The 72,089-nt window shown below is 40.2% G+C and overlaps 3 protein-coding genes across 8 annotated transcripts; 2 read left to right on the forward strand and 1 right to left on the reverse strand.

Moving 5' to 3' along the window:
• The first annotated feature begins 5,811 nt into the window (after positions 1 to 5,811).
• On the forward strand, positions 5,812 to 11,872 carry LOC148700562 (PKS-NRPS hybrid synthetase cheA-like). Its single transcript, XM_089924329.1, has 6 exons — positions 5,812 to 6,115; positions 6,453 to 6,530; positions 6,616 to 7,787; positions 7,860 to 8,586; positions 8,868 to 9,341; positions 9,444 to 11,872. Exons 3-6 carry the CDS (start codon positions 6,973 to 6,975, stop codon positions 9,609 to 9,611), a joined length of 2,184 nt encoding a protein of 727 aa, XP_089780455.1. The 5' UTR covers positions 5,812 to 6,115; positions 6,453 to 6,530; positions 6,616 to 6,972; the 3' UTR covers positions 9,612 to 11,872.
• A 14,567-nt stretch (positions 11,873 to 26,439) lies between these two features.
• On the forward strand, positions 26,440 to 43,903 carry LOC103696414 (patatin-like protein 2). 4 transcript variants are annotated; one of them, XM_089924331.1, is made up of 7 exons: positions 26,445 to 26,684; positions 27,210 to 27,391; positions 28,282 to 28,468; positions 30,799 to 30,960; positions 31,035 to 31,337; positions 43,363 to 43,535; positions 43,641 to 43,903. In XM_089924331.1, the coding sequence occupies exons 1-7, from the start codon at positions 26,556 to 26,558 to the stop codon at positions 43,729 to 43,731; spliced, it is 1,227 nt and encodes a 408-aa protein (XP_089780457.1). In that variant the 5' UTR covers positions 26,445 to 26,555; the 3' UTR covers positions 43,732 to 43,903. The 4 variants fall into 4 exon arrangements, with proteins under 4 accessions (XP_089780460.1, XP_089780458.1, XP_089780457.1 ...); XM_089924333.1 differs by having other exon boundaries at positions 26,552 to 26,684; positions 27,262 to 27,391; XM_089924334.1 differs by lacking the exon at positions 31,035 to 31,337 and having other exon boundaries at positions 26,440 to 26,684.
• Positions 43,904 to 49,247: 5,344 nt separating this feature from the next.
• Positions 49,248 to 52,040, reverse strand: LOC149753183 (protein SCAR2-like). Of its 3 annotated transcripts, none has more exons than XM_089924337.1 (6): positions 51,585 to 52,040; positions 51,079 to 51,424; positions 50,266 to 50,429; positions 49,773 to 49,896; positions 49,580 to 49,698; positions 49,248 to 49,418 (listed from the first exon to the last, which is right to left on the reverse strand). In XM_089924337.1, exons 3-6 carry the CDS (start codon positions 50,387 to 50,389, stop codon positions 49,411 to 49,413), a joined length of 375 nt encoding a protein of 124 aa, XP_089780463.1. In that variant the 5' UTR covers positions 50,390 to 50,429; positions 51,079 to 51,424; positions 51,585 to 52,040; the 3' UTR covers positions 49,248 to 49,410. The 3 variants fall into 3 exon arrangements, with proteins under 3 accessions (XP_089780463.1, XP_089780461.1, XP_089780462.1); XM_089924335.1 differs by having other exon boundaries at positions 49,569 to 49,698; XM_089924336.1 differs by having other exon boundaries at positions 49,569 to 49,698; positions 50,266 to 51,424.
• Between the last annotated feature and the right edge of the window lie 20,049 nt (positions 52,041 to 72,089).

A 72,089-nucleotide genomic window follows, 5' to 3' on the forward strand; every position in this document is an offset into this window, starting at 1 on the left:
GCTTTGGTGTCCTTGCCAAGATAAAGCATCCAAATCCATTCAAATCAAATAACGAATACCATAAATCTAATAAAAAATGCCATGATTAGAGCCGTTGCTATGGGCCATGAGTCGGGTTTGCACTAATTGTTACAAATTAGACATCATCCAAAAAAAGCTAGTTGGAAGTGCTGAGTTACGCCCCGTTCGATGCGACGTTCGCAGCGAAATTCGAACGGGACGCGTTCATCGTATGAACGCACCTCAGATCGTAGAATTCAAAAAATTTTCTAGATCCAAATCCAGAAGATCTTTGAACTCATTAGGGAGGGAAGATTAGGATATGAAGAGGGTTGATTAAGATTCATAAAACTGAAACAAAAATCAGAAGTTGTTAATTTGAAGATCTCATCTTCAAAAATTCTGCAGGTGTAGAACACCGCAGCCTAATGATGTTTCTAGGTTCCTGGTTAAGCCGCACATGTGTCCGGCCTCTACAGGTATCCACACGAGGATCTAATCATCTAAGATAGAATCTTACCGGAGTGCTAGCTTCTTGCAAAGACTTCTCATGACTATCAAATAAATTGGAAGAAATCTGCAACATACCTCCTTGAAGAAGAAACCTTTCTTCTTTGATCTTACTCGCAATGGAGGAAGAGGAAGGAGGAACCTTTGCATGTGGATCTTCCTTGCCTTGATGCCGTGGAAGAAGAGAATGCAGAGGATCCCCTTACTGCCGTGGAGAAGGAGGAAGAATGGGCTTGGGCGTGGAGGAAAGAACTCCTTCTTTCCTTGGGCGAATTGATCTCTTCCTAGGTTCTTCTTTCTTTCTTTCCAACACTTGGAAAAAGATGAACTTGATCTCCCTTGCCGTGGGAAGAAGAAAGGAAGCCTCTTGCTGCCATGGGAAGGGAGAATAAAAGAGAAAGGGAGGCATGGAGAGGAAGAGGAGAGAATTGATTCATAATGTCTCCCTTGCTACCCTTTTATAGATTGGGTTTAGGGCTTCTCCTAATCTTATTAGAAGTATGGGACTATAACCCACTCTTGGATTAATGCCAAATGTCCAATACTTGTGCTCATAGATGCATGACATGTGTCCACTTAATCAATTAATTAATTTTCTAATCACATTAGGATTCCTAATCTCATTAGAAGAATTAATTGATTTGGAAGTATGCATCCTATGACGCCATGTGGACTTTAAAGTCCGCATAGTGTGAACATGACTTAAGTCATATTCATTCTACGACGACATGTGGTCTTTAAAATCTGTACAAACCTTGATTTAATCAAATTGACCCAATTATGAACCCAAATCAATTTGGGTCGAATCCAATTTGATTTGGCTCATTAAATCAGCCCAATTGCAATCAATTCTACTTAATTCTTCTTCCATTAACTCACTAACACTTAGTGGGTTAATTCAATCATCAATCATATTGATGATTGATTTCTATTGTGAATCCAAATCATAATTATGATAGTCTGACTAATTAAATCCTCTATGTGTATGACCTCGTAGGTTCTATTCTGACCGGTAGTGAGATATATTGAGATCTCCATCTCAATATCACTGAAACTTTTTTCAGAGGACTGAAACGATTTCAGTTCTACTCTCATGGTTCACTGATCACCAAGTAAATGCCTTCGAGTCTCACAATCCACTAGTGACACCTAGTTGTATGTGGTCACAACCCAGCAGAATGGAATGTGTGAACCTCTAGGTCCAGTTAGCGTATGATACAGTTCCTCTATCATGGATCCTGACGTGATGGAGGTTATGGATATCTCGTCAAACTCCATCGTCCATCATATGTCAAATTTATACGACTTCCAGTTCAAGATATGAAAAACTCCTTTTCCAAAATACCTAGCCAGGAATTTATCGAACTCAGTCTCATAAATCACATAGTATCACTCCTAATCTATCAAGGTTGATAGATCCCATCTAGATGCAACCCTATTCCAAAATGAACCTACTATAGTCAATCCGCACTACAAGGATCCGAATGGCTAGGGCCCAAATTCACATGCTCATCAAACTACAACAACCTCATAGTGAATAGCTGAGGCATCGCAGATCAAAGGACCAGTCATACAATTGTAGCATAAGCAGTCATAGACAAGTGGATAGACATCCATGTGACTACTATCTTTTATCATGCTCAGTACCTTGTTCTCTAACAAGTACTCGTATAATCACTCCAGTGTCTCTACACCGTGGACTCGAAACTCGTCCATCTGACTAAGTGATCTGTGCACTAATCTCAGCGGATCGATCACCGTCCCTCATGATGGATCCATCGATCAGAAGCATTTAGAAATTAATCCCTAATAACACATGCCTCAAATTATCAACTCTTTGAGAATATGTGTCATCATCTATTAATTTCTTGGACGATTCATGGACACATACAAACATGAATGAAAAATAAATTGCCCAATCTTATTTATTAATAAGTATCAAATTATAAATTTATGCTCCGGATTACAAATATGCGTCAGCCACGTTGGCTTCTAGGGCATACTTCTAACAGGAAGATGTTATTTGGGTTCTTTGAGTATCCAATATTAACTTTGTGCATAGCCAATGGAGGACTAAATTTATTAAAGCCTCTTTGGATATATGTTGTTCCAATGGGTATTTTATATGAGTTGGAGCTTCCTCGGAAATTCTAAACCGTAGGAAGAATGCTTCTGATAAGCTATTCAGATAAATTTAATGGACATAAAATATCATAGATAATGTTGGAGACCTAGATTGTATATATGCATATGTTTGGGTATTTACTCTTCGGTGGTAGCCTCGCTACCTGTCTAGTATGGTCATATATATACACTCTTGAGATTACTCTAAAGTAACATCATTTTTCACAACCCATGCCTTATTGTAACATGATATTAGCGCCGTTGCATCCGTGTCTCTCCAACTATCAATCTATCTCTCCAACATTCATGTATTGATCTCATTCCCTAATCACTAAATGTACATCTCCAAATCTCATTCTTTGCTGGACTTTGTTGAAATCAGTGAAGCATTTTCTGCTGGTCTGTCCTCGGGTCCTCTCATTGCACTTGTTTCGTGCCTTGTTTCCAGCCATCTTCAAACCACTTGATCATCCAGGACAGGTATTTCAAAGCATCGTGTAATCTTGATTGGCTTCATTTTTGGCCAAAATCAGCAACATAACTCTTGCGCACAATATGTTCGATGAAAGGTCTCAATTAACATCCGAGCACCTATATTTAAGCCATTCTCCGAGTCTCAATTGGCCTTGATTGGTCACTGTTCCATAGCCTAGAAAGAATGTGCAGTTATTGCCCAGCCACCAAATTTGAATCCCTTCCCTTTTAGGCTCGTACGAGAGCATTAATTCCAAGTTTTTATTGCTGACGAGAACTGCAATCTACCTCTCGTTGGTATTTCTCTGCCAACATTTATGCCTTGTAGCTTTCTTCAACATCCAAGTGACGATATGATCATATATGGAAACATCACTAACACCAGATTCTAATTCTAAGTTGTCCTTGACTTCTTCTAGCTGTTATCTAGAGTTCTCCGCTCAGTTTGCTCAGCAGACGGCTAGCACTGAATTTATCACTTGAGCATGCTTCCCCTACTTTCTCTAATACAGATACTTCAGGTGCATCTAAGTCTTCCCTGACCCGGATCATAGAATTCAGTGCTGGTGCAGGGAAGCATAGAGAAAATCAGATTCGCAGCACTGCAGACCTGAGACGAAACTCGGAATGAAGAGGACTCATATAAAAACGGGGCATAAAACAGAGGATTCATGCTGTGCTTTCAACGTTGTTTTTCCTTAACCATGGCGGCTGAAAAAAAATATTAACGTCCCAAGAAGGAGAACAACCCCTTCACACGATCCTTATATAGGATCACAAAACACCCTAATCCCTCGTACATTCAGATTCAAGGAAAACTAAACCCAAACCGATAAGACTCCTAATCCCAACTGAATTCAATACCAGACTTAATGACAAGGACTCTTGACCCAAACAAATCAGAATTCAAATGCAAAAGGACTCTTAATCCAGCACTCCACGGTTGGGTTTCAATCACAATCAACCCCCAAGATCAGCGTCTTCATCCCTATCGCACCCTAATTTTCGGGGATCTTCAATGTCCAATGCTCCATTCCCCTGTTCCGCGGTTCTTGTTGGATGGGAAGAAGGCTCTGTTCAATGGGGAAGGTCCCGTCTTGCATCAGTCCCCTCCATTTGAAAACAACTCGCCCTCAAGTTAATGTTTGAATATAGCTGCTTCTCGATCAATTCATCTATCTCCTCTAACACAATGAGAAAAGACTTCCCCTCCACTTTAGAAGCTTTGGGAGCAGTGCTTTCATTTTCTAGCACTAGTAGGATCTTTTTATCCTGTCAATGAAACAAATAGGTATTATCTCGACCCCTGTATGTGACATCTGTATCATGCTGGTAGAACATGGCATGCGTCCATGTCCACCACATCACACAAAATGTTGTCTCTGTAGTACCGCTCGATCGATAGTGGTACTCTGCAAAACTTGTCCACTCTCGTTTCCGCACCTTTTTTAATCCAACCAATCTTGTAGGGAGACGGATGCCTCTCTGCCTTCAATCCAATCGCACAAACCAATGCGGAAGAAACAATATTCTCACTGCTGCCACTGTCAATAATCACATTACTCACAGTTTTGTTGATGGTACAGCAGGTCTTGAAGATGTTGTGGTGTAGCGACTCTTCTTCACTCTTCAGGACAAATAGGATACGCCACAAAAGAAGCTAGAGGCCCCTGATCAGGCATCGTCACCACAATGTCGTCGTCGTCAGTCGGCGCCTCCTCTTGTTCTTCCTCCTCAAAAGGCACCCCCTCTTCCGCAGCTTCGACCACATTGACTGGTCGCCTCTTTGGACATTCGTTGGACCGATGCCCAATCTCTTGACACCTGTAACATTTTATGGGCATTGGCTTTTCATAGGGATTTTTGTTACCTTTCGGGGTTGCCGACTGCTTGCCGAAATTTTCATTTCCTCTGGTCGCGGACGTTGGTGGTGGTTGGCTCGAAGTGGCGGCCACATCAACGGCCTTCTGCTTTGCCATGGGGGAGTCCGAGAAAACTGTCCGATTTGTGGGCTGGTTCGCCTTCCATGCTGCCTGTGCCTCGAGTTTTAAGGCCAAACTTGTGGCTTCAGATAAGCTCCATACCGGATGTAGATCCACCTGATCTCGGATCACCAGTTTTAATTCTCCGATGTACCTTGCCACTTGCTGATTTTCCATTTCTGACAGATTGTTGCGGGCGTTAAGATGGTTGAACTCATCCGTGTACTCGGTCACCGTCCTAGGGCCTGTTTGTAATTTTGATATTGATGATATAGCAGTTGCTCATAATCAGGTGGGAGGAATCGGCCTTGCAAATGTTGCTTCATCTTGCGCCAGGTGGTGATTTGCATCTTCCCTTGCCGCAGACGGTTATGTTGCAATTGATCCCACCATGCAGATGCTCCACCTCTCAATTTGTACACGACTAACTTCACCTTCTTTTGATCTGGGATCTTCATGTAATCGAAGAATTTTTCTAGTTCGGCCAACCAATCCAAAAATCCTTCAATGTGAAGATTGCCATTGAATGCAGGGAGGTCCACTTTTAATGTGAAATCGGGGGAGCCCCTGTCACGAACGCCCCAAGGGAACCTATTTCTTATGGGTTCCGTATTCCTCCCTTGGATGCACCTTGTTCATCCGTGGACGTGGCTCATGTGCGTCATCAACGAATACCTATTCATCAGGGAGCCAGCCGTCAAAAGCCATTCCTCCAACAGGGGTAGTTCTAAATACACCCCCCCGATTGCTCAGGACACCCCCCAAAAACCAAAAAAAAAATACCCAAACTAACCTTTAGTGTAATTACCATATTGCCCTTGAAATTTTCTCAGTACACCCCCCTTCCTCCTCCTCCGTCTCCTCCTCCGTTTCGTTTTGAAAAGGAAAAAAAAAACCACCCCTCAAACCCCCCTTAAACCCCTCGATCCATTTACATCGTTTAGGCGATCTTTGAAGGAGATTTAAGCCCCATTCGAAGCATAGACAAGCAACTAGTGATTTGGGACGAAGAATCGGCCGCAAAGGTACGTGTTCCACCTTGTTTCGAAAGTTTTTTTTTTTCACGGTTCGTGCTCCGTTCGGCACTGGATCGCCGAACAAAAGGCTTCTGTTCGGCTGCATAGTGCCGAACAGAAGCCTTCTGTTCGGCAACGCTCTACCGAACAGAAGGCTTTTGTTCGGCTGCACAGTGCCGAACATAAGGCTTCTGTCCGGCACACTGCAGCCGAACAGAAGCCTTCTGTTCGGCACTCTGCAGCCGAACAGAAGCCTTCTCGTGCCAAATCGCGTGCCGTGCTGAATTTTGTGCCGAACAGATCCTCTGATTCATTAATTCTTGGTGATAAATTATTTTATATGTAGGGCTATGCTACAACCGAATCGAGTATAATTGGATCAGAATTTGTACTGGATTACACAAGCGAATTTACAACTTACGAGGTATTATAATATATTGTGCAATTTTGTATTAGTTTAGCGAGCTATTTTTACAACTGTGTACTTACATAAATTGTTTAATGTATAGATCTTCAAGAGTAGAGAGGACTTGTGTAATTGGTGTCGTGAAGCTGGGAGGCGAAATGGTTTTGTTGTTGTAATCAAATCATCCGATGCAGGTACCATTTCTAAGAAACCCAGAATTACGTTAGGTTGTGAGAGGGGTGGGACGTACCGAACCACAAAAGAAAAGCGAATAAAGACTGCCTGTGGGACAAAGAAGTGTGGATGCCCTTTTGCATTAAGAGGAAAGAAATTGGATACTGCGGATGATTGGATATTACTGGTCGTATGTGGAGTGCACAATCATCCCGCTGCAGAGAATCTGGAGGGGCACTCATATGCAGGGAGATTATCTGAGCAGGAGACGGAATTGTTAGTGGATATGTCGAAGAGTTTGGTTCGTCCAAAGGACATATTATCCACATTGAAGGAAAGAGATGCCCTCAATGTTACGACTATCAAGACTATCTACAATGTACGTCAACGGTTTAAGGTTGCAGAGAAAGCCGGGAGGTCTGAAATGCAACATCTATTAGGTAAATTATCAGAGGCTAAATATATTGAGTGGCATAGGAATTGTACTAATACGGATGTTGTGCATGACTTATTTTGGGCACACCCTGGCAGCATTGATTTGTTCCGTGCATTTCCCCGTGTGTTGATAATGGATTGCACGTACAAGACGAATAGGTATCGTCTTCCGCTCTTAGAGATTGTGGGGGTGACATCTACTGACATGACATTTTCAGTTGCTTTTGTATACTTAAATTCTGAGGGGGAAGAAAGCTATACTTGGGCATTAGAGAGATTGCGCAGTGTCATAGCTGATGATGTTTTGCCTGAGTTGATTGTTACAGATAGAGACTTGGCTTTGATGAATGCAATTCATAGAGTATTTCCTACTGCTAGACATTTATTATGTAGATGGCATATTAGTAGGAATGTTTTGGCCAAGTGCAAAAAAATTTTCGAATTGAAGGAGAAATGGGATAAATTTATTATGAGTTGGAATGTACTAGTGCTGTCCTCCACGGAAGACGAGTATAATGATCGCTGGAGTGCACTACAGAGAGAGTTCGGTACCTATCCAGATGCACTACAGTATGTGTCAGATACTTGGCTGAGCAAATACAAGGAAAGATTTGTTGCGGCGTGGACTGATACATGCAGGCACTACGGAAATGTGACGACAAATAGGTATCACAAATAAAGACTCATTTAAATTTAATTTGCCTCAATTCTTATATCTAACTTTCATTTGTTTACTAGGGTCGAGAGTGCACATGCAAAGCTCAAAAAGCAGCTTGGATCAAGCCAAGGAAGTTTCGAGTCATCTTGGACTAGAATACATGGATTGATTGAGTTGCAGCACAGCTCTGTTAAAGCCTCATTGGAGAAGAGTTTATTGGTAGTGCAGCACAACTTCAAGCCAGCTGAATTCAAAGAGTTGCGAGGTTTCATATCTATAAGTGCGTTAAATCATGTCCTCGCCCAATCGAAACGAGCCAATTCAGTTGGGTTTGATGATTCAAATTGTGGGTGCGCTATTCGACGCACACATGGTATACCATGTGCTCACCAGATTGCGCGGTACAGGGTGGAAGGTCGGCCCATTCCTCTCGACTGCATAGATCCTCATTGGAGGAAACTTGATATTCTGCCTACCCCCCCCGTGCAGCCAATTCAGTTGAGTTGTGATGCAGAGTTAGATTTGATTGCGCTACGATTCAAGAAGTTAGATGGGGCTTCTCAATTGCAGATGATCAAGAAGTTACGAGAGATTGCAAGTCCAGATAGTACACCTCTTTTAGAGCCTGCAAAACGGAAGACCGGTTCACGTGGGCGCGCTTCACTGAAGGTTGATACGTCTACTCGACGTGACCCGTCTGCGTTTGAGTTGGTTCTATCTGGACAGGATAGTTATTCACCTGGTGTTGAGAAAGTTACCATCCGCAATCCATCTACTCAGATTCAAAAGAGACGGCCCAAGCAAAAGGTAAGTACCAAATATTTATTTCCTTACAATAGGTATCACAACGTCTACGGGACGGTCCGTGCCGTGCCGGTATGTCATGTGCCGATACGGGACATGTCGGGACGTGCCGTGCCGAGATGTGCCGATACGGGACATGTCGGGACGTGCCGTGCCGAGATGTGCCGATACGGGATGTGCCGTGCCGAGATGTGCCGATACGGGATGTGCCGTGCCGAGATGTGCCGATACGGGACATGTTCTGCCATTGTTACATATTTTCTATCATTTGATATTATTTGCAGATTTTTCGTACTAGAGCCCAGTCACATACGCCCATTATCTATATTGATGCTATTCCTTCTGCCTTGAGACCATACATCCAGCATATCAAGGATGTAAAAGCTGATGGGAATTGCGGATTTAGGGCAATAGCTGACTTACTGGGATTTGGAGAAGATGACTGGGTGCGTGTTAGGAAGGATTTATTGCAAGAGTTGCAATGTCATTCGGACCACTATCGCACATTATATGGTGTGGAAGGGACGATTGCTGAGATCACTCATGCATTATCATATTATGATGATTGTCCACCATATGACAGATGGATGACTATGCCGGACATGGGTCATCTTATAGCATCCTGCTATAATGTTGTCCTATACCATCTCTCGTTGCAACAATGTCTGACCTTCCTACCTCTCCGTTCTGTGCCAGTACCTCTTCTATCCCGCAAAGATATCGCTATCGGATTCGTAAATGGAAATCATTTTGTTGAGGTACTACGTTCACAACACTTGCGAATATTTAATTTTGCTTATTTAATTTTGCTTATTTATAATTTTGTAGCTATTAATATTTTCTTATTTCTAATTTTGAAGGTGTTCTTGTTGCCGGGACATCCCGTTCCGCCAGTAGCGACCAACTGGCGAAAATATCATCTTCCTTGTGCTACCGGATGGGAAAATTCATATGAAGCACGGATTCAACAGTTCAAAGAGAGCATCTCACCTAATGTTATAATTAGCGAGACAGTAGAGTTAGATTGATTATTTATATATGTACAGGGGAACTAATAGACCTTTCTGATGTACAAGAACTTAACGGTGACAAGCTTGAGCAGATGATTAACACATTTGTTGGAAAAGAGGGCTCTGTGATGTTCTTGGTTAAGAGGTTAATCGGCTGCCCTCTCCTTGCAAGGCCAGGTCTTGCCACTGGCACCCTCTTAGGCTTTGCTGCCTTTTTTGGAGGGGAACTTTGTCCAGGGTCAGCTTTGATTGGAACAACATTTGGAGGTACCTCAGGGGGAGGTGGAGGCAGAACATCAGTCGTATCAGATTCAGGGTCAAACCCCCCACGGGACTCCATCTCCTCAGGGGGAGGTGGAGGCAAGACAGTAGAGTTAGATTGATTGTTTATATATGTACAATTTTTGAAACTCCATCATCAATATAAATCAAAAAATATCTGTCTTCGCATTGTTAGATTGATTGTTATGTGCACTGTTATATTTATGTAAAATAGAACGGGCCAGGCTTTACAAAGATTACACGTAAATGTACCAAAAATATATATTTTTCATTAATATCAAAGGCTTTACAAAGATTACAAAGGCTCCATCATCAATCCCTATGACGCCATCGTCGACGCGTGTACTGCTGTACGTCCGAATGAGAGGGTCCTGGATCCAAATGAGAGGGTGCTGTACTCGGGCCAGGCTCATCACCCAGAAGTACCTGATGCATCTGAGAAATAGCATCATATAGGTGCCCGGCACCTAGTGACGTAGCCTCTGAGGGACCCATCCGTACAATGTCGGTACTGATACCGAGTGCAGCTGCATTACGCCGCCGGTGCATGTCAGCATCATCATGACCTCCCCTAGCTCCAGAATGAGTACTCGAGCGCAGATGAGGAGGCTGAACTGCAACGTGCGTGATACGGAGATACCACTCCATGTATCCCGGTACGCTGTCTGATGGCCGGGTAACTGGGTGGCTCCTGCTCGCCTGGCTCAGCACGTGGTCCTCCCACCGCTCCCAAAGCTGATCCATATAGGAGTAATGTATCCGGTACGAGCCTGCTGTGGAACCTCTGTTGGCTCGCGTAGGGGCTAGTGGCGCTCGAGGGATGGTCTGAATACGACCAAACTGTCTAAGAACCCTTTCTGGATGATAGGGTTCTACGATATCAAGGCACTTGATGGAGCCACTAAAAAATGCGACGGGTATATATGGGCGATCTCCCCGAAGCCGATGATGGGGATCCCAAATAACCTGTAAAACAAAAGGTCCATTTCAGTTTTATACTATATCGCATATTAAATGTACTGACAAACACAAGCAAATGGTAATATGATACGTACCTCATCGATGCTCAAAAGGTCCAATGACTCACGTAGAACCACTAAATGGTCCATCGTGGTACGGGATGGAGTACCGGGCATCCAGCGGTGCACGCGGGGACTGGCATCAGTATACTCGAGCGACGGGTGAGGACTGAGTGCTGGAAAATGCTCATAAATCCATGCCTGCAGAAGCGTCATATAACCACTGATCTGTCTCACTGATGACCTCAACGCAATCCCCAACTGCCGATACAAATATGCTAAGGCAGCTGTACCCCAGGCATATGTGCTCACCCTATCCAGATCCCGCAGTAAACACAGATACGCTATAGGCACCCTGGTCCCACTCTTATCAGCAAAGAGTGTGCAGCCTAACAAAAATAACAAATAGGCTCGTGCTGCACACTCTATCCTCTGCTGCCTGTCTCTATCAGATACAGAGTGAAACTGAGTCCTCAGCCACTCCATCCTCACAGACTGACCGCGCGATGACAGTACCTCCTGACGCGCGTCTCCAGCTGACACCCCCAACAACTCCACAAGTAGCTCCTCAGCATCCCGATCACTCATCCTCTCAGGAGAAACTGATACTGAGGAACCTGCGACAGGAATCCCTAAAATGGCGGATACATCATCCAACGTGATAGTGATCTCGCCAAATGGTATATGGAAGGTGTTCGTCTCGGGCTGCCATCTCTCTACGAAGCCCGAAATCAGAATCTTATCGATGAATCGATAAGAGCACTGTACTAACTCTACGAGGCCCGACTGCCTCAATAGTGCTCTGAACCTGGTATTTGGTTGGTTTGAAGACCACCACTTCCATTCACCAACCTTGGCAGTATGGTTCATGCACTTTAGTGGAGCTCGTTCCTGTAATATAAATGTATAATTACTACTACTTTATAAAACATCAATAAACAAAATATAATGCTATAACAAATAAACAATACCTGTTGCCTCCAGATGGAAGCTGCTATATGCGTCCTGAAACTGATCAGGACGGACTCATCCTCTGGACCTCCTGGACATGGTCCAACGGACTCATCGTCTTCGCCCCTAGCGGGCATATCATCATGCTCTGACTCAGGAGAGTCCGATGGCATATGAGCAGGCTCGGGAGAAGCAATCCTAGCACGACGTCTCCTAGCTGACGCCGTAGGTCTAACTCTGGCGGGACGGGGATCCATGTCTGAAAATATAGAAATTCAATGTTAGGCTATATCAAAGAAAATAATTCAATTGCATACATAAATGTTCGGCACAAAATTCAGCACGGCACGCACCAGAAGCCTTCTGTTCGGCTGCACAGTGCCGAACAGAAGGGTTCTGTTCGGCTGCACAGAGCCGAACAGAAGGCTTCTGTTCGGCTGCTCAGAGCCGGACAGAACCATTCTGTTCGGCACTGTGCAGCCGAACAGAAGGCTTCTGTTCGGCACCGTGCAGCCGAACAGAAGGCTTCTGTTCGGTTGAGTGTTGCCGAACAGAGGGCTTCTGTTCGGCACTGTTCAGCCGAACAGAACCCTTCTGTTCGGCGATCCAGTGCCGAACGGAGCACTGGAGGCGGGGGGGCGGGGAGCTACCTCGACGTGGTCGTGGAGGCGCCGGCGAGGTGCTCGTTGCTCGGGAGATGGCTGGGGAGGTGGTTCCGGGAGAATGCCGGCGACGAGAGGGAGAAGGGGAGAATGCCGGCGACGAGAGGGAGAAGGGGGAACGGGGGGGTTTTGGGCGAGGGAGAAGGGGGAGACGGAGGGGGTTTGGCCGCCGGCGAGGTGCTTGAGGTTCTTGAGGCGAAGTTTTTTGGGGGGAAGGGAGAAGCCGGCTGGAGTGGAGTTTTGGAGGGGAAGAGCGGGGTTGGGGGGGGGGGTTTGGGGGGTGTAGAGAGCAATTTAGGTGAGGGGGTGGGGAGGGTGAAGGGTAATTTAGGATTTTTAATTTTTTAGGGGTGTCCTTAGCAAATGGGGGGGTGTAGAGAGTATTTAATTTTTTTTTAATTTTTGGGGGGTGTCCTGAGCAATCGGGGGGGTGTATTTAGAACTACCCCTCCAACAGGGGGTCTTCGGTCGAGTCCATGGAGCCTATGGCCAGCTTGGTCTCGATTCCTCCATGGATGCTGCCTCCCGAACCCTTCATCTGGCGCTCCTTCATCCGGATGGCGATGGTTGAAGGCCCTTCGGTCCCTTTCGTCCCCATAGAAGCCGTAATCTCCTGGTTGCAAACGCGGTCACCAAACGCTCCGTAGACTGTGTTATCCTCCTCTTTGTCGGAAGACTCCAAAGGAACTTGCTGGCAACGCCAGCGAGGTGGCTCTCGCGCCAGTGCCCGTGGACCGTGAGGGAGATCCTCATGAGCTTGCACGCGCTCTCGGTTGGGATCCATGGTATTTTCAATCCGCATGGCTTGGAGAGTTTGCTGGATATCACGCACGGCTCTCTCCAAACCGCGGATCGCTGCCCAAAGGGCTGGCACCCCATGATCGCCGTCGCCAGGTGGACGCTAGCAGCACTATCATTCACCATCGAAGTCAGATAACCTCGCTCTGATACCAAATGGTACGGGGAAGCATAGAGAAAATCAGATTCGCAGCACTGCAGATCTGAGACGAAACTCGGAATGAAGAGGACGCTGCAAATCCAACAAGTAAGCCTCTGTTTCAACCAAAGAACAGGGCACATAACAGAGGATTCACGCTGTGCTTTCAACGTTGTTTTTCCTTAACCATGGCGGCTGAAAAAAAATATTAACATCCCAAGATGGAGAACAACCCCTTCACACGATCCTTATATAGGATCCCAAAACACCATAATCCCTCGTACATTCGGATTCAAGGAAAACTAAACCCAAACCAATAAGACTCCTAATCCCAACTTAATCCAATACCAGACTTAATGACAAGGACTCTTGACCCAAACAAAACAGAATTCAAATGCAAAAGGACTCTTAATCCAGCACTCCACCGTTGGGTTTCAATCACGATCAACCCCCAGGATCAGCGTCTTCATCCCTATCGCACCCTGATTTTCGGGGATCTTCAACGTCCAATGCTCCATTCCCCTGTTCCGCGGTTCTTGTTGGATGGGAAGAAGGCTCTGTTCGATGGGGGAGGACCCGTCCTGCATCAAGTGCTTCCTATCATATGACTTTATATGAATCTTTTCCCAGTATTTCTGCATCATCTCCTTTTCAACCTCCTACTGTTACTACTGATGGTATCCTAAGACGACCGTTTTAGCAAGGTGACCTCAAAACCGCCCACTTTACTCCCTCCATCTACATATGCCCAACTTATATGTTGATTTACTATTTGGTAGTCAGCTTACTAATCATGAATGTCTTATTTCATTTGATGTCACATCTTGTTATGTGCAAGATTAGCAAATCCAGTAGTCTGATTAGTTTTGGCAATCGCTTAGCGGAGTATATTTGATGGACTGTTTCGATGTGCCTACCTCTTTGGTCACATATTACAGACATTTCCTCTGCCCTTAGCTTTGAGTCTTGGCATCATCGCATTGGCTATCTCTGTGATTCATCTTACTGCCCTTATTCATACTGAAGGTTTAGATCCTGCATCTAGTCTAGATATGCCATATTGCAAAGGTTGTGTCTTAGGAAAACATGCAAAACTTCCTTTTCAATCTAGTAACTCTATTTCTGCTTTTGAAATGGTTGAAAAAGATACTATATTACTTTTATTAATGATTACTCTATTTTTACATGGATTTATTTGCTGCATTCTTGCTCATTGCTATGCCAGATTTACAAATATTTTATTGCTATTGTTCCCGCTCATTTCCTTTATGCCATTAAGATCCTCCTCCCAATTCTGGTCGTTTGTATTTATCTCATGACTTTCTGACTTCTTAGCTTCTGGAGGGACTCTTCCTTGCTCTCTTATTATGGTGCTCCAAAAAAATTGGTATAGCTAAGCAAAAACATCCTTACATTATCGAGACAGCTCATTCTGTTTTGCTTCTGGTCCTCCTCATTTTCTGGGCTAACACTGCTCAGATTGTCTATCTCATCAATATTCAGTGTACTTTGTTCTTCGTAACCTTAATCGTAGTGAGTCCTCCAAGATGTGATAATCTGAGTTTTCTGTTATAGTTGCTTTGTTCTTCTCTTTTCCTTTGAATGCACCAAACTCTCTCTCCTCAATCTACTCGATGTGTTTTCCTAGGTTATAATCTCGATCTGTTATGGTTCGGTGCATGCATATCTTTTGTGATGTTATTTCTCATGAGAATATTTCTTATCATTCTTCCTCATCGGCAGTCTCTGGTCTTATTCTAGTGCTCAACATTGTCGTTCTGGATCTTCTGATTGTAGATTCATCCATGTCTACACCAAGCTCCCATGTTCCATGCTTCCCTGAGCCGCCGAACTATCCTTCTCCCTTAGCAACCCGGGCCTTGGCATCAGATACCACTCCTACTTGTTTATGATACTCCTAACAAGTTATTAGCTTGCAATATTCACCTAGTGGTCGCTCTCCCTCCTGAGCATCGTTATCCCTAGCATCTTTCTTGAGCTGCAGCTAAGCCCTTCTCTATGTCTCCCTCCTGGCTACTAAGTGTTTTTTACTAGATTTTAGACTTTGAATTTGCCATTAACACGTATAAGGAGCCTAGGGTTTTCAACAAGGCTATTGATACTCTTGAGTGGCACACAATGGCCTAAAGAGTTTGCTACTCTTGAGGGCATTGACACTAGGGACCTTGTACTATTGCTTCTTAGCTATAACAACTTAAAACCTCATCTAGTCGGGTCCTATATAAGTATCCAAGATCTACTCAATGCATAACTAATGTTGAATTAAATACATGCCTGTATGGGTCCTCACATACACCCTCTGTTTAAGCTCAATCTAGGATGTTATCCAAAAAAGTTAGTCGGAAGGTGTTATAATAAATCTGTTAGAATATGCGGCCATATCACACGAACACAGATGATAGGTTTGGGGCGTGACACAGCCAAAGTTTCTATTTCTCTAGCAGATTTATTATTATAAGGCTCGTTTAGTAGCTCAGAGTTTTAGCAAGAGCATAGGAATGACTTCAGGAGACTTTTTGCACTGGTGGCTCATATGACTATTGTAAAGATTTATTTCTGTAATTGCTATTGATCACTTAATGCTTTACCAGCTTGCTATGAAGAATGTGTTTCTTTTTTTTTTGCTACGATGGGTAATTCATACAACACGTGTACAGATACACCCAATAAAGTCGGAAAATAGAATATCACAGAGCTTCTGAGGAAGCTCTCCATCCCCAGCCCTATTGGCTTCTCTAAACACATGCTTAGCCTGGACAACCCCTCTATCTTTCATCATCATCCAGATGTCACGAAGCAATGGATGGTCACCAGTAGCAACTCTCAGACCCCTCTGGATCCAACTGATGATCATAACCGAGAGTCACCCTCCAAGATGACTGAACTAGCTAATAACACACGCTGCGCATGTCGAACACCCGCTGAGAATGTGTTTCTTCATGGTGATATCCATGAGGGGCTCTATATAGTACCATTACTTCAGGTTTCCCATCCTTCACTACGCATTTGTCTTGTTCGGTTTCTTTGAGGCTCCTCATGCACTTTTTGAGTGATTCGGTTGCACTGTCATAGGTGCAAGTTTTACTTAGGATCCCCATGATCTTGCCATGTTCGCCTGATTTACTTATAGAGGCTATACTAATCTTTTATTATATGTTGGTGACAGGATTATATCTATTCACATTGCATGTCAAGCAAAATCTTAGTCGACAATTTCAATAATCCATCATGGACCACTGCATTACTTCTTAAGACTTTCAAAATCTATTCACATTGCCATTTCATGCTTGAGAGCATCTTCGTCGGTGCTCATAGTGGGATGCATTTGACTGGTCAGATCGTTGCCGAAGGTGCTCAGATCAAGCAAAGAAAGAATGTGGGATGTGCCCTTGTTTTCCACAAGTTCAAAGGTTCGGACTCTTTCTCTAGCATCAATTTGTTGCCACTGTGAATCGGCCTTCTCTAGGCACCAAGCAAATGAAGCATTAGTACTGGAGGGCTCGACGATCAACTGTTGGGACCATGCTGGGTTGAGTTCTAATGCGGGTGGCATTTGCCAAGTTGTTGGTCCGCGACTATGCTTCAACCTGAAACAATACAGACAATGAAATCCTCTTGTTGGGACGTGTCCAACAGGGGACCCTCCGATTCCTTGGTCAAGATGATACTCAGGGAACATGAGGAGGTTCTCCATGGTTTGTTTGGGTAACCGAGCACTTATCTGAAACATCCTCTAAAGAGTTGGTTGTATAGGTGAAAGCGAGAGCCTATCACCGTGGAGTTCGGGCATATGGATCGGCCAGGTTTAGTAGGCCAGGATTGGTAGGCTAGAATCGCCCCCTACCTGGTAGGTTGGTGTGATTTCGAACATAGTCTCGAATCTCAGCTAGGGTTTCGCCAGCTGTGAGGAGAATTTGAAATTTTAGCCGCGTGCTTTCGGATGTACCAAGTAGCTTGCCCTGACTGGTGGCGCCCTGGCTTTGTAGCAAGCTTTGGTTGGGTGGCTTTTTGGTGAGCTGTGGTCAGTCTTAATGCACATCACATATCATATGCTGGCTTTCTTGTATTGTCTTGCTCAAAACATGCAATGTTGAGACTACATTAAAGCTCAATCATCACTTATGGCCTAACTTTGGTACTTCTCTTCCAGATCCTTCTTAGTATCACCTTCTCATGGCTAGCCTTATTGACCTCATTGTCTCCAAGCTAGATATTGTTTATGTTGTTCATTACAAGAAGTTTGTATTTTCCCTAACATCAGTTCATTTTGTGCATCTTATACCTTCGTTATCTTCATGTTACTAACTCACGTTCACCATTCCCTAGCTCTTCTAGCTTATAGCTTACAGCTCTTCTACCTTCTCTAATGTGACTTGGGCTACTAATCAAGTAGATTGGAACTACATTATTTTCCATATTTCTTGGTTCTTCCCTCATTTCTTGGAAGTCCAAGATAACAAACAACTCTCTTTCTTTTTGAACGAAAGATGAGTTGCATGCTATGGCAATGACTATTGTTGAGATTATATAGCTTCATTGGCTTCTTGTAGATATATGTTGTGAGGACCTGTGCGGGCGTGTGTTTAGTCCCACATCGGTTATTCGCTGGGTAGATCTTGGGTACTTATACAGGATCAAGGAACCCAAATAATATCTTCCGGCTAGCCATTTTGGATGAGATCTTGGGTTGTTACAAATGGTATCAGAGTAGACCCGGCTCATAACTTATGTGGACTAGGAGACACTGCAGCACGGATTCATTAGGGTTGACCACGGACCGATTGTGGTATTTGTGATTAGATTTGAATGGATTTGAACCCTTAGCCTGACGAGGACGTCAGGGTTTGAACGGAGGGAATATGTGAGGACCCGTGCGGGCGTGTGTTTAGTCCCACATCGGTTATTCACTGGGTAGATCTTGGGTACTTATACAGGATCAAGAAACCCAAATAATACCTTCCGACTAGCCATTTTGGGTGAGGTCCTAGGTTGTTACATATGTGTTATTATTTCTACTAGAAAAAGTGACAATCGTGGTTTAGGCTCCATTCCTCAAGGTCTTACACAAGTTCTCTCCCCTTCCCCACCCCAATCCCCATAGCTATGTCCCACTAATCTCATTGGTATGTCTACATTGTATTAAGTAGAGATATTATCTTGCTTAGGTAAAAAGAGTCTATTTATTGACAAGGTAAAACATTAAAAAAGGATCTTACAAGCTAGGCTCACCTATGGGACATGAAAAAAGTGACAATGGAAGTGAAGCCAGAAGTTGAATCTCCAATTGGTAGCCAATTTGGATGTCTCACCGAATAAGTCAAATCAGGCCAAAATTGAGCTTATCTTTCTCTTCGGCACTCCTGTCCATCTCCAGCTTATTTCTTAGACTCACAATCCAAAAACTTAAGCTTTTGCTTTGTGAATCTAAGACAGGTGGTATTAGAGCCAATCTCGTATAACCCTTATCAGTAATGTGGTCCTTCACTGGGATACAAGTTATCGAGCCTCCTTCTCGAGAACTAGCCAATGCATGATGAGGCCCACATCGACTGACTAGATGGGTGCCATATCGCTTATAAGCTCGGGCTGGTCGTCTTCATCTAATAACTTGAGCTATTAGGCTATGAGTCCATGACACATCGCTAACAATGCTATATTCCTTTGGTCAAGCTCCTATAAGACCTCCTTTCCTATTCCTATTTATCATTTCCTCATTGAGCTTAGACTTTCAAAATCCTCCAAATCTATCATGGTTAGGTAACAAAAAATTAATATCATGGTTGATAGCACAAGCCTAACTCATGAACTTGATCTTCATAGATCAAGCTACATTCATTTCAAGCTTGAATCCAGCTTCGTGCAAGCTTGATTTCAAGCTAGAATTAATGTTTCATTGATTTAAGGAATGAAAAATGTACTTTTTGAAGCTACAATCCAAAGGTTTTCTATTTATCTAATACATAATATATATATATATATAATAGTATACATATATTTGACCATTATCGAGCGACATGTGATTGAACATTATCTAATATTTTTGTTTGGATTGGAATTATGAGGTTGTATGCTGATTCAATCTGAGTTTATTTAGTTATGATCTGACCTTAATTGCCATTATCTCGAGGCAAGTAGATCCCTTCATTGGATAGCCCATGAGATAGGGTATTTTAATACTTAGGCCCTGTTTGGAGGAGCTGTTAGTAGTAGAGCTTTTGGAAGTAGAGCTGTTGGAAGTAGAGTAGTCTGAAGCAGAGCGTTTATAAAAAGCTGTTTGTTGTTTGATAACTACATTTCTAAAGTGCTGTGACACTTTAACATGTATTTGGTAAACAAGCTGAGAAAGTACTTTTGTGCGACAAAATGACCATAAAGGATATTACCAGTATTATACAACAGAGCATAATAAAATATAATACGTATTAATACATAAATATATGATATAATATAATATTAATATAATGTAATATAATATTATTATAATATAGTACTATAATATTATGTATTATAGAATAATAATTTAATATAATATTAAATTATTAACATAACATATCAATGTACTATGATATAATGTAATATAATATTATATTTATAGTGTAATATAATAATAAATATATAAAATATTATAATTATTAGTGTAAATTAATTTTTCATCCTTTCAATGACCATTTATCTCTCTAATAAATTTTTTAGCTAGGTGATAAAATTGGTTAAATAATTACTGATATTTCTATTTATTTATTTATTTAGATCAGATTATTTACTACTCACTCATTATTTTTTTATTTTTTTATTTAGTTATTTATTTATTTATTTATTATTTTATTTTATTGAAATATAGAAGGGTCGTCAGCCATGGGTGGTGGCCGGCATGGTGGCTGCCACCGTGGGCAGCCACGAGCTCCCAAAACAAAAAAAAAAAAGAAAAAAAAAAGAAGAGAAAGAAGGAACAAAGGCAGCGGCGTTATTTGCTGGACGTGTGTTTAGTCCCACATCAGTTATTTGCTGGGTAGATCTTGTACTCTTATACAGGATCAAGGAATCCAAATAATACCTTCTGGCAAACCATTTTGGGTGAGGTCCTGTGATGTTACAATGGCTGATTTATTTACTTCTATGAACCTCATATTTCCAGTCATCCAATCGTACTAGTAATCTCTAATTCTTTATGACAGCGATGTCAATTAAAGCAAAATAAGTCTATTCATGTACAAGCAAGGTCGAATAATAATCCAAGTCATCCATTTTATTGCAGCCTGTCCATATTTTTTTTCCCATGGAAGTCCAATGGATTCCACCTTTTTAATCCTATTCACTAGGCTTTGGTTCCGTAACACAAAATTCAGATTTAAAACATACTAGATGAACGGAAGCCACATTCTTTGAACAGACTAATTCAAGGCTTACCTCCTGACCTTGGACTCATTCCAATACTTAGTTAGACATGATTATAATAACTTGATGACAGGTGAAAGGTCTCATTTATCGCTTGTGTGTAATTAATCTGTAGGCTTATGAATGCTACATTAATGATGCACTACATTGCCAGAACTTTGGAACTGATTTACCAGCTCTCTTCTTGTCTGCAATTCCTGTTTCTTCCCCCCAACCTAATCTGCAAAAATAATTCTTCTATCGTAAGCTGCCATGTCCAACATAATTCAGATCCAGGCCCCAACATACGGGAACCTTATCACTGTTCTTAGCATCGATGGAGGAGGGATTAGAGGAATTATTCCTGCTACGATCCTTGCCTTCTTGGAGTCACAGCTTCAGGTATTCGATCGTCCTGCTACTATATTTTATGGATCAACAACTCTGCCATGCTGATTAAGTTCATAAGGTATATGTGTACTGTGGGTTAAATTGGTCTCTATATTCTACCTTCATGACCTATGTTAGGTAGTTTGGTTGGCAACTTGTTCAGCCTTACAAACACGTAACAATTAATGAATAAAGTCTTTGTTATGTTGATCAGAAGAAACCAGCTTTCTACAATTTTTTCTAGGTTCTTATATGAATCAACTCTTCGATTTAAGTCTTTCTTGGTTGCAGTTTTTGATCATCATGAAGTAGAAACCAAGTTTCCATTACAACTACAATGCATGATAGGTTTTGAAATTAGTATGGATCTCCATGATAACTTTTAATTTCAGTATGCAATCACATGATGAAGAAAACTACTCTCAAGGTTTGCCATGCATTGCAAGAGATCCTGTAATTTTTTCAGGAGAACATTTTTTCGGAGCAAAATATGTTCTTTTGAGCAAATTTACATTGCATCTATATTCTCTCTCAAAGACTGCTCGCTTCCCCTAAAAGGAAAAAATAGCTTTTTCTTTAGCAAAAGGTGGTAATCTTTCTCAAGATGTTGGCACCTCTCACTTGGCTACAAGATCATGTGCGAAACATCGTTTTAACTTGTGGAGTTTGATCTGGTTAACGTACGCTATGGATGGATTGCTTTCAAAATACGCAACTTAACTAAGTGAATGAAACTTTTCATATTATATCTGGAAAACTTTTCTACAGCCTAGGTAGCCAAGGGCATGGTGGACACCTGCCTTGTCTCTCATCTTGGAAACAGAGAACACTCTCTTGGAAGTAGAGAACCTTGCATTGGAGTGCCCAACATACTGGGTTTAGAGATTGTGCAAGAGCCGTCGATTCCTAATGAGATGACTGATACCGTGGCTATCCAAGCATGCATAGCTCACCACAAATTAAGGATAAGCATCCAAGCATGGTTGAAAAAAAAAAAAAAAAAAAGAGAGGTGGAAATAGAGGTTAGGTAACCCATTTTTGTAAGAATCAATAAAATGAAAAAAAGGCTTAAAGTCCTACCTTCGAGATTTCTCCATCTTCTAGTTTTTTTTTGAGAGATTCGGGTTGAGTGGATTGAAGAAAATCTTTTTTCTTCTCGATTGGATCATTACAAATAAGTTTATGTTCCACATCTCGATAATAACTTTAACATAAAGTTGTGTTAAGTTATGTTATTTAAACTAGTCTTAATTGAAAACATAATCATTGGATCTAACCTTTTTTTAAAAAAAGGAACTTGACAAGATAACTAATTAATAATAAAAATTAAATATGGGTACCTACGCAACAACCCAAATAAGATCGGCCCTGATCGGGTGACCGAGAACCTGATATTAATGATCCAAGCTATTGAATGTAATCTATTATCTTTAAACTGTTTATTGCTAGAAATTTATATGACTTGAGATTCTTAGCTTATACATCACATACATATCTAATTGTGAGGATCCGAGAAACTCAAATAATATCTTCTCGCTAGCCTTTTTGGGTGAGGTAATGAGTTGTGACAAATGGTATTAGAGCCAACCCAGCTTATAGTCTATATGTATTCAGGGACACTATAGCATGAGCCCATTCGGACTGACTATAGGCCAGTTGTGGTGCTTGTGATTAGATTTGAATAGATTTGAACCCTCTTGACGAGGACCTCAAGGCTTAAAATAAGGAGAGTATGTGAGGATCCATACAAATGTGTGTTTAGCCCATATTGGCTATGTACTAGATAGATCTATGGTATTTAAATATGATTGTGGTGCTTGTGATTAGATTTGAATGGATTTGAGCCCTCCTGACGAGGACTTCAAGGCTTAAAATAAGGGAAGTATGTGAGGATCTATACGGATGTCTGTTTGGTCACATATTGGCTATGTACTAGATAGATCTATGGTATTTATAAATGACCAATGAGCCTAAATAATATCTTCTGGCTAACATTTTTGGATGAGGTCATAGGTTGTGACACTAATGGTCAAAAATTATAGTATAAATAACATATACAATACATATTTTTTGGGCCTAAGATGGCTGAACTGAGCCCAAGTTTGGCCAACAATGTGCACTTGGCCCACAATGGGCACGGCCCAACATGCCCAAGATGGGACAATTGGGCCCAAGTTTGGCTCACAATGGGTATGGCCCAACAGGGCCGTAACTCGGCCCAACTTCTATCACAGCATTTAACTTTTTTTATTATAATTTGGCGTCATCATTGGCATCTTCAACATGGGTATTTTCTTTCCTTATTAAAAAGGATTGGATCTGTATTCGTTTTAACTCTACACTATCAGTATGTTACCAGAGCATGCGTTTCTCCTTCATCTTCATTCTATAATGACCACATCATCTCAACAAGACTCTTCCAACCTAATCTGTTGGTTAGAGAAGTTAATTTTCAATGAGGCAAAGATAGAAATCTCTGCATTACCTTCCCAAAAAAGGTGAATTTCTCCAAGTTCATGAAATAGAAAATGTTAAGACTCATGTATCTAATCAAGTTCATGGAACATAAGATGCTAAAGCACATTTCTCTACTACTGAAATCATTAGTGTTGAGCTAGTTTCACGGCCTAATGTTATTTTGGAAGTGGGATGATCTTATAGTTGATAATAGTGCAAGTGTGATAGCTGAAAGTGCACAATTAGGACACCAACCTGAAAATGGAAAAGAGGGTTCTGTTGATGAAGATGCAATAGCGTTCAGTTACAAGTGGAGATTACTAGAACACAGGCACTCGTCCCCAGATAAAAGGCCAGAACGAGCCCCCGAAACACACTTAATTCTAGACCAATTGCTGATGGCTGGTGGAGAATGGTGGAAGTTTATTGTGTTTATATTGAAGGTTGGAAATTGGTAATGTTGTTGGGACATTAATGGCGTCAGTCGACAGTTCCCCACCTTCACAGGCACCACTACATCAATTCCCTCTTCCCTCAAATGAAGGTTGTTATATTATTTGGTGTGACATCTCGCTTCCCCCGTGCTCTATCGAGTTCCACACATTGCTCATCTTCATATGTCCTTGAAGGCACGTTTTCCTTACATTAATTAAGACAGTGAATATATTTATTTCATCATGCATTGATTGTGCATTTGTAAAGGATAGCCATTTTGAGGGAACTTAAAAGAAAAAAACCTAAATTTAAATTATGTCGATGCTTGGTGAAGGGTAATTAGGATCATCAAGATATGGTAGATGTTCCAATATTCCCCTTACTTTCTCCTCAAAAAAAGATATGATGGATGTTACAAATTTTGAGGAAGTAGATGTCAAAAGAATGTTAAAGATGGGACTAGTTTAATTTCATTTGAGGAAGTTGATCTTGATAAGTACTGCTTGGACCAATTATCTTAGGTGATGCGTGTGTGTCTGAATATCGCCCCTTCAATATTGTGATCAGCTCTTCATTTTAATTCTTTTATGTTGATAATGCACATCAGTGACTTCGTTTAATAACTATTTTTATTTTAAAGATTTTTTTGAAGTTCTATGTTTATTATCTACGGTTAGTAGTCTTTTGGAGGTTTTATTTTCTTCCAACAAAAAATTAATGCCAAATTAAGAGAACATGGTAAATATATTGACTTGGGCTTATCCATGCACCATCTTAAGAGATTCTCTTGAGCAGAGCAGCATTTGGAGTTACGTATGAATTCACCTCCTTTTCTTGTTTTTATAGTTTTAAGAGCAAAAGTTAGATGGAGAGGTCTAGACAGCTTTTACTGAGAGAATAAAAGGTACAGTCTTGGAACTCCAGCAAGGTAAGACTAGAAAAGAGGGAGAAAGAGGGAGCGGATGTAAAGAGAAAGAGGAGAGGAAGGTATAGGCTGAAGTCAGCTAGGCCTGCCGGCTTCAGCCTATTCAGGCCTATTCTAATAGAGCAAACCTTCCAATGTCGCCAGATGGAGCGCATTCTTCATATAATCCATTAGAAAATATTAATTTTTTCATTATAGACCAACAACCCTTGATCCTAGTGGTTCTCATCCCAAGATATAATTTAAAATACAAAAGCTCAGGACTAGGGAAACTTTGATCCTTATTCTTCCATCTATAGCAACACTAAATTTTGATAAATACTATCTTGATACATTGTTTTATATTGCCATTGGAACCCCAAACCCCTGACTCAGCTATCTGCATGCACAATTAGAATGGTTGCATCTAGCAAAACTTATCGCGTTCATAAAACTTTTGGCATATCAGAAGGAACAAATATTAATAACCACTATCATTCTACGATTTAAGGACTCTCCATTGGCACTAAGGCCTAATAATCATCCAATATAATAATCCGATCAAATTTCTTCCAGACTAAACCTTCTAAGAGAAAAGCTAGGGAGCGACGCCTAGCTTTCCAACACGCTTCCCTTGCCACCTCAAACAGATATCACCAGTATTGCTGTTCTACAGTTAATTTGGATATCCACAAACTTTTTTTTCCCCCTTCAAACGGAGTACCATTCTTATGATCACGTGTCTTCTCTTATTTTATAGGCATCAATTCTCTCTACCCAACAAACCATGACAAGTTTTCTCAATCATGAGTCATTTGCTCCAATATCATTAAAAAAAAAAAATATGATCCCAAAAGCAAAGACAAACCAAGCTTGAGCAAACTAAACTTAGCTCAGCTCATCTGCACCCATCGTCACTTCCGATTAGAGCAATGCAAAGTTTGAATGCTAACTTGGGCGGACAATCCAATTATCAACCATCTTGATTTTTTTTATAAAAGAAAAGCCAAAATGCTAATGGATTGAGTCAAAAATTTCCCTAGACCACGTTACTGGTTCCTTGCTAATAACTTAACGGAGACCAGGTCTAAGAAGGAAATTTGCCATACCAAAACAAACTGCTCAACTTGATTAACATTTATATACCATAAAATAGCCCACTAGTAGCCTTGTCATTACACCCTATTGTAACTGCATAAAAATCAATGCATAAAATAAGCTCTTCTCTCCGTTCTCAAGTTGAGAGGAAGCTTTGGGTGGTCATCCTTTGAAATGGGAGCATAGACTGCTTCAAAAGTTGTCTTGTGACATCAACTTCCAAAGCTTAGACTTGACCATAATAAATGAGATAGACTAGTAAAAGGACTTATTTATCGTTTGCGTGTTATTAATCCTGAAGTCTATATATATGCCAACTGCGAGAGCTTGGCAATGCCAGGAGCTCCAGCAATCTGCTCTTAGGGTCCGTCATCACTTCTTCCTTCACCTTGATCCAATCCCATTCGCGAGCAATTGTTTAAAGAAGTTGCCATGTCTGATATAGTTCAAATCCAGCCTCCAACATATGGGAACCTGATCACTATTCTTAGCATCGATGGAGGTGGCATTAGAGGGATAATTCCCGCTATAATACTCGCCTTCTTGGAGGAACAGCTTCAGGTATATGAACTAATATAACTAATATACTTACGTAGCCTCCAGTTGGATCGAACTTTCATGTATGGTATGCTCTTTCCTCAAAAAAGAAAAAGAAAAAAAAAGAAAAAAAAAAGAAACTTGTATGGTATGACCTATATTCATCAAGTGGAACCATTTCATAAATTTGACATCATTTTTTTACGTAGCCAGATTAGCGAATTAGTTGGCAACTTGATAAAATCTTATAAACACAAGCTAGATATGTTGATCAAGTATGTTAAACAATTTTTGGAGTCCTGATCATTCCTTTCAAAAGCCAATCTCCTTCCTTTTTATTGAGAGATTTGTTTTTATTCCATAATCATGATTATGCCATGACCACATTCTCAAGGGCCATTCGCAAACATTGCAGGCTTCAGTGATTGATGGGTCAATGAGAAATATTTTTGTTATAAAGTATACTAAACTCCATTTAAATAGTTTTTTCCTTTGTGATTTGTGATATAGTTAGTAACTCCAAGATAATTATTTTGCCTACTTTTTTAGGCTCTTGATGGTTTGGATGCAAGACTAGCAGACTATTTCGACGTGATTGCAGGAACAAGCACTGGTGGCCTAGTAACTGCCATGCTAGCTGCACCAAATGCGAAGAATCGCCCAATCTTTGCAGCTAAAGATATTAAGGAATTTTACCTCGAGCATTGCCCTAAGATCTTCCCACAGCCATGGTATCACATATCCAATACATCATTCTAGATCTAACTTTATTTCTTGTAGGTATTCATACTCGAGCGCATTTAGTCCTAAATGCTTCTTAGTAAACTAAATGATAAGCTTTTCAAAATATATACAGAGTTACACCTATTTTGAACTGGATGAATGGAATCCCATATTGATAATCCGAGCTGTTAGAAATGATCTACTATCTCTAAATAACTTACATAGAAAAATTATATAATTTAGAGATCTCGAGCCTATACATCAAGTGATTAAAATTTGAACAATATAAGTAAATCCAAATTATATGATTTTTGGTGTATGAGCGGTTTAGATAGAGTGGATCACATCTAATGGCTAGGACCCTTATCATTTAATTCAAAAAAGGATGAAACTTAGAGTTATACTAGGTGTAACTTGATCTTGACTCTCTATATATCTTAATATATATATATATATATATATATATATATATATATATATATATATATATATATATATATATATATATATCTCGAGAGCGAGAGAGAGAGAGAGAGAGGGAGAGAGGGTTAAGCTGGGATACTTTTGAAAGCATTTGGTTTCAAATGCTTCCTAGTTAGAAACAATAAAAGACCTCGCAAAATAAAAATCAACACCAATAGTAATGATCTATGACATTTAAATTGGCTAAAAAAATAAAAATCATTAGTTTTATGGTCTTTTAACCATATCCCATATCTGAAATGAAAGTAAAATAGATTGTTTTCATGGTATGGTATGCTCCCACAAGCATAAAACTCTCTTGCTATGTTGTATGTATGTATGTATGGATCTATGTCTATATATTTGTGTGTGTAGCTCGGAAAACCCTAGCATCCGTAATTCCTGTTTTATGAATGTATCTTGTTGCATATAACAGGGATTCTGTTGCTGGAGCCTTTGAAAAAATCAAGCTATTCCTAGGACCCAAATATGATGGAAAGTATCTTCATCGGATTATAAAGGAAAAATTAGGAACCTTGAAGTTGCACCAGACCCTGACAAATGTGGTTATACCAACATTTGATATCAAGAAACTCCAACCAACCATCTTCTCATCCTATGAGGTTTGTCTGCTTTCTTTTCCATTCTTTCTGCGATCTAATTGTTAAAAATTTCCTTTAGAGCAAGTACTCCTGAACATACTTTAAAAAGGATAAGGGCAAGTATGCTTGGTGATGTTTAAATAAATTGTTTTCTGTCCTTTAAAGCCAAAAGGATGCTTTTGCATAAAGAAATATATAAAACTCAAGCAAAAGTGATTTTAAAATAAGTAGAAACCTAATTAAGCCGATCTTTTTTTTTAGTAAAAACGGCAATTTATATAGCTCTAACGTGAGTATATCCTGCAAAGTCAGAAGAAAGTAAAAAAGTACAATAGGGGTAGGAGCCCTACTGTGGGCGTTCATAAGAACTCCCTAGAATGTCGTGCAACATAGGAGGCGACCCAGTCTGCTACCCTATTTGCCTTCCGGAAAACATGTGCTACCTGGTACATACCCAACTCCACTACTAGCCTACGTGTCTCACGAATGAGTGGGTGACCATCTCCATACATGTCCGCACCCCGTATCCACTCGATCACCATAAATGAGTCACCCTCAATGTACACCTGCTCAGGGCCGAGCACTCGCCTCGCATATGATATCCCCTCCCAGGCTGCTCGAAGCTCTGCCCCACAACGGTAAGGCTTGGCGTGCGTCGACCCCCTGCTACTACCAAATTGCCACGATGATCTCTGATCACAAATCCAACACCTCCAGACCTCCCATCTGCCGCGACTGTCAAAGTTCACCTTGAGAAAACTAGGAGGTGGGGGCACCCAAGAAACAAGAGCAAATCTGGACGCTGTAGCAGCGAAGTGAGTACCTCAGATGTCCCTGGCCATCCCAAGAGAACATATAGCAGCGCATGAAGTAACCTCCTCGGCCTGAAGCACTGCTCTGACTACCACCAATCTCGGAGAAGGCCTCTTGCCCTCAAACAAGCCCACATTCCTGTCTAACTAAATGTGGTAGGCCAGATATGCTCTAAGTACCCATGCCTCAACGGATCGAGGGCTCCGAAAGGAGTCTCTCAGCAACTGCAGCAGATCCTGTACCGATGCCACCGATTGAGAAAGAGGGACTGGAGACCTCCTTCATATCTCCCTGGCCCTGGGACACTACAGAAGAGTATGCCCAATAGTCTCCTTAGAGTCCGTGCACACCTCGCAACATAGAGGGATTTGCATGCCCCGCCTAACTAGCACGCTCTTGGTAGGAAGGTATCCCCATGCCACCTTCCAAAAGAAGAGCGCCACCCGCGGATGAATCCGCATCCTCCAAATCCATCCTCCCTTGATCTGCCGCACTGGCTCCCTCCTAAACAAAGCCTGTATATTCCTTGCATGCACCTGCGACCGCCCCGTCGATGCCCACACTAGCCTATTAGTCTCCCCCCATACAGGCACTGGAAGAGCCAAGACCATCTCCACCAAGTGATCCCCAAAAGCCGCCCGAACTAGCTCCTCCCTCCATCGGCTCTCCTCTGAAACCATCAAATCACTAACCGTGTGGCCCGCCAGTCGTCCCGAATCCACCATGGTCGGCAGACGGCTAAGCGGCTGCGCAGTCACCCAGCAATCCTCCAAAACATCGATGGACCGGCCGTCCCCAATGGCCCATCTAATCTTTGGAAGGACCAGCATAACTCTGGCACACATCTCCCTCCATAGTGGTGAGTAGCAACGAGCGGCTCTCACTCCAGGCACCAACACTCCATACTTCGCCCTCATCAACGAGGACCACATACTATCAGGCTCGAGTATAAATCTCGCGACATGTCGGGCCGCTAACACCTCCCGTCTCTCTACTAAGGACTACACCCCCAACCCTAGTAGGCTGACACACCACCTCCCATACTAGCATATGAATACCTCCTCTGCCTCTATGCCTACCCCAAATAAAATTTCTGAATAGCTGCTCAAGAGACCTCAGAACCGACACTAGGATGAAAGCATTGGAGAGTAAGTAAATGGGGATCAAGGAGAGAACTGACCGGACCATGGTCACTGGAAGCCGATCTTCACTGGAAACTTGATAAGTGATCCTACTTTACACCTATGACTTATAACTATACCTCCATTGCCTTAGTTTCTCATAGGATCACACAATCTTAAACAAAACTAAGGATTAGCAATTCAAACCTAACTGCAAACTATGTTATACTTATCGTTCTTTTAATTAAGGGGGGAAAAAATAATATGACAACAAGCATTTTTGGCTATGATTAATTAAAGAAATCCCTTTTTAAAATGGTTGGCTTCATTTGACCAACTGTTTACTAATGTGGAATACCCAAACTACTTCATCATAGTATCCTTTTCAAATATTTAACAAGGGATGTTTATCTGCAGGTGAAAAATAATGGTTTGCTGGATGCTCATTTGTCTGATATTTGCATTAGCACATCTGCTGCACCAACTTACCTTCCGGCCCACAACTTCGAAACCAAGGATTCTGAGGGAAAGCTGAGAGAGTTCAACTTAATTGATGGTGGCGTTGCAGCTAATAATCCGGTAGTTTGACATAAGAGCCTCTGAATTCCCTTTATATGATAATTTTATACATTTGCACTAAATTTTCAATACAGGCATTAGTTGCTATGGGAGAAGTAACAAAGGAGATTTTCAAAGGGAACCAAGATTTCTTTCCAATTAAGCCCACAGACTATGGCAGATTTTTAGTGATCTCAATAGGAACAGGCACACAAAAGAACGAGGAGAAGTTTGATGCTAAAGAAGCCAGGAAATGGGGAATTCTAGGTTGGTTGTTAAGTGGTGGCTCAAATCCATTAATTGACGCCTTTACTCAAGCAAGTGGGGATATGGTTGATATCCATCTATCTGTGGTCTTCCAAGCCTTGCATTCCCAATCTAGATACTTGCGCATTCAGGTAACAATTTTCTTCTTAGAAAGGTTCATTGATGTACTTAGAGGCAATTAAATCACATCTCAGAATAATAGTGCCCATTCTATCGAAAGTGCTCCTCAAAAAGTATCACAACAATTAACAAATTATTAAGGGTGATATTTGCTTAAGTTGGTAGAATCATCTGCTGTACATTATGAGCTAGTGTTACGCCCCAAACCCATCACTCGGGTTGACCACGTGACACGGCCACATAATCCCTAAAGTAAAACCCTAGAGATCATGTAAGGCCTAAAAGGTACAATATTCACATAAATGCCAAAATAAATGATTTATGTAATTAAATCAAATCCAACTAAAATGTACTGATTAATTACATAATTTCAAATGTCCATAAACAAAAGATAAATTAACTTCCAACTATCTAGCAGTTAGACTCCATATCGATCTCACTTATCGTCCCACCCGATGGATTCTACAAATCCAGTGCCTTTGAAAAAGAAAGTAAGAGTAGTATGAGTTTTTCCAGCTTAGTAAGAATTCCAACAGCCCCACACAGTAATAATAATAAAATAATCAAAGCAACAAATAAATGTCATTTCATCATTCAAAAGCTCAACAAACAACAAGTATATATAACCAGTACATATACATAAATCCTTTTTACACATTATGTGATCCACTTTCGTATTGCTCTGATTCCCAAGTTTTAAGATTTTTCACTTCTGGCTTTAGACTAACCAAGATCATAACCTAGTCCAATACTGTACAAATCCCACGCATAAGCTCGTGGCAGCTATCCCATGCGTAAGCCCGTGGAGGCTATCATATGCATAAGCTCGTAGAGGCTATCCCATGCATCAGCTCGTGGCAGCTATCCTACGCATAAGCTCGTAGAGGCTATCTCATGAGAAGGTTAGTCAAACCCATTTTACATGTTTAGTTTTACATATTTACTCACATTTCAATCACATCACATACTTTCATAAATTCTCAAAAATACGTTAATTCTTCCCAATTTAATTATTTCAATATTTTCATAATAAACAAAATGCACACCTCATATGTGCCATATGAGCTCATAAAATAAATAACAACATAATTATAAAATAAATCCAACAATAAATCAAATATATGCATAGAGGTGCTCAGATGTAGGGATTCTTACAGGAATTTGTAGACTGACTCAAATATGGGTCCGAATCATAACCTACGAGCTAGGGTGTTGAGTCTCCTGATCAAAACCTCCTGGCACCGCTGACTCTTCCCCTACAACATCAATTATAAATCACAACTAAATTATTTAATATTTAAATATTTTAAACCATAATTTACATCTACTATGGGGTCCATCACCAGGTCCCCAAACATCTCAATCCCTCCAGATCTAGGGCAGTCGGGGTGGCCCGACTCCCACCCTTGTACCACCGACAATGTCGTCGCCAGCCGTGGCTGCTGCCATGCCGGCGACGATGGCCAGTCTCGATGAAGAGACCAAGAAAAGGGTGGATGAGAGAGAAGGGTTCTTCCCTTCCCTTCTTCCTTCACGGATGGGAGTACCTCTCCCATCCTCCATCTCTTTGGTCCAAGGGCAACAGCCATGGTGGCTGTGCCCTCACCTTCCCCACCCTTGGCCACCACTGGCCGAACCATCGCCGGCCGCCTCTGCTGCAGTCACCGGCGATGGTGGCCGGCCAAAAGAAAGAGAGAAGAAGAAGAGGTCTCCTCTTCTTCGTCATCCCCCCAAGAACCGAAAGGGTTCCCCCCCTCCTGCATCATCAATCGAAGACCACCATGATGGTGGCTCGGCATTCACCTAACGACAGTCACAGTGGCTCAGCTCCCACCGTCGTCGCCGGCCGGCGGCCAACCAACGAGAGGAAGGAAAGGAGATGGGATCACGAGGAAGGAGACCTCGGTCCACCTCTCCCCATCCCCAACTAAAACCCTAGAAGTCCCTCACAATCCCTTCTCAGTCCAAATCAACACCCCATATGCCATGGATCTCAGCCAACCGGCGGCCGGCGGCGGCAAAATCTGGAAGAGAGAGGCCGAAACAGGGGTACCCTATTTCGGATCCCTCTCCGACGGTTTCACCGGCCTAAAACCCCATCAACACCGCCCCAAATCCAAGAAATGAAGCACAAGGGCTTACCTTAGTCCGACGGGATGCTCTGGCGACCCTTCCGGCGAGAAATCGGTGGAGAAATCTTGAGTGAGCAACTCGGACCAACGCGCACGGATCCAAAGTTTCTTCTCCCAATTCGTGGGGTTCTTCTTGAAGGGAGGAGAGGCTTTAAGGCTCCTCCTTGACCGGCCGGCTCACGAAATCCACCGCCTCCCCCCCACGATCCCTCTTCTCCGGCGGTTACCCCCAACGCGTTTCAGCCCCCCTTCCACGAACGTGCCTAAGGCACGATCGTAATAAGGGGAATGGGCCCGGTCTTTTCGGGCCGGCCTGTCAACCTTTTTTTTTTTTTTTTCTAGGGTATTACACCTAGATTCCTGCTGCCCTCATCTGAATTTCTGTCAATCTTCCTCCCACCTTGGTTCTCAGAACACCCATTAACAAGTAATTGTTTTCAATATCAGTAAAGTGTAAGAGAAGGATCCTTTAATAAATATTACTGCTTTAGTGCATTTTTCGTTAAGATATTTAACAGGTGCTTTTGCAAAGTGTAGCATCATGATACTGAGAAGCAATTAGTAATTGGTGAGTCAAAATTTTTTGGTATATATTATATCATAGGATGCTCTGTTTCTTGCTAGATAAAAAACATACACAACCTCTAGTCCTTATTAGACTTGAAGTATTGTATGACTTAATGTATTTTCTGTAATTGACCATTTGAGTAAATTCTTCATTGTTATATCAAACGCATAAAAATTATAAAACTTCTTTATGCCAGTCAAAGGAACATGAATTTAAAATAATTCTGTTGTCGTTGGTGTCACGCCCCGGACCCGGATCCGTGACACGGCCGTGCTATTGCCGACTACTACCCGCAATAGCACGCAGCCTCATACCTGGGTAATAGGGTAGTCAAACCAACCGAATCTTTTCATATGAAAGCATTCTTAGTACAACATGCTGGTCAGTACCCAAATACAGAGCTTCTACATAGTTTATGTACACAAAAGTATACTTGCTTTACCCCAGAAGCCCTGATACCAAATTAACGTGTCTCTGGCAGCTATCAGTGGTGAGGATCTGAAAGAAAAAGTAAATGAACGGATATGAGCTACACGGCTCAGTAAGTAATCATACATAATCTTACCGGATCGAACATAACGGTAACCATGTTTATGCAGGGTTTGAGAAGCTGACATGCATATTTAACTAATCATCTTCATGGCATAATATGTATGCAATTTAAAGGAGATATCGGTTATAGCAAAATACAACATTTCATAATGATATATTCAAAACCCGTTGAAAAACAATGTATGCTTTGGTCAAGCACGTTCATAAATGTCACGGCCCGCCTGCGCAGGGCACGTGACTATCGGGCCCACATGAGGGGGAAACACGGGGCTCCCCTGCCAGATGTTGGCCGGTTCCGGGGCTTCACGCAAGCGTCCTTCACCCCTCACCGATTTTGCTTCTCCCCAAAACGCATCTGCAGGATTTGGAAACACCCGCCTCATATACCCAGGCTCTGAAATGAGCCTCATGATCATGCTTCAAATATCATTTTCATAAAGTATGCATATGAAACCGTGCCCCCGGCATGCCGTGGTCGTGCTCTTAAATGCTACTGCGAAGTCATTCTTGGCCACTGGCGAGACCGGCTCAGTTATTAGGCGGCCACTGGCGGGGCTGGCTCAGTCATTCTCGGCCACTGGCAAGGCCGGCTCAGTTACATTGGGTCAGTAGCTCTTAAGAGTAGACAATGCTTCGTATAGGTAGTACCTCATAGATGCTACGGCGAATTCATTATTGGTCACTGGCGAGGCCTGCTCAGTTATTAGTCGGCCACTGGCGGGGCTGGCTCAGTCATTATCGGCCACTGGCAAGGCCGGCTCAGTTGCATTCGGCCCGTAGCAATAAAAACCCTTAGGTACCCCTTGCAAGCAGTGCACATAACTAGATGCAATTCATTATCTTATTTCATATGGATATCACAATTACATAGCAATGTAACCCAATTCATCTTGCATGCATAATAAAATCTGCATAAGCTCAATACATGCATAATCATACATTATATGGCTAGAACATACCACTCATATACATGTGCATAATTCATAACTCAAGATACATAATTCACAATAAAGTTGGGACAGGTCAATTACATGCATGATCCATAGAAGATTAGGATAGGTTACTTACATTTTATAATACACCCATTCATGAAATATATACACGAATAACACTTTAAAATCTTAATAAACATAGTACTCACATGATCCACAATAAAATTAAAATAGATTACTTACCGTGATTCGCTTTCCAAATTTCTCAAATCCAGGTGACAAATCCTTAATTACCTAAAACAACATCATAGGAATTACATTATTTTCTATTTATTTATTATATAATTTCTCAGTTCATCACACTATGAACTTACTTGCCTGGATCCCATCCAAGGATCTAGCCCAAGTCCAATTTGAAGCCTTTGGGGTTCGATTTAAAACCAGATTGGGTCTGCTGGAACTAACTCAATTTAATTGGGTTCGGACCCAAATCAATTTGGGCTTAATTCGGTTCGGATTTGACCCAATTTGCAGTTTGGGCTCGTCCAGACTTAGCCCAATTTAATTAGGCTCGGGTTCAGGTTCAATTGGCTAAATCAATTTCTTATTATTGGGCTTAACGGGTTTCGGACCCGAACCCGATTCCGACCCATTAACCCACTCTTTTCTTTTCTCTTCTCTTTTTTTTTTTTCTTCTTTTCTTTTCTTTTTCTTTTTCTTTTTCTTTCTTTTTCTTCACTGTTTCTTTTCTTCTCCTTCCCGAAGCTTCCCCTTCTCCTCCCGTTCTTTCTTCTTCTCCCCTTCCCCTCTCTCGCCTTCTGTGACCGAAGAGGGGCGACCCTCTGCCGAGGCTCAAGGGGGGGGGGGGGCTTGAGGCCGACGGCGCCGGCTACGCCCGCGGCGGTCGGCCCTCTCTTCTTCCTGTGGAGGAGAGAGAAAGCTCGAGAGGGGAAGAGCCCGCGGAGGGGACCAACGGCGCCGGCGACGCTCACGGCCGCACACGGGTGAGTCCCCTCTTCCTTCTCTTCTTTTCCTCTCCTCTCCTTCTTCTTCGATTTTCCTTCTCAAACCTCCCATATTCTCTCTCGCTCCCAAGCCCTCTTTCTTCCTCTCTCTATTCTTCTCCCGTGAAAGACGGAAGCGCGCTTGGGAGGGCCGGGCCATGGCCGGCGGTGCCCGTGGCCGGGCTCGCGGCGTCCTCAGCCGTGCCTGCGGCTGAGCCTGCGGCCACGCCCTCGGCCTGCCAGCAGCCGACGCCCGTGCCGACAGTAATCGCGGCCGAAGCCGGTGGCCGTCGCCGGTGGCCCTCGGCCTGCCAGCAGCCCCCTTCCTCCCTTCTTTCTTCCTTTGTTTCTTTCTTTGTTTCTTTCTTTGTTATTCTGAATAAATCAGGAGAAGAGAAGGCATGGGGGCTTACCTAGCTTCTGGGGAGTACTAGCGACGATCCTTGCTTCAACGCCTAGGCCGACGGTTCTGAGACTCAGACTCCGTTCTGTGGGAGGAGGAGGAGGAGGACAGAGAGGGGGGTTTGGGGTTTCTTAAATGATGGTAACTGCTCAAGCTGCTGGCAGCTGTCCCTTCCAGCAGCCAGCTGTCCATCCCCTCTATTGACAGTAGGACCTCCCCAAAGGAGGAGGTGGCGACCTCCAAATGGCTGGCTACATTGGGCTAGCCCAAAGGCCCAACTGGGTATAGGCTGCTGAATGGGCCGGTCCTCACATTCTTCTCCCCTTAAAAGAAATTTCGTCCTCGAAATTTACTTACTTAAGGCTCAGGCTTTAAAAGTACTCAACAATCACGTCATCCTCAAGATCTCAATTAGTCTCCCTCTCGAAGTACCTACTTAAAAATTTTTGACATAAAAAAAAATTATGACAAACAAAGTTATGGCATCTCAAAACTTAATCCTTTCCACTTACGACACTTAGGAGTTCTTTGATCTCTTCCAAAAGAAGACTAATCTTCCACCTTAGATTTTAAATGCTATGATTCTTGGCCCAAGAAATTAATTGCTCTCGATTAAGTCCACACAACGGTCGTAATCGGGTTAATAGAAATAGGTGAGAGCATTAGCATCAAATACTTTTCATAATCTATAATCCTCTTTCTTCTCTTAACTTTGCCTACAATTTAATGATCAACCTTTATCCTAGCAAAACCTCAAACCCCTTTCGAAGAGAAAGATTGAAAATGTTATAGCTAGGTGTAGGGGCCATTCCAGGTCTAAGCCCTAAGGAACCATCAATCTGTTAATACTAAATTTAAGATGCTCAAAATCTTCCAGGAATTGCCACAATAGAAAAACTCACTGGTGAAATTATATAGCTATCTCCAGATTATTCAGAGAATCAACAACACTTTTCTCCATTAGAATTCTAATTCAAATTTTTTTTTTTTCAATAATTCTATTCATCAATACAGTTTCATCATTAGATCTTATCAAAAGAATAAGGTCTAACATTTTCAGATTTGATTCTTTTGGTAGGTGATCTAAATCAAACTTTTCTCTTATACACAAAAATCTACATCTCAATTCTGAATAAGAACTTCGAGTTTCTTTGTCAAAGTATCAACTGCTCTCGATTACCCGATCTATCACAAGATTAGATCATAAACAACTTCAATCCACCCTTGATAGATATTCATCAAAGTCAATTGACAACCTCAATTTCTTTCAATCAAATAAAGGATGGATATTAATAAAAAAAATTCAAGCTTCAAATTTAGGAGGGAGAAGGTTCATACCAACATATTCTAGATCCAAGATCAAAATCGATGATCTATTAATTCATGTCAAAAGATGCTAAGAAGTTTCTTAGCATGACATAAAACTGGAGAATCTAGGATAGCACAGTGCTATCCAAAAATCAGAACATTCTCCTTTTATTTATCAAGAAAAATCTTACTACACAAGAAAACAGATCAAATGTTTTGTTATTAAAACTTTCCGAATCAAAAGAATAATACTTCTGGCCAACTTAGATAAATAATTCAGATCACTATGTTTTCGCTGCGCATTCTGATCAAATTCCTTTGAATTCACAAATAACTTTTGATCAACATACTATTTGCCTACAAACAGAACTATTTAATTCCTCATCTGTATTTGCATTTCAAATCTTTCCTCCATCTTGATCGAATGTTACTTAGCCAAAACTTCTTTTTACTTTTCCATGAGCGAGCAAAGAAAGGGTATCCCAACATAAGATCCTCTTAAATAAGCGACAATGCTTTAAAATGAATTTTACATTTTCAACAACTTCATTCATTGAAAATAAGCCTTCTTTCCTAATACGAGATAAGCTCTCAAGTCATCTTAGGACATTTTAAGCTCGAAATTGTGTAAACTTCTGAAAATTATTTCTCAATATCCCAATCTTATATTAGGTATCTTTAAATTGCATGAACAATAATCTGCCCTACTTTAGCATTGCTAGAAGGTGATTCTGGATCTCACATCCCCGTTAAAAGAAAAGGATGTATACTTTTGTTGTAAGATCTCTATTTAAAAATCTTCTTCTATTGTACTCTTTCCACTAGACGATGATATGTGGAATTATCATCCATAACTTTCAGCTTCCTCATGAAACAATTTAAACTTGCTTCTTAGTGATAAACGAAAGCATTTAATAATTGCCCTTCTATTAGAGATGAAATAGTTTACTTCAAATCTTAGAAGCAGGGTCACTAAGTACAAACCCCTGAAACATCATGTGCTATTGGGCCTGTTCCCATATCAACTCTATTGCTGATTCCGCTCGCATTTCCTAATGACCCCATGTCATCATCATTTTCTCTCTTTTTTTTTTTTTTTTGGTCAAAACTTCAACTAATATTCATTTAATTGATTTATCACAGGATCACAAACTACTGCACTTTATCCATAGTAGAACATTTGAGCCTAAAATATTCTTCAACATTGAAAATTATTCTCGGAATTTACTAAATGACTTCCAATCAAAATATTAATCTTGCATTATAATTTGCAAAGATCTAATATTTCACATTCCAAGTAAACAAGGAGAAACTCTTAAATCTCATTCTCAAATATACTTTCTTTCTATATAATAGTTTCATGCATAATTGTCATACAAATTTCATCCCCGAAGAATATAAAACCTTTCCTTATCCAAGCATTAAACAACTTATGAATAAACCCTATCTTGTCATCAAAATAATTAACTTCAAACTAGAAGTATCATCCACAGTACCCAGTACCAAGTTAAACTTCCAATATCACCTATATACTGATACATAAATAATCACAATGTACTTTAATATTCCATGGCTAGTATTCCACTTAACATCAGTCAAAATCTAATTTAATCATAATCCAAAATACAAATTACTCCGTCGAGAAATCTCCAAAATAGCTTTTTCTTATTTTGGCATGGCTCGTTAGCATTCTGATTCAAAACACCAAAATCCTTAGTAGTCTTAAATCTTAAGCTCTAATACCATACCTGTCACAATCATGCCCCTAGAATGGCTTTGTATTAGCCCTAGCTTCTTTCTTTTTGTTGCTCATTATCACCTGTCAAAATATTTGTGTCAAGCAATTTTCGTGACTGACCGATGATACGACCAATAAAATCTTTTCTTTCCTTTCCGGTTATGCGGAATCTCACTAAATGAGACTTAACTACCCATTTCCTTATTAAAGCTTAAAATTTTTACTCATGGTTAACCTATTGCTCTGATACCACGAAAATGTCACGCCCCGGACCCGGATCCGTGACACGGCCGTGCTATTGCCGACTACTACCCGCAATAGCACGCAGCCTCATACCTGGGTAATAGGGTAGTCAAACCAACCGAATCTTTTCATATGAAAGCATTCTTAGTACAACATGCTGGTCAGTACCCAAATACAGAGCTTCTACATAGTTTATGTACACAAAAGTATACTTGCTTTACCCCAGAAGCCCTGATACCAAATTAACGTGTCTCTGGCAGCTATCAGTGGTGAGGATCTGAAAGAAAAAGTAAATGAACGGATATGAGCTACACGGCTCAGTAAGTAATCATACATAATCTTACCGGATCGAACATAACGGTAACCATGTTTATGCAGGATTTGAGAAGCTGACATGCATATTTAACTAATCATCTTCATGGCATAATATGTATGCAATTTAAAGGAGATATCGGTTATAGCAAAATACAACATTTCATAATGATATATTCAAAACCCGTTGAAAAACAATGTATGCTTTGGTCAGGCACGTTCATAAATGTCACGGCCCGCCTGCGCAGGGCACGTGACTATCGGGCCCACATGAGGGGGAAACACGGGGCTCCCCTGCCAGATGTTGGCCGGTTCCGGGGCTTCACGCAAGCGTCCTTCACCCCTCACCGATTTTGCTTCTCCCCAAAACGCATCTGCAGGATTTGGAAACACCCGCCTCATATACTCAGGCTCTGAAATGAGCCTCATGATCATGCTTCAAATATCATTTTCATAAAGTATGCATATGAAACCGTGCCCCCGGCATGCCGTGGTCGTGCTCTTAAATGCTACTGCGAAGTCATTCTTGGCCACTGGCGAGACCGGCTCAGTTATTAGGCGGCCACTGGCGGGGCTGGCTCAGTCATTCTCGGCCACTAGCAAGGCCGGCTCAGTTACATTGGGTCAGTAGCTCTTAAGAGTAGACAATGCTTCGTATAGGTAGTACCTCATAGATGCTACGGCGAATTCATTATTGGTCACTGGCGGGGCCTGCTCAGTTATTAGTCGGCCACTGGCGGGGCTGGCTCAGTCATTATCGGCCACTGGCAAGGCCGGCTCAGTTGCATTCGGCCCGTAGCAATAAAAACCCTTAGGTACCCCTTGCAAGCAGTGCACATAACTAGATGCAATTCATTATCTTATTTCATATGGATATCACAATTACATAGCAATGTAACCCAATTCATCTTGCATGCATAATAAAATCTGCATAAGCTCAATACATGCATAATCATACATTATATGGCTAGAACATACCACTCATATACATGTGCATAATTCATAACTCAAGATACATAATTCACAATAAAGTTGGGACAGGTCAATTACATGCATGATCCATAGAAGATTAGGATAGGTTACTTACATTTTATAATACACCCATTCATGAAATATATACACGAATAACACTTTAAAATCTTAATAAACATAGTACTCACATGATCCACAATAAAATTAAAATAGATTACTTACCGTGATTCGCTTTCCAAATTTCTCAAATCCAGGTGACAAATCCTTAATTACCTAAAACAACATCATAGGAATTACATTATTTTCTATTTATTTATTATATAATTTCTCAGTTCATCACACTATGAACTTACTTGCCTGGATCCCATCCAAGGATCTAGCCCAAGTCCAATTTGAAGCCTTTGGGGTTCGATTTAAAACCAGATTGGGTCTGCTGGAACTAACTCAATTTAATTGGGTTCGGACCCAAATCAATTTGGGCTTAATTCGGTTCGGATTTGACCCAATTTGCAGTTTGGGCTCGTCCAGACTTAGCCCAATTTAATTAGGCTCGGGTTCAGGTTCAATTGGCTAAATCAATTTCTTATTATTGGGCTTAACGGGTTTCGGACCCGAACCCGATTCCGACCCATTAACCCACTCTTTTCTTTTCTCTTCTCTTTTTTTTTTTCTTCTTTTCTTTTCTTTTTCTTTTTCTTTTTCTTTCTTTTTCTTCACTGTTTCTTTTCTTCTCCTTCCCGAAGCTTCCCCTTCTCCTCCCGTTCTTTCTTCTTCTCCCCTTCCCCTCTCTCGCCTTCTGTGACCGAAGAGGGGCGACCCTCTGCCGAGGCTCGGGGGGGGGGGGGGGGGGGGGGGGGGGCTTGAGGCCGACGGCGCCGGCTACGCCCGCGGCGGTCGGCCCTCTCTTCTTCCTGTGGAGGAGAGAGAAAGCTCGGGAGGGGAAGAGCCCGCGGAGGGGACCAACGGCGCCGGCGACGCTCACGGCCGCACACGGGTGAGTCCCCTCTTCCTTCTCTTCTTTTCCTCTCCTCTCCTTCTTCTTCGATTTTCCTTCTCAAACCTCCCATATTCTCTCTCGCTCCCAAGCCCTCTTTCTTCCTCTCTCTATTCTTCTCCCGTGAAAGACGGAAGCGCGCTTGGGAGGGCCGGGCCATGGCCGGCGGTGCCCGTGGCCGGGCTCGCGGCGTCCTCAGCCGTGCCTGCGGCTGAGCCTGCGGCCACGCCCTCGGCCTGCCAGCAGCCGACGCCCGTGCCGACAGTAATCGCGGCCGAAGCCGGTGGCCGTCGCCGGTGGCCCTCGGCCTGCCAGCAGCCCCCTTCCTCCCTTCTTTCTTCCTTTGTTTCTTTCTTTGTTTCTTTCTTTGTTATTCTGAATAAATCAGGAGAAGAGAAGGCATGGGGGCTTACCTAGCTTCTGGGGAGTACTAGCGACGATCCTTGCTTCAACGCCTAGGCCGACGGTTCTGAGACTCAGACTCCGTTCTGTGGGAGGAGGAGGAGGAGGACAGAGAGGGGGGTTTGGGGTTTCTTAAATGATGGTAACTGCTCAAGCTGCTGGCAGCTGTCCCTTCCAGCAGCCAGCTGTCCATCCCCTCTATTGACAGTAGGACCTCCCCAAAGAGGAGGTGGCGACCTCCAAATGGCTGGCTACATTGGGCTAGCCCACAGGCCCAACTGGGTATAGGCTGCTGAATGGGCCGGTCCTCACAGTTGGCAAAAGAGCATGTCCATGTATGTGTACGAGTGTGAGTGTGTGTGTGTGTGTGTGTGTGTGAGAGAGAGAGCACCTTGTCAATCTGTGTAAGAATGAGGCTCAAGGGTTCAAGCTCCACATTGAGTACTGCTAAATTATTTCATTTGTTTACAATACAGGATGACACATTAAGCGGAACCATTTCTTCTGTCGATATCTCCACAAAGAAAAACTTGAATAGTCTCGTTAAGATCGGCCAAGAGATACTTAAAAAACCTGCTATCAGGACAAATCTTGAGACAGGCGTTTGTGAACCGCTGTCCGAAGAAACCAACGAGCAAGCTCTTACAAGGTGATTGTGTTTTGTGAATGCATGTCCTGTTGTGTGTATACATACATACATTCAAGTGTAGTTTCTGATACAGGGTACTAACAATTTAATGAATATTTATTGTAGATTTGCTAAGATGCTGTCTGGAGAACGAAGGCTTCGAGAGATGAGATCACCGCTCACTAAAGCTAAAGAGGAGAAAAAATATTATCTGTAGCTGAATTTGATTCTTTTATAGCAATTGTATGCCATGGCTTGATGTTACCAAGAAAAAATATGTCATGGCTTGACAACAATAAGTTGACTCTGTTCTCAGCAGAATTCAATAACGTATGAACGTAGTATCAATGTTTCTTTTTTAAAAGTTTATCATCAATGATTCTGTTAAATACGCTAGCGTGTAGTACCAAGCGCAATAATTGTGTCAATGATGTATGCAACCTGGTTTATGTTGAATGCATTTATTTAAGTGAAGAAAGATACCTAGTTTATAAGATAGAAATATGAAGTAATTCTTTTTTCTGACAAAATATGAAGTGAAAAACTTCGCCCATTCTATATTAGAAAATTAAAGATTAAAGATAAATATGAGGCAATTTTCAGAGTCTTATTGTCAAAACAGGCTTGGTGTTAACTCTATGATTCCCTTCATCTGTGATTATTTCAAATGACAACAATTTGTGAAGGGGAAGGACAAGCCATTCAATTTCTAATTCAATTGTAAGTAGATATTTGCAATACTTTTGAATACCAAACTATCATCCGTCCCCTAAAATACTTGTTTCCTGTTAAAAAGTGTTCAACATACACATTGATAAAGGACTACAAAAAGGACATGAAGCACAGAAAAAAGGACATGATGGTGTTTTTAGAGAAAACCATATAAAAGCTGTGCATCCATCCAGAAAATTTGCTTAAAATTTTAAATTATTCATAAGATTACTGTAACAACCTAGGATATCATCCGAAAAGGCTAAGAAGGCATGATTTGGGTTTTTCAGCTCTACATAAGTATCCAAAATCTGTCTTATATATAGCCAATATGAGAGTAAATGCACGCCCTCACGACAAGCAAAAAGATGAAAATATATTCACAAGTACCATAAATCTAATTATAAACATCACAATCAGCATGTGGTCAATCCAAATAGGCTCTTTTAGTAGTATGTGCTAGTTTACATGAACCTACAGACCTCATGGACAAAGACTAACCAAAAAATATAATTTAAGTTCCTTACCTTTGTATAAGTATGCAGGATCTACCCAGTTTATAGTAAATGCGGGACACCACAATCCTATAGGGATCCTCACAGCCAACGTAACCCTTCTCTCTTGTTTAAACTTTGATGTCCTTGCTAGGATAATGGTCTAAATTTATTCAAATCTATTTGCAAGTATCATAAATCCGATCACAAATATTATGATTAGCCTAAGGTTAGCCTATATGGACTCGTGCTGCAATGTATTCCAATCTACATGAGCCGTGAACCTAGTCCACTCTGATACTATTTCTATAACAATTCAGAGCCTTACTTAAAAAGGCTAAGTAAAGCTATTATTTGAGTTTCTTTATACTATATAAGTATCAAAAATCTGGTGCGTAGTTGACGTGTGACTAAACAAATGCCTTCTAGCATTCTTACCAAGCTAAAGATCTAAATTCATTTTGTAATAACCTAAAACCTCATCTAAAAAAGCTAGCAGAAGATATTATTTTGGTTCCTTAGTTTTGTATAAGTACCAGAAATCTATCATGTGCATGGTTGATATGAGATTAAATACACACCCTCACGGCTCCTCACATACTCACCTAGTTGAAGCTTTGGCGTCCTTGCCAAAGTAAAGCATCCAAATTCATTCAAATCAAATAACGAATACCATAAATCTAATAAAAAATGCCATGATTAGAGCCGTTGCTATGGGCCATGAGTCAGGTTTGCACTAATTGTTATAAATTAGGACATCATCCAAAAAAAGCTAGTTGGAAGATGCTATTTGGATTCTTTGGTCTTATATAAATATCCAAAATTAACTTTGTGCATAGCCGATGGAGGACTAAATTTATTAAAGCCCCTTTGCATATATCTTGTTCCAATGGGTATTTTATGTGAGTTAGGCCTTCCTTGGAAATTCTAATGGTGGGGAGAATGTTTCTGATAAGCTGTTCGGATAAATTTAATGGATATAAAATATCATAGAAAATGTTGGAGACCTAGATTTTATATCTGCATATGTTTGGGTATTTACTCTTCGGTGGTAGCCTCACTACCGGTCTAGTATGGTCATATATACTCTTGAGGTTACTCTAATGTAACAACATCATTTTTCACAACCCATGCCTTATTGTAACATGATATTAGAGCCATTGCATCTGTGTCTGTCCAACTATCAATCTATTTTTCCAACATTTATGTATTGATCTCATTCCCTAATCACTAAATGTACATCTCCAAGTCTCATTCTTTGCCGGACTTTGTTTGAAATCAGTGAAGCATTCTCTGCTGGTTTGTGCTCGGGTCCTCTTATTGCACTTGATTCGTGCCTTGATCCCAGCCATCTTCAAACCACTTGATCATCCAGGAAAGGCATTTCAAAGCATCGTGTAGTCTTGATTGGCTTCATTTTGGGCCAAAATCGGCAACAGAACTCTTGCGCACAATCCGTTCGATGAAAGGTCTCAAATAACATTGAGCACCAAATTCTCCGAGTCTTGATTGGCCTTGATTGTTCACTGTTCCATAGCCTACAACGAAGGTGCAGTTATTGTCCGGCCACCAAATTTGAATCCCTTCCTTGTTAGGCTCGTACGAGAGCATTAATTCCAAGTTTTTATTGCTGACGAGAACTGCATGCTACCTGCTCGTTGGTATTTCTCTGCCAACTTTTATGTCTTGTAGCTTTCTTCAACATCCAAGTGACGATAAGATCATATATGGAAACACCACTAACACCAGATTCTAATTCTAATGTGTCCTTGACTTCTTCTAGCTGTTATCTAGAGTTCTCCGCTCAGTTTGCTCAGCAGACGGCTAGCACTGAATTTATCACTTGAGCATGCTTCCCCTACTTTCTCTAATACCGGCACTTCAGGTGTATCTAAGTCTTCCCTGACCCGGATCATAGAATTCAGTGCTTCCTATCATATGACTCTATATGAATCTTTTCTTTGTATTTCTGCATCATCTCCTTTTCAACCTCGTACTGTTACCACTGACGGTATCCTAAGACAACTGTTTTAGCAAGGTGACCTCAAAACCGCCCACTTTTTTTTTTTTTTTTTTTGCTAAAACCGCCCACTTTACTCCCTCCATCTGCATATGCCCACCTTATACGTTGATTTACTATTTGGTAGTCAGCTTATTGATCATGAATGTCTTATTTCATTTGATGTCTATGAGGACCCATGCGGACGTGTGTTTAGTTCCACATCGGTTATTCGCTGGGTAGATCTTGAGTACTTATACAGGATCAAGGAACCCAAATAATACCTTTTGGCTAGCCATTTTGGGTGAGATCCTAGGTAATAACAAATGGTATCAGAGCGGACTCGACCCATAATCTATGTGGACTAGGGGACACTGCAGCACGGATCCATTGGGGTTGACCACGGGCCAATCGTGGTGTTTATGATTAAATTTGAATAGATTTGAACTCTTAGCCTGACGAAAATGTCAGGGCTTGAACGGGGAGAGTATGTGAGGACCCGTGCGGGCATGTGTTTAGTCCCACATCGGTTATTCGCTGGGTAGATCTTGGGTACTTATACAGGATAAAGGAACCCAAATAATACCTTCTGGCTAGCCATTTTGGGTGAGATCCTAAGTTGTTATAAATGGTATCAGAGCGGACCCGGCCCATAACCTATGTAGATTAGGAGACACTGCAGCACGGATCCATTAGGGCTGACCACGGGCCAATCTTGGTGTTTGTGATTAGATTTGAATAGATATGAACCCTTAGCCTGACGAGAACGTTAGGGCTTGAATGGGGGGAGTATGTGAGGATCCGTGCGGGCGTGTGTTTAGCCCCACATCGGTTATTCGCTGGATAGATCTTGGGTACTTATACAGGATCAAGGAACCCAAATAATACCTTCCGACTAGCCATTTTGGGTGAGATCCTGGGTTGTTACAATGTCACATCTTGTTATGTGCGAGATTAGCAAATCCAGTAGTCTGATTAGTTTTCTGAGTATATTTGATGAACTGTTTCAATGAGCCTACCTCTTTGGTCACATATTACAGACATTTCCTCTACCCTTAGCTTTGAGTCTTGGCATGCATCATCGCATTGGCTGTCTCTGTGATTCATCTTACTGCCCTTATTCATACTGAAGGTTTAGATCCTGCATCTAGTCTAGATATGCCATCTTGCAAAGGTTGTGTCTTAGGAAAACATGCAGAACTCCCTTTTCAGTCTAGTAACTCTATTTCTGCTTTACCTATTGAATTGATTCACTCGGATACTTGTTTGAAATGGTTGAAAAAGATACTATATCACTTTTATTAATGATTACTTTATTTTTACATGGATTTATTTGCTGCATTCTTTCTTTCTTGCTTACTGCTATGCCAGATTTACAAATACTTTATTGCTATTGTTCCCGCTCATTTCCTTTAAGCCATTAAGACCCTCCTCCCAATTCTGGTCGTTAGTATTTATCTCATGACTTTCTGACTTCTTAGCTTCTGGAGGGACTCTTCCTTGCTCTCTTATTATGGCGCTCCAAAAAAATTGGTATAGCTAAGCAAAAGCATCCTTACATTATCGAGACAGCTCATTCTCTTTTGCTTCTGGTCCTCCTCATTTCTGGCTAACACTGCTCAGATTGTCTATCTCATCAATATTCAGTGTACTTTGTTCTTCGTAACCTTAATCGTAGTGAGTCCTCCAAGATGTGATAATCTGAGTTTTCCGTTATAGTTGCTTTGTTCTTCTATTTTCCTTTGAATGCACCAAACTCTCTCTCCTCAATCTACTCGATGTGTTTTCCTAGGTTATGATCTCGAACATAAAAGATTTGGATGTTGTAATCCTATGGTTTGGTGCATGCATATCTTTTGTGATGTTATTTTTCATGGGAATATTTCTTATCATTCTTCCTCGTCGGCAGTCTCTGGTCTTATTCTAGTGCTCAACATTGTCGTTCTGGATCTTCTGATTGTAGATTCATCCATGTCTACTCCAAGCTCCCATGTTCCATGCTTCCCTGAGCCTCTGAACTAACCTTCTCCTTTAGCAACCCGGGCCTTGGCATCAGATACCACTCCTACTTGTTTATGGTACTCCTAACAAGTTATTAGCTTGCAATATTCACCTAGTGGTCGCTCTCCCTCCTGAGCATCGTTATCCCTAGCATCTTTCTTGAGCTGCAACTAAGCTCTTCTCTATGTCTCCCTCCTGGCTCCTAGGTGTTTTTTACTAGATTTCAGACTTTGAATTTGCCATTAACATATATAAGGAGCCTAGAGCTTTCAACACGGCTATTGATACTCTCACTATAAGAAAATTCATCTTTCCTGACGCTTTTTATAATCTTTACCGACGTTTATAGCGTCGCAAAAGCGTCGGCGATACCGGAGTGGCAAAAGTTTTTAAAGCGTCGGCGTAGGGGCATAGGCGTGCCACAACTTTTATTTACCAATGATTTAAAGCGTCGGGATTGCTATTTTTTAAAAAAATAAAAATACGAATGTAAATTATAAAAATACATTATAACAATATGAACCTGTATTACATTTATATTGAGACAAACATTCAAATCATTCAAAATATTTAAATTGTCATATCTTAGAATTACAATGTACTTTGCAAAATAAGAAACATATACAAGTCTAGAAGGTATCAAGGACGGGATTCAGCTCCATCATCATCATCTCTATGAGCTTTTGAAGTCTCAGGAATCTTAAAAAAAAAGAAAAAACCATATATATAAATTAATTTATTTACTTGTTTCTCTTCAAGAGAACTCTCAAGAAACTCCAGACAAGCCGTATCACAATCCTAACATGGCAAATGTGTCATATTGTCATTATCTACTTTTTAATATATTACCTTGGTCTTACGAGCTTTCTTTTCTCTTGGGAGCTCTGTTTCCAGCATTCCAGAGGAGGCTAACACCACCTTAAAGAAAGAGGGATCAGAATATCTTTTTAAACATGCACCGGCGCCAGCAACATCAAACCTGAAGGACCAAGGACGGGTCATCAAAGACAACTTTTAAATATCGCAGATGAGGTCCCGGTGTCACCATCATACTTGTCCAGTGTAAATAAATGAGGTGGACCACGACACTCTTCATAAGAATCCACGATAAAACGAGGCATATCTCCTTGCGTGATTAGATTCTGATCCATTTGAATATTAGCATGCCAGTCAATGCCTACAGCATGGTCACATTAACAACAATCATAAGAATATATATGAACTAAAATTTTGGAACTTGGATGCTTCCAAGGGATTAACATTCTTACCAGTTCTGATGTCACAATATTGCTTCTTCTTTAATGTTTCAGGATAATCAATTAAGAGAAAAGATACAAAACAACAATTCAACCTAATACGTAATAAAAGTTTTTAACTAAGCTCCTTTTTCAATAATTAGAGTGGTTAATTCCTAAAACTACTTAAGTGAACCTGCATCAGCTTAACCAAACTGCGAACAGACCTATGTTTTTTTAAACTTTGTTTGTGACCTTAAAAATACAACAACAAATTAGCATTATTGAAGAATTTACAAATGCACGCTAACCATCATTGCAAGGGAAACTTGAATTATTTGTCTGAGTGAAGAAGGTCTTCTCGATTGATGGAAATTCTGCCTCTAGCTGCTGGACACGAAGCATCAGTCCATGCCCTCTAGCAGCCGTGGCCATCACTTCTTCGTGCAAGTCATGAAATATCTCTGCAGCAAACCTGTGGCAGAAAAGCAACACAACCACCTAGATTAATTTTTTCCCTCTAATGTGAAGGACACACCTAAATTCCAAGCAAGAAAAATGATTCCAAGTAAATCCTAACCTCGACGGTCCCACATCATCATAATTCTAGACTCCATTCAAATTTTTGGTCCCCTGATTAAGAAAAGCCCAAGGCAAAGACTTTCCTGTTTGAGTACCCTTTATATTCTATTAAATATGGAGAAATTTATTTGACAGTCTCATATTTATCACTTCCAGATGAACATACACGAGTCCTAGTATCATTTGAAATCGCCATAATCCAAGTCTATTAAAAAAAAATTAAAAATTCCAATATCTCATGCATACGGGCGAACCCATTTCTATCACTACAAATCCACTGGGAAAAACATCAAATGACAAGAAAATAGAAGTCAACAACCCCAAAAGGGATCTCTTACTAAACCATCCTCACATGGATGCCCCATCTACACAAGCTACCAGCTTCATCAAAGCTCAAAGAAGTGAGAAGGGAAAGCAAATAAAAGAGAAAAACATAACAGAAAACACAAAAGAGAAGCAGAGAAATCAACGGAGGAATAGAGAACAGAGGAAAGCTTTTTGTTTTTATGCAGGAAGGAGAGCAAAAGGGAAAGAAGTGGTACCAGAAGAGAGGGTTGGGGTCTCGTCATATAGCCTTGGAAGTGTGCTACGATCCCTACCATTTCTCCTCCTCTTTTCCTCCTTTCTCTGCACCTCTCTATTTATGTAGATTTTTCATTTCATCTTGTATGGACTGAAGTATTCATTCTTTTCCTAGAATAAAATGCATATCTTTTCCGCTCTGATTGCGGCCTCACAAGCAGCACATACCAACGACTGCAATTTCACAAAGACAACCAAGCAATAACCTCAAACAAGGGTTTGTCGTATCTCAATAACTACAGCGTTTCCTCCACAAAACATCTCAATTCCGAGGGTTTCCGCAGCAAGAACTCAGCTCCAGCAAATCTACCATCAGACACAACAGATGTTCAAGATATTAGGGGTCCAGAGAGCTAATATTTCTAGAGCATATCCAAGAAGCCTAAGAGATATTAACAAGAAGCACTGTTTGCCGAAAGATCTCTACATAGAAACACAAGCTAGGTTTCATGAAAGAATCATATACCTCAACAACCACAAAATGTCTCGAAATCAAATCATTTTCTCCAAGAAATCCCTCGATCCCCAGGGTTTCCGCGCCTCCGGCGAATGCACTAGTCCGATCTTTCAGCCAGGGAATCGGCAAGAACCTGGAGAAGACAAGAAACCCGAAAAGAAGCCGAGAACTAGGGTTCTTGGAGCATCTCCGAACTCTAAGGCGGGGAGATTTAAAGGAGGGAAGGGATGGAAGCATCGGCATTGTAAGAGACGAGAGAGGGGCCATGGCGTCTCCTTGTCCTTTTTCTCGCTTTCCAGCCAAGGAAGAATCCTGGCTGGCGCCGTTTCCTGCATTCCCGAAGCGCTCTTCTTCGGAGAGAGGGAAGTTCTCTCGCTGCCGACGACAACCCGCACCCACACAATATTAATATGTACGGTTCATCACCGGAGAGGAGGAAGGAGGAGAGGAACGGCCCGCTTCTTAGACCACAATCTACCACGACGCTAATTAGCGTCAGCATATGTTGGGGCTAGACCGAAAATCACCAGACGCTTGTAAAAAGTGTCGGCAAAAATGGGTCGGTAAAACTCCATTTTCTTGTAGTGTCTTGAGTGGCACACAATGGCCTAAAGAGTTTGCTACTCTTGAGCGCATTGACACTAGGGACCTTGTACTATTGCTTCCTAGCTATAACAACTTAGAACCTTATCCAAAAAAGCTAGTCAGATCTTATATAAGTATCTAAGATCTACTCAATGCATAACTAATGTTGGATTAAATACATGCCCGCATGGATCCTCACATACACCCTCTATTTAAACTCAATCAAGGATCTTATCCAAAAAAGCTAGTCGAAAGGTGTTATAATAAATCTGTTAGAGCATGCGACCATGTCGCACGAACATAGATTATAGGTTTGGGGCGTGACACTGCCAAAGTTTCTATTTCTCTTGCAGATTTATTATTATAAGGATCGTTTAGTAGCTCAGAGTTTTAGCAAGAGCATAGGGATGACTTCAAGGAGACTTTTTGCACTGGTGGCTCATATGACTATTGTAAAGATTTATTTCTATAATTTCTGTTGATCACTTAATTCTTTACCGGCTTGGCATGAAGAATGTGTTTTTTTTTTTTGTTTTGCTACAACAGGTAATTCATACAACACGTGTATGACTGAGGTCTCTCAACTCCATGCTCTAACTGGCCACTCACTTACGGATAAAGCCCCTATGCTTGCGACTCTCCCACTTTGGCATGTCCTACTTTGAGCTTCTTTCCAGGGATTGTGTTCCTGTAGTGCCTGATCGGGACCTCTTTTCTGACTCTCTCGCGCGCAACCCCGGTAGCTCCGTTTAGGGGTTCGCCCTCTCTTCGGGGACCTCGCCCACTCGGGACCTTCCACTCTGAAGTTTACCCGGCCGGGCAAACAACTGTGACTTTCATCTCCGCTTCGCACCTCTAATAGCAGCAAGTACGCCCGCATTAGCTCACCACTTCTCCTAGCACGCATTGGCACGCTTGCCTTAGACTCACACGACAGCCTAAGCTCAGGTTACGAAGTCAAAAATCAGCCACTTCATAGAACTATGATCGGAGAGCAAGCAGGGAACCTCTCGTCAGGTTGGTTGGGTTGGCTTGCTTCTTAAGATAAGAGGGAATTCCCGGATAGGTAGTTTACTTGCTCGTAGAGGTGCGTAGCTTCTTCCAGATACATCCAATAAAGTCGGAAAATAGAATATCACAGAGCTCCTGAGGCAGCTCCTCATCCCCAGCCCACATGGTGCTATCGGCGTGGTTGGCCACGTAGATGGCCACCCAATCCGCAGCCCCAGTGGCTTCTCTAAACACATGCTTAGCCTGGACAATCCCTTCATCCCTTATCATCATTCAGATGTCGTGAAGCAATAGATGGTCACTGACAGCGACCCTCGAACCTCTCTGAATCTAGCTGATGACCGTAGCCGAGTCACCCTCCAAGATGTCTGAACTAGCTGGTAGTACATGCTGAGCATGTCGAAGACCCGCTGAGAATGTGTTTCTTCATGGTGATATTTATGAGGGCCTCTATATAGTACCATCACTTCAGCTTTTCCATCCTTCGTTACACATTTGTCTTGTTCGGTTTATTTGAGTTTCCTCATGCACTTTTTGAGCGATTCGATTGCACTGTCATTGGTGCAAGTTTTACTTAGGATCCCCATGATCTTGCCATGTTTGCCTGATTTACTTATAGAGGCTATACTAATCTTTTATTATATGTTGGTGACAGGATTATGTCTATTCACATTGCATGTCAAGCAAAATCTTAGTTGACAATTTTTAATAATCCATCATGGACCACTACATTACTTCTTAAGACTTTCAAAATCTATTCACATTGCCATGTCATGCTTGAGAGCATCTTCATCGGTGCTCATAGTGGGATGCATTTGACTGGTCAGATTGTTGCCGAAGGTGCTCAGATCAAGCAAAAAAAGAATGTGGGATGTGCCCTCATTTTCCACAAGTTCGAAGGTTCAGACCCTTTCTCTAGCGTCAATTTGTTGCCGCTTTGAATCGGCCTACTCTAAGCGTCGAGCGAATGAAGCATTAGTACTGGAGGGCTCGACGATCGGCTGTTAGGACCATGCCAGGTTGAGTTCTAATGCGGGTGGCATTTGCCAAGTTGCTGGTCCGCCTCTATACTCCAACCTAAAACAACACAGATGAGGAAATCCTCTTGTTGGGATGTGTCTAGCACGGGACCCTTCGATTCCTTGGTCAAGATGATAGTCAGGGAACATGAGCACTTATCTGAAACATCCCCCAAAGAGTTGGTTGTATAGGTGAAAGCGAGAGCCTATCGCCATGGAGTTCTGGCATATGGATCGGCCAGGTTTAGTAGGCCAGGATTGGTAGGCTAGAATCGCACCCTACCTGGTAGGTCGGTGTGATTTCGAAGATTGTCTCGAATCTCAGCTAGGGTTTTGCCAGTTGTGAGAAGATTTTGAAATTCTAGCTGGGTTCTTTCGGACGTGCCAAGTGGCTGGCCCTGACTGGTGGCGCCTTGGCTTCGTAGCGAGCTTTGGTTGGGCGGCCCCTTTGGTGAGTTGTGGTCAGTCTTAATATATATCACGTATCATATGCTGGCTTCCTTGTATCGTCTTACTCAAAACATGCAATGATGAGACTACATTAAAACTCAATCATCACTTATGGCCTAACTTTGGTACTTCTCTTCCTGATCCTTCTTAGTATCACCTTCTTATGGCTAGCCTTGTTGACCTCACTGTCTCCAAGCTAGATATTGTTTATGTTGCTCATTACAAGAAGTTTGTATTTTCCCTAACATCAGTTCATTTTGTGCATCTTATACCTTCGTTATCTTCCTGCTACTAACTCACGTTCACCATTCCCTAGCTCTTCTAGCTTATAGCTTATAGCTCTTCTACCTTCTCTAATGTGACTTGGGCTAGTGATTAAGTAGATTGGAACTACATTATTTTCCATATTTCTTGGTTCTTCCCTCATTTCTTGGAAGTCCAAGATAACTAACAACTCTCTTTCTTTTGAGCAAAAGATGAGTTGCATGCTATGGCAATGACCATTATTGAGATTATATAGCTCCATTGGCTTTTTGTAGATATATGTGTTGTTATTTCTACTAGAAAAAGTGATAATCAAGGTTTAGGCTCCATTCCATGACGTCTTACTTAAGTTCTCTCCCCTTCCCCACCCGAATCCCCATAGATACCCACTGATCTCATTGGTATGTCTACATTGTATTAAGTAGAGATATTAATTTGCCTAAGCAAAATGAGTCTATTTATTGACAAGGTAAAACATTAAAAAAGGATCTTACAAGCCAAGCTTACCTATGGGACATGGAAAAAGTGACAATGGAAGTGATGCCAGGAGTTGAATCTCCAATTGGTAGCCAATTTGGATGTCTCGCCAAATAAGTCAAAACAAGCCAAAATTGAGCTTATCTTTCTCTTCAGCACTCCCCTCTATCTCCAGCTTATTTTTTAGACTCATAATCCAAAAACTTAAGCTTTTGCTTTGTGAATCTAAGACAGGTGGTATTAGAGCCAATCTCGTATAACCCTTATCAGTAATGTGGTCCTTCACTGGGATACAAGTTATTGAGCCTCCTTCTCGAGTACTAGCCAATGCATGATGAGGGCATCATAAGGTTGAGTAAGGGAGATTGTCATAGTCCCACATCGACTGACTAGATGGGTGCCATATCGTTTATAAGCTCGGGCTGGTCGTCCTCATCTAATAGCTTGAGCTATTAGGCTATGAGTCCATGACACATCACTAACAATGCTATATTCCTTTGGTCAAGCTCCCATAAGATCACCTCCTTTCCTCTTCCTATTTATCATTTCCTCATTGAGCTTAGACTCTCAAAATCCTCCAAATATATCATGGTTAGGTAACAAAAAATTAATATCATGGTTAATAGCACAAGCTTAACTCATGAACTTGATCTTCATATATCAAGCTACATTCATTTCGAGCTTGAATCCAGCTTAGTGCAAGCTTGATTTCAAGCTATAATTAATGTTTCATTGATTTAAGGAATGAAACATTATTTATCCAAAGGTTTTCTATTTATCTAATACATAATATATGTATAATAGTATACATATATTTGACCATTATCGAGTGACATGTGATTGAACATTATCTAATATTTTTGCTTGGCTTGGAATTATGAGGTTGTATGCTGATTCAATCTGAGTTTATTTAGTTATGATTTGACCTTAATTGCCCTTATCTCAAGGCAAGTAGATCTCTTCATTGGATAGCCTCCAAGATAGGGTATTTTAATACTCACAAGTTTCAGTCATCTTACATATTAACTATCCATGCTACTATCCCAAATTTAAGTTCAACATTATTTCCTATTAAACAATTTGTCAACCCTAAAGGATGAATTTTGATGATTACAAAATACTTCAGATCATGTTGTGTACTAATGACATTGGCTTAATTGTGAAGTTTTATAAGTCAAAAAAAATCAGAAGAATTGAAGCACTGCAAAATCTTAAGTTCTTCGCAAATATCTCATTGGACATGTTCTAAAAGGAATTGATCTTAATCTAGTCCATGGAGATCAGAGAAGAAGTCTAAAGTTCTCTATTTGAAAGAATTGAGTCAACTTCTAAGCAAAAAGGACAAGTTTAAGTTGATTCTGATAAGTTTTATTCAAGGAACACAGTCAAAGAGTTGAACCCCGCAAAACATGAGTCGACCCTTGTGTAGTAAACAGAAAGTTTTTTGTCGCCTGAGAAAAGCTTGAAGAGTGGACCCTTGTTCAAAATGAGTCGACCCCCGAAATTGAAGAGTCGACCCCTGCTCAGTCTCAGCATCGGCCGAAAAATTAAAGCGTGACCCGACCCTTGTGTTTAAAGAGGCGACTCCTGATGAAGATGAGCCGACCCTTAAGAATTAAGAGTCGACCCTTTGAAGTTGACACAGCAAAAGCTCTCTCCACGATTTGAAGTGTCGATCCAGAAAGAACATATGAGTCGACCCTTGAGATACATGAGTCGACCCTTGTACTGCTGGGACTACAACGGGAAGCTATGAACAATTTTTGTCTTCTTCTGTAACAGAAAAAGATTCTCATCAGAACGAAAAGAAAGGAATTCAAATCTCGCCGAAAAATTTGTCTATAAATACGAGGGAACCTTAGAATGGAAACAAGAAGGAAAGAAAAAAGATTCTATTGAAAACAAAAAGTTTCTACGGAGAAAAAGAGAAGAAAAGCTTAATAGTTCATCTTCCTCACCAGCACTGTAATCAGAAACTTTCTCTTATGAGGAGATGAGTTGAAGTTTCTCACTGCATCGTGAAGAGCTGCTGTCCAAACATTGGATCATCCTTCCACAGCAAACTACTTCATCAGCTTCAGCTTTTTGCTTTCATTGATTTATTTTTTATATGCTCTGAAGCTTTAAGTTTTCAAGTTACAACATTCTTTTAGTTGGATTAATTATTGCTATAACAGTTTCATTGATTTGAAACTTGTAAAGGCTCTTTCAAGCCTTGATTGGAAGTTGCTGAATTAGGTGTATTCAACAAGGGTGATAGTTTTGGTTGGTTCATCTAAAAACCAACTAGGTTGTTTGTGAGCCTGGAAAAACAAACGGTGTAAAGTTTTTGGTTGGTTTGTCTGAAAACCAACTGGGTTGTTTGTGATTCCGAAAAACAAAAGGTTTTGGTTGGTTGCCTGGAAAAACCAACTGGATTTTTGATTGTGAGCCCATAAAATAATGAGGCTGTAATCTGCTGGGTTATAGTGAAAATCTCAAGCTAGGCTTGAGGAGTGGACGTAGGTGCTGGGAGTGCACCGAACCACTATAAATCTTGGTGTTTGTGATTGCAGTTCTTCTCTTATCTTTCCTCTGCATATTTCTTACTGCATTCCTAACTTTTATTTACTATCATATTTGTGCAATCTCATTTCCGCTGCTGAATCTATAAGATATTAGTAACTCATACTCTCCATACGTTTCAATATTAATATTTTTTTTAAGAGACCCAATTCACCCCCCCTCTTGGGCTGCACCTCTAGGCAACAAGTGGTATCAGAGCCTGGTACTCTAGAAAGTTTTTGATCTAACAATCAAGAGTTAAAGGTCATGGCAGTCACTATGGGATCCTCTGTTGCCGAAGGACAATCTACCAATAGACCACCTCTTTTCAATGGCACGAATTTTACTTATTGGAAAGCTCGTATGAGAATTTTTATTCAAGCACTTGACTATGACTTATGGACTGTTATTATTAATGGACCTCACACACCAACTAAAATTGTTGATGGCATCACCTTATTCAAATCTGAGATTGAATGGGATGACCATGATAAAAGAATGGCTCAGCTGAATGCAAAAGCCATGAATGTTCTTTACTATTCTTTAGATGCAAATGAGTTTAATCATATATCTATTTGCATGATTGCTCAAGAAATCTGGGATAGGCTGGAAGTTACACATGAAGGCACTAACCAGGTCAAAGAATCTAAAATCAGTATGCTAGTGCATAAGTATGAACTATTTAGAATGGAAAACAATGATCTATAACTAAAATGTTTACTAGATTCACTGATATTATAAATGGCCTGAAAAGCCTTAGTAGATCTTACTCTAACAGTGATCTTGTTCGGAAAATTTTTAGGTCTCTTCCTAGAGCATGGGAAGCAAAGATTACTACTATTCAAGAAGCCAAAGATCTCAATTCTCTCCCACTGGAAGAACTGTTGGGTTCCTTAATGACTCATGAGCTCTCAATGAAACAGAATCTTGAGGAGGATGAACCTAAGAAGTGCAGAACCATCGCTCTTAAATCTACTCTGCATGAGGATGAAAGTGAGGATTCTGAACCTGATGACAGTGAGAAAATGACCCTGATTACAAGAAAGTTCAGAAAATTCTTTAGAAGAAATAGAGAAAACTTTAAAAAAAGACCTGTGATCAGGGGGGAGCAAAGCAAAGAAAATAAGGAGCAATATGTTTGTTATGAATGCAAAAAGCCTGGACACTTCCGAACAAAGTGTCCTCTATTAAAGAAGGCTCCGAAAAGGGTAAGGAAGAAAGCTATGATGGCTACTTGGAGTGACAGTGATGAATCCAGCTCTAGAGAAGAAGAATAGCAACAGGAAGCTGCAAACCTGTGTCTAATGGGACATGAAAATGAGGTATATCTGAATACTAATTATGATTTCACTTTCGATGAGCTTCAAGATGCTTTTTCTGAGCTTATGATTGAATATAAAAAGCTTAGCTTAAAGAATAAGGAACTGAAGACTAAGAACCAATCTTTAGAAAAAGAAAATACACTGCTTTTGGATAACAAGAAGAAACTGCATGAAGAAAATCAGAAGTTAGCTAATGAAGTTGAAAAACTGAAATCTATAGTTGATAAATTCACCCTAAGCTCTGAAAAATTGAATTTAATTCTAGAAAGTCAGAAAGCTGTTTATGATAAAGCTGGTTTAGGATATAATTCTTGGAAGAAACAGAAATCATTGAAAAATATTTTTGTGAAACCCGCTTATGTTAAACCAAAATCTGTACCATTCAAATTGGACAAACTGAAACAGAGATATGCCACTTACAATCCTATAAGTCAGAATTATATGAACAATATTTCAATTAAAAAGATATGGGTTCCAAAGGGAACCATCATTGCTAACATTCAAGGATCCAAGAAAACTTGGGTACCAAAGATAAAGAATTGAATTTTTGTTTTGCAGGTGTGTCTAGTATCCCAAGCATCAAACAAAAAATGGTACTTGGATAGTGGGTGCTCTAGACACATGACAAGGGATGAATCCCAATTCATGTCCCTCAAAAAGAAAGATGGAGGAATGGTTACCTTTGGTGATAATGAAAAAGGCAAAATCATTGGTATTGGTAACATTCGGATTTCACCAACTACTTTTATTGAAAATGTTTTATTGGTAGATGAATTGAAACATAATTTGCTAAATATTAGTCAATTCTATGATAATGGATATGTTGTGACTTTTGAATCATCGTTATACTTAGTTTCTAGTAGTAATGACAGTGGTATAATATTTACTGGACATAGACATGGAAATATATATTTAGTTGACTTAGATCAAATACTCATGAAAAACATGGACTGTCTAGTAGCAATGAAGACCAAAAATAGTAAAGCCAGCTGGTTATGGCATCGAAAATTAGCTCATGCAAGCATGGACTTAATTTCAAAACTTATTCGAAAAGAACTTCTTTTCGGCTTGCCTAAATTGTCATTTGAAAAAGATAAAATTTGCTCTGCATGCCAACTAGGAAAACAGACTAGAACCTCCTTCAAGTCTAAAAATGCTGTTTCTACTAATAGGCCTTTAAAGCTTCTGCATATGGACTTATTTGGACCAACTAGAACTGCAAGCCTAGGAGGAAAACTTTATGGCTTTATTATTGTGGATGATTTTTCTAGGTATACATGGGTTTTATTCTTGGCACACAAATGGAAGCATTTTCAGTTTTCACTAAACTGTATAAAAAGTTTTCAAATGAATATGGACTGAAAACTATTAAGATTAGAAGTGATCATAGAACTAAATTTGAAAATCATGATTTTGAAAATTTCTGCACTGAAAATGGTATTGATCATAATTTTTCTACACCAAAAACACCGCAACAAAATGGTGTTGTAGAGAGAAAGAATAGAACACTTACTGAAATGGCTAGGACAATGTTATGTGATAGTGACTTACCTAAGTATTTTTGGGCTGAAGCTATAAATACAGCTTGTCATGTTCTTAATAGAGTTACTATTAGGTCAATTTTAAAGAAAACTCCTTATGAACTTTTGAAAAATAAGAAACCAAATCTTTCATACTTTCATGTTTTTGGTTGCATCTGTTTTGTTCTAAATAATGGTAAGGACAACTTGGAAAAATTTGATTCAAAATCAGATGAGAGCTATTTTTCTTGGATATTCTTCATTAAGCAAAGCATATAGAATATTTAACAAGAGAACTCTAGTTGTAGAAGAGTCAATACATGTTATCTTTGATGAATCTAATGATCCTTCATCAAGGAAGAATTTAGATCTCGATGATGATGCAGAAGAACTCAATAAGCAAGCTAAAGAATTGACCCTAAAGGATGTGTTTGAATCTGAAAATTCAAAACATAATCAAAATCAGAAAGAAGAAGATCAAATTCTTAATGATAAAATTAGTCTACCAAAAGAATGGAGGTATGCACATAGTCATCCTAGAGAACTAATAATAGGTGATCCTTCACAAGGAATTAGGACTAGATCCTCCATTAGAGATGTTTGTAATCATCTTGTATTTGTTTCTCAAATAGAACCAAAATCTTTTGAAGAAGCTAAAAAAGATAACAATTGGTTAATGGCAATGCAAAAAAAAAACTGAATCAATTTGAAAGAAACAATGTTTGGAATTTAGTTAGAAGACCAGAAAATACTTCTGTAATTGGAACAAATTAGGTTTTCAGAAATAAATTAAATGAGGATGGAATTGTAATTAGAAAAAAAGGCTAGATTAGTTGCTAAAGGATATAATCAAGAAGAAGGAATTGATTTTGATGAAACTTTTGCACCTGTAGCTAGACTTGAAGCTATCAGATTATTACTTGCATTTGCATGCTTCATAGATTTTAAATTATTTCAAATGGATGTCAAAAGTGCATTTCTAAATTGTTTCATAACTGAAGAAGTTTATGTAGAATAGCCACCTAGATTTGAAAATCATAAACTTCCAGATCAAGTTTTTAAATTGAACAAAGCACTTTATGGCTTGAAGCAAGCTCCTAGAGCTTGGTATGATAGACTAAGCAACTTTTTAATAAAGAGCAATTTTTCAAGAGGAAATGTTGATAAAACTCTCTTTATTAAAAAGAAAAATTTTGATATACTGATTGTTCAAATATATGTTGATGATATTATATTTGGAGCTATTAATGAAAGTTTATGTGAAGAATTTGCTAAGCTCATGCAAGGTGAGTTCGAGATGAGTTTGATGGGCGAACTTAACTTCTTTCTTGGACTCCAAATCAAGCAAACAAGAGATGAAATCTTTATCTGCCAAAGCAAATACACAAAGGAAATCTTAAAAAAGTTTGGTATGTAAGATTCAAAATCAATAGGTACTCCTATGAGCTTCTCTTATAAATTAGAAAAAGATGAGCATGGTAAATTTTTTGATTCAAAGCTGTATAGAGGAATGATTGGATCTTTACTTTATCTTACAGCAAGTAGACCTGATATAATGCATAGTATTTGTATGTGTGCAAGATATCAAGTAAATCCTAAAGAATCAGACTTAATTGCTGTTAAAAGGATATTAAGATACTTAAAAGGAACACAACACCTAGGTTTATGGTATTCTAAGGCATCTACAATTGACTTGATTGGATATTCAGATGCTGATTTTGCTAGTTGTAGATTAGACAGAAAAAGTACAAGTGGAACTTGTCATTTCCTTGGAACAAACTTAATTTTTTGGTTTAGCAAGAAACAAAACTCCGTAGCACTATCTACAGTTGAGGCTGAATATATTGCTGCAGAAAGTTGTTGTGCCCAAATCCTATAGATCAAGCAACAGCTTGAGGATTATGGCATAAAACAAAATAAAATTTCTATAAGGTGTGACAACACTAGTGCCATAAATTTGACTAAAAATTCCATACAATACTCAAGATCTAAACATATAGAAATCAGACATCATTTCATAAGAGATCATGCTCAAAATGGGGATATAAAAATAGAATTTATAAATACTGATAAACAAATTACAGACATTTTCACTAAACCTCTTAATGAAGAAGTATTTTGTAAATTTAGAGGTGAATTATGCATTTGTGATCCATTTTGATGACTGATTATGACTGATAAATTGTGTATTTTGATTGACTATCATTGGTTGAATTTTAGTTGATTTGATCCGTGGTTTGCAATTAAGTTTTAAATGTTATTCAAAAAGATTTTGTCTCTTGAACAGTCTGAGGAGATGACTCATGTAAATGAGGAGTCGACTCATGAAGTAAGGAATGACTCTTAAGTTAAAAGAGTCGACCCCTAACTCACAAAAGACGACTCTTAAGTTAAAAGAGTCGACTCTTAGTTCATCGGAGATGACTCATGAGTTAGATGAGTCAACTAAAGAGGAAACTATTCGAAACGGACTCTAAAAGGCTTTCTCTCTCTCTCTCTCTGAAATGTTGAACCTGAAACGTTTCATAACCCTTAGAGCGCCTTTTTTGTCTTCAAACTCTTCTTCGAACCAGAAACTCCCAAAAACCCTAGAAAATCCTTTCGACGTTCTAATTGATCTTCCAATGGTGAGAATCAAGCAAGTAACATCTGGACCAAAAAGGAAGAATACCACTCCACATATAGAGAGAAGAACGAAGTCTAGGGCAGAGAATCCACAGAAGGAAGTAACACCACCGCCTCAACCCGTTACGACTCCTTTATCACCTCCGTCCTCAGTATCCAGACAAGAACCTCTCCCCATAAGAAATGTATCGACAGGAAGGAGAGTGGATTTTGAATTTCTGGAGAAAGAAAATTTTTCCTTAGGGCAGAATCTTAAGGATATGGGTTGGAAATACCTATGCTCTTTGAATGTGCCAACCTACCCAAACCTGGTATGAGAATTCTACAACAATGCCAGGTATGGAGAAGGACAGATCTCATCCAAGGTAAAAGATGTACCTATTTTAATTACTGAAGAGATTCTTAGAGATACCCTTCGGATTCCAAATGATGGAGAAAATAGAGATCATCTAGAAAATAGGAATGAAGGAATTAGTACCATTTTGAATAGAGAAGTCACAGGAGATTGGACTGAGATCAGTGCCAATCAACTGAATGCAGAGATACGTTTGCTGCATCACATGATCAACAAGATGTTCTTCCCGAAGACAGAAAAATTTGATCATGTTTCAAAAAGGATATACTAGTAATGCACCATATCATCCAAGGACTCCCACTGAACCTACCCTGCCTGATGCTTAGATACATGGAAGCTCAAGGTCAAAGAAAAGGAGCTTCACTTCCTTATGGTATGGTCTTAACTCAAGTCCTCTGTAACTTCAATGTAAATCTAGAAAGAGAAACCAAGAAAGAATTATCATCTTCTGGTGTTTACAATGACAAATCATTGAAGAGGATGAGATTTGTCAAATCTGAGGAAAACTGGACTCATAAAGGAAAAGGATCTCAAGATGAAAGTGGTCAAGACACTACTACACCACTAAAAGGTAAAAGAATCCCTACACAAGCACCTCCAACAGAACCACCAGTCAGTCAGCCTCCTCCAATACAAAGGCCATCAGATCCTCCACTCAGACTTGAGAAATGGCAGTTAAAAGCTATTGGGGATGACATTATTAAAGCACTGCTTAATTCTGGAGTCAATTTTAGCCAAGTCCATCATCTCACTAACATGACCCAAGAAGTGAAAGCAGAACTGCAAGGTTTAAGGCAACTTGCAGCTAATCAACAAAGAAGAATGGCTGCAATTGAAGAGCAACTTAGGATTCAAAGAAATTCTGTACAAGGTACTGTACAAGCACTGAAAGAAGAACACAGTCAGCTCACTAGCTCCATCACTACACTAAACAATAAAATTGACAAGCTGATGGAAGAGCCAAAGGAAGATCAGTCTGGACCTTCATCTTCAAAATCTTGAACCTAGACTGACCCTAGACTGAAACTACCCTTAGCTTAGACTGAAACCCATGCTTTCAAAACATAACCTTGTAGTAAGCTGAGTTTCATGATTTTTTTTTGGCACACTTGTATGCTGTCTGATACAAATTAATCTCAATTGTAATCTTTTTGATTTATCAAGTGTACTTCATTTATCAAATGTAATGAATGCCTACCTTTTTTGAAATGCAGTGAATGTCCTTATTGGTTTGTATGCTGCTCTGGTACATATTGAATCAACTCTTAATCCTTAATGTTAGTATCAAAAATTATGTTTAATTTCAACTCTTAATCCTTAATGTTAGTATCAAAAATTATGTTTAATTTCCTTCCTTTTGTTGATGACAAAAAGGGGGAGAAATATATAGAGATAAGAAATGTGAAAAGAATTCAGAATACAAATCGGGAGAATTATATGAAAAAGAATTCTAATCTGAGCAATCTCTACATTAAAGATAATATATAGGGGGAGATTTAAATTATGATGGTAAACAAAACTTAAGAAAAGATGAAGAACAAGAACTTTGCATGATGCGAATGGTTATAACTATTAGGGGGAGATTTTTTTTTCTCCTTAATTTGGTGAAATTATGCATATATCTCTGAATGTCATATTTGCTCGGAACTTCATTATAAAATTTTGATAATTGCTGTAAAAGTTATTGTAAAATTCTTTTTAACTCAATGATTTTGTCATCATCAAAAAGAAGAAGATTGTCAACCCTAAAGGATGAATTTTGATGATTACAAAACACCTGAGATCATGTTGTGTACTAATGACATTGGCTTAATTGTGAAGTTTTATAAGTCAAGAAAAATCAGAAGAATTGATGAAAGTGATTCCTAGGTTTTTCGTTGTTTAGCATGCTGATTTTTTTTTTTTTTGAAAACCATGGCTGAACCTGATCGGGTTGCCTACGTACCCCTTCAGAAGGAGGATCAAGCCATACGTAGTTCTTTTTAAATTTTAAAAAATAAGGCAAAAAACCGAATCAAATAATTTAATTCATGCATGCTTACAAGATCAGATCTAGAAATCAGCACCTTAAGAACACATAGGATTATGCCAGAATCGTTTAAACAATTATGCTAAAACTTTCATGCATGATTAACTATCAGATCTGAAACTTGAAAACTCTATTCCAATTAATCTCTAAATATCCATCGAATGGATTCTGGAGATATCTCCGTGAGAAGCCCCAAAAGAGAGTAAAACCTCGGGGAATCGGATCTAGATTTTGACACCATAATAAATGATTAATGCTATATTAATACCTTTTTTGATGGATGAAAATTGTGAATCTGATCCTTGACTTTGCAGCCACGCACGCGAATGGCCTCTACAAGAAGTACACGCGAAGTTTCTGAAGAGATCTAATCCTGCGGAAGTGCTAGCTTGCGCAGAATTTCTTGAGGCTGAAATTTGATCTTCCCAACGCTATCAACTTTTGATCCGCCTTCTTGGAAGAACTTGGAGGAAAGGTTTATAGAGATTGAAAAGGACTTAGATCTGATATAAAGACTCTTATTAGGGACCCTAACACTAATGGCGCGATGGACTTAGAGGAGGAAGAAGTCAGCTAGATTGAATGCAGAATTTTTCCATGCATGAACTAGGGTTCCTCTCTTTTCTTTTCTCCTTTTTTTCTTTTTTTTCTCTCTTTTTTCCTTGAATTCGACCACTAGCTGATGGAGGTCCTTTTAATGTTGCTATCCCCTCTAACTTCATGCCAACCATCCCATATTTGTGGAGGATTTTGTGGGGTTTTGAATTTTGAATTCAAAATTCAAGTTCATGTGCCATTACATGATGAAGCTTGATCTAATCTAAACCATTCATCATGTCGCCACTTTCCTCTTCAATTTCGAAATTCTCATGCCCCCAATCAGATTAGAGGGTCACGTGGTGATTTTGTGGTGATTAAATTCGAAATTCAACCTTAATTAGAAGTGAGATAAAGATAAGGATGACATATGCCATGAAAAGAGAGAATTTGATCTTATCAAATTTTTTTCATGAATTTATCTCTCCATTTCAACCTATCTAATGATGAAAGAGGTCTCTGATGTTGCCAAGTGTCCCATGGCACCATTAAATAAATTAAATTAATTTTTAATCATATTAAAAATTAATTTATAGCACCATGCATGGATATGTGACAAGTGGATTTCAAGATCCGAACAGTTTCAGATCAAACCCATTTAATTTAATTAAATCCTAACAATTAGAATGATCCAATTACCATGGGTTGAACCTAATCCAATTAGGTCAATTCCTAATTAAGCATAAATTTAATCTAATTTAATTTGGTCAACCTAAGTCCTCTTGATTCAGACCTAATCCAATCAGGTCAAAAACCCTGATTGAGCCCAGAATTGAATCTAATTCAATTTGGCTCGTCCTTAGTCTAATTACTCAATCCAATTGAGTTCATTAGCAATTTAATTACTAATTAATCCTCTGATAATTACTTTAATTATTTTATAAGATAATTTGCCAATCGAATTGACCAAATTACCCCTGAATGATTCTTAATCATTCATCAGCCTTCTTGATCAATCAGGAATCTTCTATGCATGTGACCTCATAGATTCGAACCTAAGCCGGTAGTATAGGAACGACTTCCTACACTAATCGATGTGACCATCTAGCAATGGTACCCGACGTCCGGATAGGCCGAATATATGCGAAGCAAATATTCTGGAACCCTGAACTATGGTTATTGTATAATTCAATCCTTTGACTCCTAATGCCAGGATGACTTAGAGTTCACTGTCAACCCTATAATTAGTACATCCATTATGTGATTAATTTTAGATATCCCGTGACTCCTCACTAGGATTATCCTGGCCAAGATTTTGCTAAATTAATCACAAGACATTATCTCCTGTTTTCAGGAGGGGTCAATTCCATCTCGACTCACAACTGACTACGCAAATACTTGACTGCACCCAGTGACCTTCTGTCACTGAATTAGAAATTTAGGTAGTTCGGTACCAAAGTACAATGAGTTGCTTGCTAGTCACAGGTTGCGGTCTCAGGTCAGAGGGCCAAACTTATACCCATATCCACTCGGAACATCTCTTGACAGTAGAGCGTTTCAGAATTGGTCACATTCAGTGAAATATACTCCTACACTTTACATGTGTGGCATACCAGTGTCTCCACACTCATTGGTTAAGAGGACAACCAACGTATATGTCACACAACGACCTAATCTCGATAATGCTGTCGTCCTTGTAACAACATATCATTTGGTCGCGAACTAGTTTAACGATTCGAAGATAAATCCTCCTTTATCATTAATAAGTCCTAAGAACTTCATCATATAAGAGTTCATTTGAAGATGTAAAATGATGAATAATGCCAAAAAAAAGACTTTATTGATTTGTCAATTCATTTACAAAATTCAATCATCAACATGCTGACGATTGACATTTAGGATACAATTCCCAACAACTCCCACTTAGCCTAAAGACAATCGGCACAGTATCTAATACCCATCTTCGACTTGTGTTCGTTGACTCTTTGATGCCGAGGACTTTGGTAAATGGGTCAGCCAAATTTTTTTTGGGTCGATCTTCTGAAGATCAATATCACCTCGTTCGACGATCTCTCGAAGCAAGTGGTAGTGACGTAGAATATGCTTAGTCCGCTGATGTGCTTTGGGTTCTCCAAGCTCGGTGATGAACTTTCGCAACCATACAGCTTCCTTGGCGGCATCAGATGCTGCGATATATTCTGCTTCACATGTAGGATCTGCCACTGTATGCTGCTTGGAACTCTTCCAGCAGATGGCCCTACCCTTAAGAGTAAAGATATATCCCGACACGCTCTTGCTATCATCTTGATCTGACTGAAAACTTGAGTCTGTATATCCCTCAAGTTTTAAGTCAGAATCACCGTAGACCAGCCACTGATCTTTAGTATTTTTCAAATACTTAAGAATGCTTTTTACAACCTTCAGTGGTTGCTACCTAGATCAGACTGGTATCTGCTCACTACTCCTAGTGAGTATGCCACGTCTGGTCTAGTACATGTCATGGCATACATTATAGATCCCATTGCCGAAGCATATGGAATTCTATTTATGCTCTCTCTTTCTTGAGGGGTTGTCAGACAATCCCTCTTAGAGAGGTTAATTCCATGGCCCATCGAAAGATAGCCTTTCTTGGAATTAATCATACTGAACCTCCTCAGTATAGTATCAATTTATGTGGATTGAGATAATCCAAGCAATCTTCTAGATCTATCTCTATAGATCTTCATCCCTAGGATGTAAGATGCTTCTCCTAAATCCTTCATGGCAAATTGAGATGATAGCCAAACCTTTATTCCTTATAATGCAGGAATGTCATTTCCGATTAAAAGAATGTCATCCATATACAAAATAAGAAATATAATAACTGAACCATTTGCCCATTTATAAATGCAAGGTTCCTCTTCATTCTTAATGAAGCCATACGATTTGATCACCTTATCAAATCGTATGTTCCAACTCCATGAAGCTTGCTTTAATCCATAAATGGATTTTTGAAGCTTGCACACCTTAGACTCATCTGCAGATATAAAACCTTCAGGTTGCATCATATACACCTCCTCTTCTAAATCTCCATTTAGAAAATTGGTCTTTACATCCATTTGCTAGATTTCATAATCTAAGCTAAAGTTCTACTCGCCGTTGGGCAATTTTAGGCATGTCTATCAAGCTGGGCGGGCTGCAAACTACCGCAGAATGAAAGTTTTTTATTGTCTCCAGAAAGCGATTAACTTTTATGCCAAGATTTATAAATAGCACGGGGCTAGCCCTTGGTAGGTGTATTATTCTACATTTTCCCAAAAGGAGTGCTTCCATTCGTCATCACTGCCTTTATGCTCTAAATTCTAAAAAGCTTTCCAATATTTGGACTACCGCGAAGATTAAGTCTCTTTAGTGACAGGAAGATCCTTGGAGCATAGCCTAGCAAACTATGCTTGAGAGTGTGCTGCTATCGCAAGCATAATCCGATTGGATTTGAGCATTGCCACAGGAGAAAACGTCTCGTCATAGTCAATACCATAATGCTGACGATATCCTTTGGCAACTAGACGGACTTTATAGGTCTCCACCTTTCTGTCTGCGCCCCGTTTCTTTTTGAAAATCCACTTACACCCTATGGGTTTAATCTCTTTGGGTGGGTCAACTAATGTCCATACATCATTGACCTTCATGGATTCCATTTCGGATTGCATGGCTCCAAGCCATGCATCAGAGTCATACCTCTGCATCGCATCCATGTAGGTGATCGGATCCTCATCGTTTTCATCAAGTTTGACAGGATCCCCGTCCCAGATCAAGAAACCGTAGTATCTGTCCGGCTGACGTAGTACTCTACTTGATCGTCTTAATGGTGCATCTAAGATGGGTTCTGGATCTGATCTAATCAAATCCGACTCAATTGGTTCAGTGGATGGTGTCGGGTCTTCTACATGTTGAACTTCCCTAAGCTCAACATTAGAGCTTTTAGTTCCTTCACTAAGGAATTTTTTCTCCAAGAAAACAGCTCTATTGCTTACGAATAACTTTTGTTCTTCAGCAAAGTAGAAGTAATATCCTTTAGTTTTCTTAGGATAACCAACAAAAAAATATTTGTCAGACTTGGGTTCAAGTTTGTCTATTTTCAAACGTTTGACATATGCCGGACACCCCCAAACCCTAAGGTGAGAGAGCATTGGCTTACGTCCAGTCCATATCTCATGTGGTGTTTTATTTACAGACTTACTTGGAACGTTATTTAGAATGTAGTAGGCTGACTCAAGTGCATATCTCCAAAAGGATATGGGCAGACTCGCAAACTCCATCATGGATCGAACCATGTCTAACAGAGTTCAATTTCTCCTTTCTGATACACCGTTATACTATGGTGTACCAGGAGGAGTCCATTGGGAGAGAATCTCATTCTCTCCTAGATATGTCAAAACTCACTGGAGAGGTATTCACCTCCTTGATCTGATCGAAGAGTTTTAATACTCTTTCCAGTTTGTTTTTCTACTTCATTATGATATAATTTGAACATTTCAAATGATTCAGATTTATGTCTCATTAAATAGACATAATTATACCTAGAAAGGTCGTCTGTAAATGTAATGAAATATGAATACCCACCTCTAGCATCTGTGCTCATTGGCCCACATACATCAGAATGTACAAGGGTCAATAAATTACTGGCTCGTTCACCTTTTCCGGTAAAAGGTGATTTGGTCATTTTACCAAGAAGATATGATTCACAGGTTGTCAATGATTCACAATCATTAACATTAAGGATTTCCTCTTTACTTAACTTGTTCATCCTGTTCTTGTTAATATGACCTAGCCTATGATGCCAAAGGTAGACATTCGTGAAATATTTCTATTCTAAGATGTTTACTTGACGTGTACATTACATTAACAGATTATGATAACAAGTAGATGCCATTGCTCAATCGTCCATTCATTACAGTAACACCATTCATAATGATATCACAAGAACATTTCTTTATTGAAATTTCATAACCGTTCATGACCAAAAGGTTTACAGAAATTATATTCAATAAGAACGTAGGACAATAGTGACAATCACTCAAGACAACTACATGAGAACTGAAAACAAGTTTGAGATTTTCTAAAGCTAGAACTGGAACAGATCTTCCATCTCCAACATTCAAGAATCTCTTGCTGTTTTCAAATCTCTCATTGACCTGAAGTCCTTGCAACGAATTGCATATATTAAACGGACTTCTAGTATCTAATACCCAGGTCGAATTATTACATATAGAGAAATTACAAGGTTATATCATATAAATACCTTGATCAGCAACTGAATGCCCTTTTCTCTTGCTTGGCCTGTTTGGATCAAGTGAGGTAAGGTACTGAGGATAATTCCTCTTCCAATGCCCCTGCTTCTTACAATAGAAGCATTCTGCCTGACTTTGGTTATCCTTAATCTTTTTGGTTTGACTATCATGAGTTCTCAGCTTTCTATACCAATTATGAAAGTTGGGACCAGTCAACTTGTCATTATCCAATAATGAGCGAAGTGACAAACTTGTGGCCATTTCTACATAAAAGAAAATTTGGCTATTAGTATATGAATTGACTAAACACAGTAGACTTGGACTTTAGTCTAAAGATACTCCCACTATTTTATACAAATTGGTAGCCTCTACCTCTAATTCGAAAAATTACTCTTAATTCTTTAGTGGGCACTAGAACCCAATAGATCATATATAGGCCCGAGTGTGGCTCGGCCAACTCATATGCACCTATTGATAGGTTCTTAACCAATTGCTTCACCATGCAA

Source organism: Phoenix dactylifera, chromosome 7, assembly GCF_051530095.1.
Source record: "Phoenix dactylifera cultivar Ajwa chromosome 7, Ajwa_hap1_PhDact_Kaust_v1.1, whole genome shotgun sequence".
In the NCBI taxonomy this organism is placed as follows: domain Eukaryota; kingdom Viridiplantae; phylum Streptophyta; class Magnoliopsida; order Arecales; family Arecaceae; genus Phoenix; species Phoenix dactylifera.

Bases quoted from the DNA above. Each gene is read 5' to 3' on its own strand.
- LOC148700562 (XM_089924329.1), top strand. From the start codon at position 6,973: ATGTCGAAGAGTTTGGTTCGTCCAAAGGACATATTATCCACATTGAAG. The intron at 7,788-7,859 runs GTATCACAAATA...TTTGTTTACTAG, and splicing joins GGAAATGTGACGACAAATAG to GGTCGAGAGTGCACATGCAA. The intron at 9,342-9,443 runs GTACTACGTTCA...CTAATTTTGAAG, and splicing joins ATGGAAATCATTTTGTTGAG to GTGTTCTTGTTGCCGGGACA.
- LOC149753183 (XM_089924335.1), bottom strand. From the start codon at position 50,389: ATGGCCACGGCTGCTAGAGGGCATGGACTGATGCTTCGTGTCCAGCAG. The intron at 49,897-50,265 runs GTTAGCGTGCAT...ACCATGCTGTAG, and splicing joins AAGTTTCCCTTGCAATGATG to GCATTGACTGGCATGCTAAT. The intron at 49,699-49,772 runs GTATGATGGTGA...TTGGTCCTTCAG, and splicing joins CATTTATTTACACTGGACAA to GTTTGATGTTGCTGGCGCCG.
- LOC103696414 (XM_089924331.1), top strand. From the start codon at position 26,556: ATGTCTGATATAGTTCAAATCCAGCCTCCAACATATGGGAACCTGATC. The intron at 28,469-30,798 runs GTTTGTCTGCTT...GTTTATCTGCAG, and splicing joins CCATCTTCTCATCCTATGAG to GTGAAAAATAATGGTTTGCT. The intron at 30,961-31,034 runs GTAGTTTGACAT...TTTTCAATACAG, and splicing joins GCGTTGCAGCTAATAATCCG to GCATTAGTTGCTATGGGAGA.